Below are 72,089 nucleotides of genomic sequence, written 5' to 3' on the forward strand. Positions count from 1 at the left end.
GCTGAGCCGTGGTCCGCCCGCCAGCAACGTCATCTGTCCTACATTTCCGAGTTCACCACGGATTTACAACACGTTGCCGGTAAGGACAACCAGGTGGCGGACTGCCTGTCACGGGCTGTGGTAGGAGCAGTCCATCTTGGTTTGGATTACAACCGCATTGCAGCGGACCAGACCACAGACCCAGACGTGCAACTCCTGAGGACCTCGACAACAGGGCTGAAAATAGAGGATGTGGTTTTTAGCGATGCCGGCACCACGCTCCTGTGTGACGTCTCCACAGGCAGTCCTCGCCCAATCATTCCCACGGGATGGAGACGAAAAGTTTTTGATGCCATCCATGGTCTTTCCCACCCAGGTTCGAAAGCGTCACAGAGATTGGTTGCGGCTAAGTTTGTTTGGCACGGCCTCAAGAAGGACGTTAGGGACTGGGCTAACACCTGTCTTGAGTGCCAGCGGGCCAAAGTGCACCGCCACACTAAAGCCCCGTTGGAGTTGTTCCCGGTGCCGGAGAGACGGTTTGACCATGTGAACGTGGATCTGGTCGGCCCTCTGCCCTCCTCTCACGGTTTCACCTACCTGTTGACCATGGTTGACAGGACCACCCGTTGGCCTGAGGCTGTGCCACTGACGTCGCTAGCGTCGGTCGAAATGACACGGGCGTTTATCAGCACCTGGGTTGCCCGTTTCGGCACTCCTTCCGACATATCCTCTGACCGGGGCGCGCAGTTTACTTCTGAGCTGTGGAACGCTGTCGCACAGAGCCTCGGAGTGAAACTCCACCACACGACCGCATATCACCCACAGGCTAACGGACTCTGTGAGCGATTTCATAGGTCGATGAAGGCTGCTCTTCGTGCCAGCCTCAAAGACAGCAACTGGGTCGACAAGCTCCCATTGGTACTGCTTGGCATCAGGACTGCACCAAAGGAAGACCTACAGTCCTCCTCCGCAGAGCTTGTGTATGGCCAGCCGCTGCGGGTTCCAGGGGATTTCGTCCCTGGCACCACCGTTCCTTGGTCTGCCACTCTCCAGCGGTCCACGCTACTGGACAATGCAAGGCTTTTCGCACCTGTCCCCACTTCCCGTCACGGCCTCCCTCAGTCGCACATCCCCGCTGGGCTTCGGACGGCTGACTACGTTTTCATTCGCCACGACGCCCACAGGGGACCGTTACGCCCCCCCTACGAGGGCCCTTTCTGGGTTTTGGAGACGGGGGACAAACATTTTGTGGTGGACATGGGCGGCAGGCCGGAGCGACTCTCCATTGACCGCCTCAAGCCAGCTCACTTTGACGTGGCCAGGCCGATTGAATTGGCTCAGCCCCCACGACGCGGACGACCTCCAGCTCTGCCCCTGCCCCCTGCTCCCCTCCCTCCCGGGATTCCCACACTCCAGGCCTCATACCCGTGTCATGGCGGGACGCCTGCCACAGTTGTGGCTCCTCGACCTCCTGTACGACGCAGCCGTTGTGGCCGGTTAATACGCACGCCCCCGCGATGACTGTTTTGTTTTTGTTTTCTCCTCATGGTGAATTCTGGGGGGACATGTGTAGTGAGTGTTACATAATTCACCTACAGTATTTTGTTATGTGTTGTTCTTTACACTGTGTTAGGCATGTCTTTTACTGTCTCTGTGTTTCAGGGATCGCTGTCCCTTTAAGGATTACGAGCTTCTCATGACGCGGAGCCCGATGCGGCATATGTTCTCTTGCAGCACGTTTTGATTCCTGTTTTTCAAAAACTAAATAAACGAGTCACACAACTGTGTGCTCAACGTGCGAAATTGTATCCTTCATTTAATGCAATTTCCACAGTGTTATCTTTACGGGTCTGGGAGCGGAGAAAGTTTTCGTCGGTGGTGGAGGGGGAGGGGGGGAGGACATGTCTTGTTATAACAAGATATTTATCGTGTTACATAAATTCTAAATACTTGTGTTTGTAAAGCTATGGAGGAAAGATGGAAACGTGGTAAAGGTAAAGTGTAACGTAAAATATGTGCTTTGTATTATTAATTGACTCAAAAATGTGTGTGCATAATACCATACAATGTATCTCGTTGTAAATTGTAATGCTCTTTTAATTGTTTTATTTGGTAGGTGCAGTGTGGATTGTGCAGTCATTTTGAGCGCCCAATATGCCCATGAAAATAAGGCTGAATATATTTGCAAGAAATGCCTTAAAATAAAATAAAGATTTGAGATCTTTTGAATAATTATTTTCTATTGTATATCTAAACACACACAGAATGCCATTCACAAATACATACAAGTTTTAACAATACTTTGCTACACTTTTCTTGTTGAAGTTGTTTATTTAGTTTAATTGATTATTGATGGGTTTTTTTGTGTTTATTTTTTTTACATTACGTACATTGCACATACTGTACCGCTGAAATCTTCAATATACGTTATAAAACAGCATCAACAGCGTACATGGGGTGAGTAGTGGTGTAAAATAACGTGATTCTGCAGTGGGAGCATTATTTGATAGGGGCGATTGGTCTATCCACATACAGTACTCCTGAAATCTTCAATAAAGACGTTATAAACAAGCATCAAAATATGCTCCCCACATTCGTACAGTGTACATAGGGTGAGTAGTGGTGTAAAATAACGTGATTCTGCAGTGGGAGCATTATTCGATAGAGGCGATTGTTCTACAGATCACACGCGCCTTACGCCTTAAAGGGGACATATCATACCACCAGGTGTGAGTGTGATTAGCCATTATAAGCCGTTTTCAAAATGTGCAGCATTGTGACATCACAGGTGGGCGTGTCCACCTGGATGTGTGACGGATAGATGAGCAGTGTTTGCTAGTCTACTGGGTAGGCTGGTAGACTGATCTATCCAGCACACATCTAGATGGACACGCCCACCTGTGATGTCACAATGCTGCACATTTTCAAACCTGCTTGTAATGGCTAATCACAGTCACACCTGGTGGTATGATATGTCCCCTTTAAGTGACGTAAGGTAGCATTTTCTGATGGGTAGCATGATTTGATAGACTCCGCTATCGAGTCGCACTGGTAGCAAAATCTGACAAGGGAGCAGAAATTGGCAGAACACCGGCATTCTATACATTATCCCTTAACTATTACACGGCTCTTCTCAATGCTGTAGACTGCTCCATTCACTTGCATGGGGTTTCCTAACGTTCAGCTGTCAATATTTTTTGTTTATTACGCGGCTCTTCTCAATGCAGTGGAATGCTCACGTCCACCATATTTGACCGCTGTCAAGGAAAGTGTTTTTTTTGCCTCTGTTTCACGTCATCTGTATCACTCTGCAGTCTGGTAACTTATCAACCGCAGCGTATTCGGTTGCTAAGTGACGTCAACGACTTTGGCAAACTATTTCTCTGCTGATCAACGCTACGAATGATAACAAATACATTGGAAAAAGACACACTGTGTGAAGTTATTTTTAATACTAATACTCTTTGGCTGGGATGATGAGGCATCAGACAATCAAGTCATTTTAGCCTGAATACATAGGTAAAAAGCACCAGAGCAGGTTGCTAGTACCATGGACAGTATCAGAACGATAACCTGTTGAACTAAATAGATGTGGTAGGCTACACCACGGGATGCATCTGCAGACCACTGCCACAGAAATAAAGGTAAGACGCGATATTTATTGCTTAAGATCTGCTGGTGCTGTGGCGAGGTCTTTTGTGTTTTTTCAAGTGATCGGCTGTTTTAACTTGCAATTGATAGTCGGTGGAGTCAGTCTCTTGTTGACACAAAGTTACTTTTGGTCATTCTTGCTTTGCTTGAATTCTGGAATAATTGTGGGGGGGGGGGGGTGCATGACTTTTGGTCAGAATGTCTGATGTAGGCTAGTTTTGATGGAATGCGTGTTGTGAATTGAGAACAGCCAGCTCATGATGTGATACAGTGTTCAGCTGTGCAACATATTTTTTTCTTTTTCAATCTTGACGACTTTTGTAGTGCTGTGTGTAGCCACACGTCTGGCCCTTCTGAACTTAAACACGCAGTTAATTTCCTTTCCTAGCTCCTCTTGTTTATGTTGTTAGCTTAGCCATATCATGTCACGTTGTCAACATTGGCTACATGGAGTAGAACATAGTGGGTCATATGTGCGATACCTTTTGGAAACGTTTCCTTCATAAAACGTGCCAGACAGATTTTGTATACATTTTATTCCTTAGTAATTAGCTACATGGGTATGCCGTCTTTCAGAACCTTTCATTACCGGCACTAAAGAGAGAAAAAAAGAGTGCATCCTAATTGTACCCAGCACTTCTGAAAATGCACATCCGAATGCGTCTCTGTCCCCAGCACATTTCAAACCAAACTGACGCCCATGCTGTCTTCATAAACAAAGCTTAATGAAATGTTACTGACTGCTTCCTGCCACACCATCTTGAAGCATATCAATTTGCCTTAACTGCAGCCCCTGGGAAAACCTGTTGAAGAACAATATTAAATAGAAATAGAAACATCTGAATACAAATGCATCCAGCACGAACAGCTAATAGTTTATTTATGTTACGGGCCAAGACGGGGTGAATCCAAACGCACGGCACAAATGACAACAGGACGAGATTGGTAGCAATTAACCAGTTTATTGCTACACAGAGGAGAATGTTCGTGGGGATCCGGAGTCCGCTGACCGGGTTGTCTGAACCGGAGTTGGTGGGTCAGGTAGATTGCCGAACAGGTAGTCACCCTCGATGGTTCGGAGGAACTGGTATTCCGGCAGGAGAGCAGAGTCGAATGACGGACGTGTTTACGATGACTGAGGAGGAAGACAGCTGGATCAGGAATGGAGACTCGAATAAGAATAACTGGAACAGGCAAGAGAGGTCGGAGGATAACTTCACCAGGTAAGTATAGCTGACGATCTGGCGACGAATGGTTGAATGACTGGGGAAGATATGCAGGTGGATGTGATTGGTGATGATGGTCAGGTGCGGGTGATCAGCGTGGCTGGGTCGGGGAGTTGAGCAGGCCACGCCCCCGTACCTGAAACAGAACATGACGACAGAGACAGACAAGACTAACAGAAAACCAGTGGCAGCTAGGATCCGGTAGGAGAGACCGTGACAGTACCCCCCCCCCTCTACGGGCGCCACCTGGCGGACGTCTGGCAGTAGGGTGGTAGGAGGGGTGGTAGGAGAGACCGTGACAATTTATGGAACTCACATTGGGGCAAGAATTTTTTATTCAATCAAAATAATTAGGGGTGCACTGAATTTTCTTGGCCGATCCCGATTGCCGATTTTGTAAAGCGTCTAACCTGCCTTCTGTGTAACACCCACTCGCTCTCCTTGCTTGACCGCGATCTAGGATCGATTGCTCTACTTTGGGTCCCCCGATGTTAACGCTGAATTTCATATATTGAATTTTGCAGCTGACTTTGGCATGTTGAATTCGGGGACGTTGAAAATATTTAAGTTTACATTTTTAACGTTGAATATTTGATTTTGAGGTTTTTAACATTGAAAAATAAAGGTGAAAAATATTTATTGAAAATTTTAAGAGTTAAATTCAAAGGCAAAAAATCCAGATACGTTATTTCAATGCATACTTTTTCAGTGCTTAGAATTCAATGGCTTTTTATTTTCACTGAAAATGAATGCATTGAAATAACGTATCTGGATATTCATTTTAAACAGTGCTGTCTTTTCCTATGTTCGAAAGGTAGCACCTTTTCATCTCTCCTTGACCCGATAAAGTTTTCCACAAAGGTTAAGGAAAGGAGGCATAAAGGTTAGGAGATTTGACTATTCGTAGAGGCCCATGCTCAATGGCGCAGGGCAACATCAAGGAGAGATTTGCTTCCGCAAAATGGGAGCCTGCCACGCCCTAGTGCATGATGCCGATGCAGAAATATTCTCGTTGTCTAGCAAGTCAACACTGTGCATAAAAACCATCAACGTCATTCATGTTAAGTAAATGGAAAAACCTCAGACACGACAAGTTAACTGAGCCCTCTCTGATGCCGGGCCGAAACAACATTTGTTTCGGCCCGGAGTCGTCGTTACACGACGACTCCTTTCAGCTGCCCACCCCTGAAAATAAATTAATAAAACGGCTAATAAAACGCTTGAGGTGGCGTTTTGAAAAGAGAAAACTTATATTTTATTAGTACATGGTATAAAGATAATTATGAGCCTTTGATTGATATCCAGACATTTTTTGCGGAGACACATTCCTGTTCCCCACTTTTATTGGAGTGAACGGAGAGATCTACTTCTGGTCCCCTTGAATCGAGGGACCCGTCCACAGCCCGCTTAAACAGCTGCAATACCAGGCTTGGCCGCTGAGCACTGGTGGATTGCGGAAGTATGCACTGTTCCTGGGGGCTTGGTTCCACAGCATTGAGAAGAGCTGTGTTATAAATAATATTATATTATTTAGATATAGAACTCTGGGAGTGCTGCGATTCACTCTAGTCTGGACTGCAGGGAGTGAACGCTGATTGGCTGTTATGTTACGTCCCTCAGGGAGTGAACGCTGATGATACCCCTTCAGAAACATTTATATAGAAATTAGAAGATAAAATTAACATACCGTGATATAATATACAGAATTACCGTCTATGCCTCAAGTCATACCGTAATATAAATTGTAGTCCATACCGTACAGCCCTACTGCATACCTTACCTATAAATGTATTTCATCCAGCTGAATAGGGACAATTTGCTCCTCTCAAAAAGTGACCCGCACCTTACTGACTTCCTCGTCGTTTTCCCTGTGTTTATTACGTCGGCACTGCCTACAGAAGACAACACATTTCTTCATGATAAATATATATCTTAATTAATGTTACTGAACTTGAATTTATAACATGACATATCAGTAAACAAAAGAAGTCATAGATAAAAACCGTACCGAAGTACCAAATGTATTTACCTTATTTACGAGTATAGACTGGTTAGGACCACATGAACAGTCGTAATAGTAGTTAGTAACTAATAATAGTAACTAATAGTAGTAATTACGAATGGGCAATTAATTTGAAACCCTGGCGCTGCTTGAATGCGTGTAATGTCGTAATTAGGACTGAACAAGAGGGAAGAAGATATTTCGGAGAAGCTTGTGACGTGAATATATAGGATTGCACAAGAAGAACGTGGCAATGGAGGCTCAGAGGAAGAGCAAACGGAAGAGGCAGCCTAAAAGAGATCTTGTACGTGTAGAGAAAGCCATGGTAGAATGTAAGTACATGCTTTAAAGTTATTTCATTATTAATTGAGAGTGTAATAATTCGGTCACATTGCTTCCTTAGCTTCCTAAAATGAGCTATTTGACATCGTACCACGTCTGTTCTATCACGTATTTTTTGGCCTTCCTAGCTAACCTTGTCATTAACCAATGGATTGCTCGCTGGCTAGATAGCCAACGTTGCAAGCAAATTTAAATTATCTGTCAAACACGAAAAATGAACTCTTAACTAGGTCAGAACACGAAGCTTTGAAGTTGGACTTGTAAAGTTATTCTGCTAGCGTCAGTTACGTCTTTGAATAGTTTTTGGAGTTGTTTTCGACTACTAAAAAACCTGAAGACTGCTACATTACACTGTTATAGTGCTATTACTGTAATACTTTTCTCCCTGATTTTTTTCTTTTCACTTTAGTCCATAGTTACAGTATGTAATGTTAACAACTGAATCTCTCAAACATGTCTTCTACACAATGGACTGCATGTGGAACCATGACAAATGAGTTGATGAAGATTTTTCTTAAATCAAAATGACATATGATCCTACATATTATTATTAAATATTATAACAATAAAGACAATGGACAATGTCATTGCCCAAAGTGAATAAAACCCTTATTTATTAACTCTATATTATTAACTGTATATATATTTTTTATACAATTTTAAAATGAACAAAAATGTCACTCTGTATGCATTCATCAAGATCTTTCATAAAGTTTTGAGCCCCTTACACCAACCATGCTTTCTGTGCTCCAAAAATGTTACAGCGCAAACAATCTGAACAGCACAGTAGCCAAAAAATATAGGTGTGACAAAATAAATCACAACATGGTGCCTTGTGATAACATTTTGATAAGTTATGCGACAATACTAACTTTCATTTAACTCTTAGTACAACTGTGACATTGCCTACGTTTATGCTGGTGTGACTTTTTTCTTCAAGGTTAATATTAAGTGTTGTCATGATAATGGAAAATCTAACTGAAATAAAATACATTGAAAAATATCCATGTTTGAGACAATGTTTAATACCAAAGGAGAAAGTGACACAGTGTTCGGGGTATACAATTTCAGATATTATTTAATGACAAATATAACAAGTTATGTGTACTGTCTATTAAGCAAAACAGCATCCAAGTTTATGTAGCTGTGGAGGAGTTGGGACTAAGTGGGCACTACAATGGTACATGTGTCAACTTGCAGTCTGACATAAGAACCAAAATAAATGCAGCTAGGGCTGGAGTATCAATATTCTCATGAATACTTATAAGTCCAATATACATCATCCAGCCTTAGTAGTAAACAGTTACTTTTCTATGTAAGCATATAGTGGATTAAAGAGTTCCAGATCACAAAGAGAAGCCCCCAGTTATCTCCTATGTTGAGGATTAGATCGAGGAGAGTTAAGCCACTTTAAATTAGTCTACTAAGTAGAAAATAAAAATGTTTTTGGTTATGGTTATATTCATGGTGCTGGATTAATTGATCAATTCTTACCCATTTATTTAAAGAGATAGTTGGTCAGCTGGTCCCATGTCTGCTTATAATATCAAAGCCACATCTGAACATGACTGTTCAAAGCAGCATAATAGATGAAGCTACAGCAGGAACATGGCTTTCAAAAAACACTAAACAATATAATTTACTTATACTACCACTTATCTAAACTATACAGTACTTCAACTTTACTCTCTAGTTGTGCTCATTTGATTTATAATAACCTATTGTTAAGAGTACAGATAATACGACTCGAATAAACAGTACACTCACAGTACTCTTGATACTACTGGAAATGACAATTTAATAATTATTATTATTATACCTCTACATTCATTACACTAGAATGTAATTGAGGACTAACTTGCCACTATATAACACTAATACAAGAATAGTATTAATACCAGTAAACCCCTAACCAACTGCACTACCATCATCCTGACAAAATACTACTGTTAATTACAGTTAAAACATGTTTATAATTTTCTTTGTTTCAGTCCTCCCACCCCAGAAGAGGCCATGGATCGCTACAGGCGCGTCGTTGTAGAAGTCAAGAAGGGCATGACAAAAATAGGCCTACATCAGGGCTGTACGCTTACTTTTTAAAGTGGTAGCACTGGTGCTAGCAAGCAAAAAAATTCAGTTGCACAAAAATTATTTTGGTAGCACACATACTATAGTCAAAATAATTATTTTATTCAGATTTAACTATATGAACAGAATAGGACGTATATTCAAAACTAACACAATCAGAACAAATTTAACAGTAAAGTGACAATGAACATATTAAATAGTAAAGTGACTATGAGAGCCTTTTTTTAAACATCAGCAGCCAGAAGTGGTGAACACATTCAACAAAATTAAGTAATTATTACAAATTCAACCAGCACGGTTAACCTGGGTTTTTGCGAAAAAAAAAAGCCTCCCGGCAAGTGATGTGTCGCTTTGACAAGTTGTGCTTAGTGACGTTGTCCTTCTTGAAAATAGTGTTCCCTGTAATGTAGGGTGTCTTCCCAGATATCCTTTCCCCTGCCTCGAGGCAATATTTACAAAATATAGACTTCTTGGATTGGTCGTAGACCAGCCAATTGAAAGTTTTTGGGTGGAGTCGGCTTCGTCCGACTGTGGTCGCCGAGTCAATCTCTTCCATACGTGGATTTTTTTTCCAAGTTTCCATCTTTATTTGATGAAGGAGAACTTCTGAATACAGAGAAATACCTTTTCATTTTTCTGTTTTGCTTAAAAAGTGAATTTCCTGCGACCATTACAAAGCCTCTTCCTCAACGTGCGAATGTTCGGGAAATGTAGTTTTTTAGTAGTTGAGCGGAATTGGCGAGCCTATAATTCGAAATACATTTCCCTACATGCATCACTCCCATCATGCTCCCACACACTCGCCCTTTGCAGTGCAATTGAAAGCCGTACAGAAAGACGTATTTTTTTTCGGTACGGGTCCTTCTCACCCTTTCGCACCGGTGCGAGTGGACTTGTATTTATCTTCGAACGTTATATATTTTAATAGCAAATGCGATCAAAACTGTCGCACTGTACAGCCCTGGCCTACATCAAAGTTGGGCTTGACTGAAAAACGGTGGCAGAAACGTGGACAAAATTGTTGGTACCCCTCTGTTAATGAAAGAAAAACCCACAATGGTCACTGAAATAACTTGAAACTGACAAAAGTAATAATAAATAGAAAATTACTGAAAATTAACCAATGAAAATCAGACATTGCTTTTGAATTGTGGTTCAACAGAATCATTTTAAAAAACAAACTAATGAAACAGGCCTGGACAAAAATGATGAGTTTTTTTTGTAATAACAATTAGTAATAACAGTTAGTAATAACAATCCCTTTCTCTGGCACTGAGCTCACCCCGCTGGAGCTGCCGCCGAAGCTTCGGCGGAAGTCGGGAGGAGGACACATGGAGTAGAAAGGGATTGTACTCCCGGAGCTGTGCTGCCGGACTGCTGCCGAGTTCCCCCAGCCGGAGCTACTCGTCCGCCGGAGCTGCTAGTCCGCTGGAGCTGCCACTTAGCTTTGGCGCCAGTTCAGCTCCCGGAGTACACCGCCGGACTGCGGCCGGACGGACAGCTTCGACGGCGGCCGGACTGCAGTCCGTCAGCTCCGGCGTGGGGAGCTCGGAGGCAGTCCGGCAGCTCAGCTCCCGGAGTGCAATTCCTTTCTTCTCCATGTCGCGGTTCATGGACTTCAGAGAGTCAATGCCAAAGTTCCTTCCCCCCAATTCTTCTCAACCATGGCCGAGATATCCCCCACTACGAGTCTTTACTTGTGGAAGTACGAGAGGCGTCAGACACACTCTTTATTATTCATAATATCATCCGAGGCGCACATAGCTTTTGGCCATGATATTAGTTATATTATATCAATACCCGTATATAATATTATTATTATGTTATATTATATTATATAGATATAGAACTCCAGGAGTCAGCAAACGGCAACAATCCCTTCTCCTCCATGCTGTGGTTCAGTCTGACAGCTCATTGGTCAATGGGCAGCAGCTCATTTGCATTAAAGCTACAGACACCAGAAACAGCGCATTCTGAAAGGACTGACACAGAGGGGAATAGTGGTAGACAATACTTTTTTTCCTAAAAGCTATTTCTAGCAAACAGCTTAAAAAACGTGTTTTCTGGAACTCAAATAGTTTACTTGTTGGGAAAACACCATAATATGTCTCCTTTAAATGTGTAACTTGTCAGTTTCATTTGCATTATGCATCCTGAACTCATCCTGAAATAATACTCGCATATCCCATCACCCCCCCCCCCCCCCCCCCACACACACACACACACACACACATACACACACACACACACCCCACATCATTTCACCATGTCTGACATAAGTATCTTTATGTATGTGACAAATTAATATCCTTAAATGAACATTCATGGTCTCTTTTTGTTAGGCCCTTCAGAGCAAACCAGGAAGCAAGATAGGGGAGCTGTCTGTGCTAACCTTCAGGAGAGAATGCTTGCAGTGCCTTGTTAGGATTGTTGCGAAATTGCAGGACAAATCTCCCTTAAAGTGGTTAGGCAAATTGCCTGCCTTGATCCAACAAGAATCCACCAAGAACCAGAGTGGTGCATAAGGCAAATGAAGAGTGTAGTGCAGACATTCCTTCAGGGAAAGAAATTGGCAGGTGGCATTCCAGCTGGTAAGAAAATATATACAGTATGTATAGGGACAGTAGAAGTGGAAAGGTCATTCAAATGAAGGCCATGTTTTAAGGATGTTCTACTTTGATAATAGGCAGTTAAGCAGACTGAAATGTACTTAAATGTTATTAATGATTTTGTCTTAATTTCTTTGTCAATATTGTAGGTGATGTTATCATTCAGCAGTTTGCGTTGTGGCAACCCCACGCCGGCGGACTGGGAGGAAACTAGTCAACGCACGGAACGGCGCCCCCTCCATGGACAAGTAGTGCAAGAGAGATACATCCCTTTCAACACGGCTGTAACCGCCCAGCAATCAAGCAGGCACAGACGATCAGGGGGAGTGAGATCACCTGGGGGAAGGCGACGGCAGGAGGGTATTAATGGCCGAGCACACGGCAGTCAAGGGGGGGAGACGCAGAGGTGAGACCGACATGCTGTTTTCCTAACTCATGGAATACTTTCCCACAGGAATAGCGGAAGGACGCCGGGAGCAGCATTCACGCCGGACACCAAGACGGGCCTGGCCGGAGACCCTACCCCCCCCCCCCCCCCCTTTCCCCCATAGCGGAAGTCACCTTAGTTGATTTATGATTTTCCTTATTCCCCTGAGCGGTCCTTCAATAAAAACCCTCGTTCCGACACCAGGCTTGCGCATCCTTTATTGGGAAACCCAGCCCCCACCACTGGGGTTACCACAGCGTCCTTGACCTCAGTGGAAGGACGAGATGAGCGTTTCCTGGCCTTTAAACCAATGAAGGACCGCCTTGATGTGTTTCTTCACACAACTCTCAGCACGCCTTACCCTGACTTACTACAGTTTTGCAAGAGTCTCCTTCTATCCCATGGCCAAGCCACTGTTGAAAGAGGATTTTCAGTCAACAAAGAGGTGGAAACATGCAATCTCCACTATAGATCGCTGGAATCACTGCGATTAGTCTGTGACCAGATCAGCAATTGTGGGGGTGTTTTAAAAGTGCCTCTGAAAAAGGAGCTCCTTGCCTCTGCCTCATCTGCAAGATCTCAGTATAGACTGTACCTGGAGAATGAAAGAAAAAAAAAAGGAGAGTGGTCTCACATGCTCTGAAGAGGAAGGAAGTGGAGGAGGAGCTTTTGGACCACAGAACCCAGCGTGACGTACTAAGCCGTGTTTGTGAGTCGCTTGGAAATGACGCGGACAAGTTGGCTGAGCAGGCTGAGGGAAAGGGTCCAAAATGGCTGAACTTATCACCAAGTCCAACACACTCCGCAGAAGGCAAAAAGAAAAAAAAGAAGAACTCCACCAATTGGAGGAAAGGATTGAAGAAAAGTCTGCACAACTGAAACTTTTGTGACTGTATAATCTCACATTTGTCTCCTTGACCATTCATCTCTTGCCTCTCTCATCTCTTTTCTCCCTCTCTACATATGTGTCCATGTATTCTCCTTTCCTCTGCCATCTCAATTCCCACAGCCCCCCTTCTCCTTTCTCGCTCTGTCTCTCTCTCTATCTCTCTGTGTGCCAGCTAAAGTTATCACCTGACGAATACCAGTAAAATTGTTATTGTTATGTTATATAAGTTGTTATTGTAAACTTCTCTCATAAAATTTGTTTTCGGACATGTTCAAACTGTCATACATCACATCAACTATTAAATACCCATGATTTCCATTCATTACCACTCCATGGACTCTTGGTCCTGTGTAAGTTATTGCTACATAAGTTAAATTGTTAAAATAAATTGCTCCTTTGGGACAGTAGTTCACTGCCTAAGTCTGTGTGTGTGAAAATGTGTGTTTGTGGGTAAGTGTGTGTGATGAGACACACTTTATTATTAATCTTTATTAATTTTTATGGTTAAGTGTCTTGTTTTTAAGAAGTGCCAAGGTTATAATTCACATAAGGGCTAGGTTAAGGTAAGGACAACTGAAACTCGACTCAACACTATTTATGATGGGTATGACAGTGTCACATTTATACCTTATAGTAAGTAGTAAGTGGTGCTTTGCATACCCCCCGCCCTGCTGCTTGATGTCGTGTTGGTAGTAAAAAATATTGTGCAGGTAGTAAAAAAGGTAGTAAAAGGTAGTAAATTAATCTCTATGATTCCTGCATATACCCTGTTTCACCGTAGGCCTGTCTGTCGGTCGAGGACGTCTCTCGCTCGCTCGCTCGCTCTCGCTTTGCATGTGTGATAAGTTTTCATCTTTGCAGTAGGCATGTCTTATATGGCCAGTCTTTCAATTTGATGTGATGACACACCGAAGCTACGTTCATGCAGTTTTGCGTGATGTTTAGCCTAATGGCGTATTGCTGGCTACGCAACTGGTAGAAGGACCATTTCCCTATACCCACATATTGAGCCAGGCTCCTCATTTTTATAAACAAATCCCCAGAACTCTCTCACAGCAATTACAGAATTTACAATATACGGTATAGAATAGTGCTTTTGTTAGTGTATGTGTGTGTGTGTGTGTGTGTGTTTTTTTTTCTGACAAATGTACTTATTTGAAGTTGCTTTGAAATTTGCTAAATGCCCTAATTGTAAATGTGTGTGGGGTGGTGCTCGGACGTGTGCATCGTGTACAAACCCTAACGCTTACGATTCTATTGTTTGTTTAAAACTCCTGCTCGCAAGCCAAATACAGTCTTTAATGGTTGATGGCAAAGCGATCATAAGGTAATAATCTACAGTACCAAGGGGCTGCTTCACAACTGAAAGGTTTAACATTACGTTTTTTTAACATAATATGCCTGCTTCCAGCTGGACCCAAACCATTAAACACATTATGTGATTTACGACTGAATTCAAACAATTGAACCATCCTTTATAGTACTATCTAAATATCTAAAGAGAACATCTGTGAAAAACGTAACCTTAATCCTCTATTATAACATGGGGGACATGTATTAAGGAGATGCTCATGGTCCCTTTATGTTGAGGGGCCTATTGGCACAGCCAACTGCACAACAAGAAATAACCATGGTACACGAACGAACGAACGAACACGTACCAGAGAATGTCTATTTTGTCTATGTCTATCCATCAGAGTTTTGCGTGACGTCACTAGCAAGGGGTGAATACGACTGAGACCTAAACATGCCTGACGCTAAATAGACGATAACAATATTCAAATTCGCCAAAATTCATGTCGTGGAACAACAGAGGTTTCACCACCTCGCCACTGACCAGTCTTTACCGGTATTTCAGTCGCTTGCACAATCCTCCGTGGGTTAACTTGCATGAACTTTGGACCACTGAGTTTGGTGGGCTGGACTACCCTTTACCTTCATGCGTTGCAACACTTCCTTTTAACAATAAGCCTTTACGCGTGGACATCCATAGCAAGTTCACCCCTTGAGTCAAAAGAGGTATGTTTCAACAATAAATGAGAACTTGAGTTACCAGTATTTTTATGAACTTGTGTTCATAATATGCATGTGCCCGTTAAAATACATTGCCATGGACTGTATTATGCGTTACGTGTTTATTTTGCGTGTATTTTCACAGATGAGTGCACACACCCGCAAATCCACCTGCTTTTCCATGCAGTTTCACACATGAACAATCGTTGATACCATAATATTTCAATTTGGTTATTTGTTTGCATGTTTGCGCCGTGTATAGCCTACGTGTGTGTAAGCTTATGTTACAGTTCCAACCTGCCTAGGCACGTCCAAATAGCAACACCAACTGCGCTCTCCGTTAGGGCATTTAGAGAAGGTATGCGCCGATCGGTGGCGCAATTGAAAAATCTATCAGTAAGATAGCACCATGTATCATTTGCACCGGAACACGCCTCTGAGGGCGCAAGTTTATTGTCGCGAGTAAGCTGCGGGTGGAAATCTATGGGGTCAGAACAGTCTTATTAATAATGAATGCACAGAGAAGGATTCACAAATGTATTTTGCGATTTGTATATCAATGACTCTCTTCTCACAAATACATTTCAATGCAAGTTCACCTTGACCTTCGCCTCTTTAAGTTTACCAAGTTTGGTGAGGCTTGACTCAAGTTAACCCTGCCTTTAGGCACCTAACATCGATTGTGCTAATTTTGATGTCCAGCCGCCATTTTGTTACAGGTTCTGAGTTTCCTACAATATATTTGCAAAGCTGCCAACTCTCACGCATTGGCCGTGAGACACACTCATTTGAATCACTTCACACGCTCTCACGCCACACCCCCGATTTCTCACGCTGAATTTCGTCTGACACACGTCTGACTCCGGGCAAAAAAAAAAAGAAAAAAAAATCGGTTCGGTTATCTGTTATCTACCTTTTTGAGTCTTGATTCATTCATAAACACCACCGCACAGGGTGATTAGTCGATTAGTTAGACTTAGTTGTGTTGTTTCGCGCTGCCAGAACCGGTCGGACTACTATCAGATGCTTGACTTTTTATCCAAAGAAGCCCGTCACTGGATTATATTCCCCCCTTTTCAGGTATGTATTTTTTAATAATTATAAGTGTTTATGCTCTTAAAGTAACCTATTCGTTTTAATGTGTAAACAAGAGAGATATTTGTAAACTATTAGTTTGAGGTCTAAATGCAGCACAACATAAATTGTCCAGAAAAAAGCATATTGTAACTGATATACTAGCGCAGAATTATAAACCAACATGACTTTTATTAAACCTAAAGGTTTCAAGGATGCCCAATAAAAAAAAGCCAGGGCCATCAGCAGGAACAAAGAGAAATATTTTATTTTATCTATCGAAAAACCAGACACACAAGAAAAGGGCTACAGAACAACAACAAACAGAACAGGAACCAACAGAACAAGAGACCGAACAGGAACAGACAGAACAACGGACAGAACAGCGACCAACAGAACAAGAGACAGAACAGGAACAGACAGAACAAGAGACAGAACAGGAACAGATAGAACAGCCACAGACAGAGAATGAAGAACAGCGGTGGCCTGAGCAGGGGTCGAGGAGTAGAGCCATGTGTGGAGCTGCAAAATACAGGTCCATCTTTAAAAGTGAGTGGACCACAACATGGCCATTCATAACAAGAGGGACCCTCAGCACACATTACTGGTGCTCTGTGTGTCGTGTCGAGAACTCATGTTGCCACCAAGGGGTGACTGATGTTGTGCGACACATCAAGAGCAAGAGCCACCAGGACAAGCAGCAGGCACTTCAATCTCAGGCAACTTTAGACAGATTTTCAGTGCCCTGTTCCTCTGTTGTGGGTATGGCAGACCAAGAGGCTAAGGTATGCTATGTATCACTGTCATGGTCTGTCAAGGTTCAAGAGTTTTGTGTACTACTACTGTTCTATCACAATTTATAGTTTTGTCTAATATAATGTCTATTTCAACTCAACTGTGTTCTTTGGGGAGTACTAATAAAAAAAATCTTGCAGACAAGGAGGGCTGAGGTCAAAATAACCGCAACACTAGTGCAGCACAATGTTCCACTAGCTGTTGCAGACCACCTGGGGCCTCTTCTAAAGGAGTGTTTCAAAGACTCAAGAACAGCCCAGGAATACCGGTGTGCCAGGACAAAAATGTCCAGCATAGTAAACGAGGCGCTGGCACCACATTTTATGAGGGAGTTGGTCGATCAAATGAGGGAACAGCCATACACTCTAGTCACAGATGGATCCAATGACACAGGTAGTTCCCAAACTATGATGTTTTTCACCTTAACAATAATCTGGCATTATTTAGTTTTTGTGCATACATGTACATAAGAGGATGGGATGTTTTGCTTAACTATGCTGTCATTGCAGGAGTAGAGAAGATGAACCCCCTGACAGTCAGGATCTTTATGAAAGATAAGGTTGAACACCGCTTCCTGGGGATGTGTACTACTAGCGGAGCAAGCTGTGGGACAGCAGAAGTGATCTTCAGCAAGATCAAGACCACCTTGGAAGAAAAGGCTATTCCCTGGCAGAAGTGTGTTGGTCTTTCTGTGGATAATGCTGCAGTGAACACAGGTTCACAGACCTCCATTTCCTCCAGAATCCTGAAGGAACACCCCAGCATTTATGTTCATGGCTGCCCATGTCATATTGTCCATAATACCGCTAAAAAAGCTGGTGCAGGGTTTTTGGAAGTAAGTATAGGCCTAATTTTACTTCACATGTAACTAATATCTGTGTACTGATTACATGCATTAACCTTAATGTTTCTGGTCTGATTATGTATTGCAGGTTTCTAAATTTGATCTGGAGGACCTGATAGTGGATGTGTGCTACTGGTTTAAGGGTAGCACCAACCGAAAGGGCTACTTAAGAGATATGCACTTTTGACAGTCCCAATTAAAATATTGAAATACAGAACTTTTAATACATATGTTTTATAATTAAATGCCTGTAACAGAATTTTGTGAGCTTCACGAGGCAGAGTATATGGAGATCCTGCAGCATATCTCTGTTCGTTGGTTAAGCCTTGAGCGCTGCGTGACCCGGATTCTGAGGCTGTATGACCCTTTGGCCAGCTACTTCAAATCTGCCAGTATGGTCCCTCATGTCATTTCCCTTATGCATCTACTACTAATACCACAAGTTTGTTAGCTGTACATATTGCCAATTTTGTTTTTTCCATTTAAGATGAAAGTCAGGCGAGGTTCAGGAGACTTCGGGAGGCATTCACTGACCCCATGAGAGAGGTGTACCTGCTCTTTTTCCAGGCCAACATACCAACATTCACATCTTTCAACCTTCTACTGCAGAGAGAATGTTCATCAATATTCTTACTACATGATGAGGTACAGAAGCAGCGGATATACTTTTGCTGTTGTTGCTTTTTCTGCTGCAACATGTTTTACTGTTTTACACCTGTAAATGTCTGTGTTGATGTGTAGATGTTGAACTTCATTCGCAAGATGTGCAGTAAATTCATGGTACCTAGAGCGCTGATAGGCCACGAACAGCCACATGAGATTTGTTTCAAAGAAAAGGACAACCATTTGCCAGGTCAGTGTTTAATATTCTACTATTATAATTATAATTATTATTATTTTTATGATAAGCATGACACAGCATATCTGTCAACCTTGATTTGTTGTATCTGTGACAGGAAGAAAGCTGAACATTGGCTTTACCACTAGGGCCAAGCTCCACAGATTGCTTGATGATGGAGACATCACACCTCATCAGGTTGAGAAGTTCCATGAAGCTGCCCTCAGTTTTCTAATCAATGCTGTGGAGTATGCTATGAAGAAGCTGCCTCTGCAAGAGCCACTGCTCAAGCATGCAAAATTCATAGATGTCCGGCAAAGGTTGGAATGTGGCATGGAAGATGTCCTGTACTTTGTAGAGAGGTTAGGATTTCTTTCAGCAATCTCTGCTTGTTATCTGAGACTTAATGCCATGAATTCTATAACAAGAATGCCTCTAAGCACATGATCCATCCCTAACTGGCTTTTAAAAAAACAATTCTTTGGGTTGATGACATATATCATAAATACATCATATATCAAAAATAAAATACTTGTAACTCTGCTTTAAAATAAGGTTCCCTCACCTGCTCCCCTACCATGGGCCAGAGGAACATGATAAACTTAGTGAAGAGCTCCTGGAATACCAGACTATGGTATTACCACCCCTCCAGGACTCTGGACACGAGACAGAGAACTTCTGGGCTGAGATGGCAACCCGTAAACACAGGGTAAGAATGATTCTTGTACACCAATAACAGTAGAAAATTCAAATTAGAATCATTTGGTATGTATGCATAAAACTAGGTGCATGCATTTGGTTATAGACTAAATTAATTATCCTTTACTCCTCTTACAAAGTAATATTACATATTTTTACATTGTGTTCTTGGTTCCTTCTTCATAGGTGACAGGATTCCCTCTTTTCATGAGGCTATCAACAATTGCCAAGCTGGTCCTTGTTTTACCCCACTCCAACGCCGATGCAGAGAGGGTTTTTTCCGTGGTGGGGCTGAATAAAACCAAAACCAGAAACAGCCTGGCTCTGGATGGGACATTGTCGTCCATCATGACAATCAAGATGGCTGGCCTGGAGCCCTGCTTCAAGTGGCAGCCCTCCCAGGACATAATCAAGGCCTCAAAAAAGGCAACGTCTAAATACAATCAAGCACACAGCCATCAAGGAATGAGATAAGTAGCTGGAGATGAGTAATCTTTTTTTGTTAGCATATAGTTCTGTGATGGTTAAAAAATGTTTTGGGGTTTTTCATTTTTATTATTATTTTATTGTTTTAACACATACTGTGTACTACATATCTGTTTACTTTGTACTATGTGTTTACTTTTTCCCCAAATAAATATGCACAAAATGGGCCATGCTGTGTCCTGTGGTTCCATTTGTACACTCTGAGTAGTGCCTAAGGCCCATACATTGAGAACCACTGATGTATGGTCAGAGGTATGTGTTTTTTGTGTATGGCAGTGGGCCAAACAAAAATTGGCGTGTATATGGCAAAATTTTGGTTGGCCCGACAAAATCTCACTCCAAGGCTTTTTGAAAAGTTGGCAGCCCTGTATTTGCTCAACATAAGAGAGAGACAAATGTTCACTACAGGATTTCATGAATGTAGGTGAAGTTTGATGATGATTGGGTTAATATAACCCAGCCTTTGGGCGTTAAGTAAAATTTGGGCGACTTTGAGCCTCCACCTGCCATGTTGTTTTGTCAATCAACTTCATCGTACTGGACCAGTTAGAACTTTGGTCCCCAAAGTCAGTAAGTTGGTCCCGCTCAAATAAGAATTTCCGTCTAGGAACTTTAGTCACTGGCCACGCCCATTTCGATGCCACGCCCTTATTGAAAATGTGTGGATGTCATCTTGTTCAGAATTCTATCCTAAACAACTTTTGTATTGGGCTAAAGATCATAGGAGTCCATCTTGATGTTGATATAAGCATTTAAGTCTTTATGTGTTTTAAAACACATAAAGGGACCTATTTTAACGCTCTGCAAGTGAGAAGCGCAAAACGGAAGTAGCTTTGTGGGCGGGTCTCTGCTGCTGTTATACCGGTGGTTAAAGGACTCTTGCGACAGACGCAAATCTGAAAAGGGTGGCCCTGAAGTAGCCTAATTACCCGTAGGTGTGGTTTGGGCGTAACGTGCAATAAACCAATGAGAGTGCCATCTCCCATCCCCTTTAAAAGCCGTGAGCGCATTTGAACCTGACGAGTTGATGTTTTGACAGCACGTTTGCAGTCTCAGATGAGACAGATGCCTGGCCACATTTATTTCAAACTTCAAATGGCTCAGTTTATGGCCAAATAATATGGCCTAATTCACACATGGAATAGCAATTTCTTCTACAACTTCCTAAATACTGAGTCGTCATGTAAATTTCGACAAAGAAAGCTTAAAACACATATGATATGCGGTCCTGTGGCCGCAACTGTTCTATTTAATTACATGCGGCAATACATTAACACACATCGTTTCTTACCAGTATTATATACATTATCTTTATCGACTTGTGTTCCTAATATGCATGTGTTCCCCCGTTAATGTACATTGCCATGGACTGTATTATGCGTTACGTGTTTAGTTTGCGTGTGTTTACACACACCGGCATTCATTCATTCTTTTTAACACTCACTTGCAGTAAAACTATGTTTTCTCACGATCAAATACTCATCAATCCTAAAAGTTATGGGCTTGTACACGATGTCTGTGTCGAGAAAATATGTGTTTGCTGTACGGTGTTGGCAGATGCATTGATTGAAATGTAGGCCTTCAATTTATTACCGCTGTATCAGCTGTTCTTTCCCAAATAATTTTCCCAACGTTATTATTTACCGTAAAACAAGATTTTGTTTTGGAAGGCTGGGATATAGCCTACTTTGCTCAAGTTTATTATTGTTATTATCATTTTAACGCATGGCATAGCCTACTACAGTGTTCATTCATGCAGCCCCTATTGGAAAAAATAAGTTTCCACAATCCACATCATCATCATAATATTTAAATTAGGCAAATCGTTTGCATGTTTGTAATAAACTGGTAATAAACTTATGTTGCAGTTCCGACCTGCCATGGTACGTCGCAATAGCAACACCAACTGCGCTGTCCGCTAGTGCACTTAGACCAGGTATTTGTCAGTCAGCTGCGCAACTGCTTTATCTATCTGTAAGATAGCACCTGGGTGCGATTTGCCGGTGGGGATGGTGGGGATTATCCCCCCCTCTGTTTTACACGTCCTACCCTCTGCTGAATTATTTTTATCCTCGGTGGGGATAAAAATTATCCCCCCCACCCAAAGTATTTTCACCATTACATCGTAATAATTAACAACCAAAATACACAGGGTCCGTCTTCATTTTGAAACATTTTAAAATGTTTCTCAAAATTATCGCCCCCTCTGGTTTTTTCACAAATCGCACCCTGGATAGCACCATATATCATTTGCGCCGGAACACATGTTTAGTGGCGCAGGTTTGTTGCTGGGGAAAATCGGCTTTGCGCAGGGTGCAAACTAGCAAAGATACATGCGTCGATGTAGAAAGTCAATTGCGCTAGAAGCAAGATAGGGCCCAAAGACTTATGTGTTTATGTGTATAAAGACTTTTTTATGAAGTTAATGGCTCCTGGAGGCTTTACATTGGTCCATAGATGATATTTTATCAAAGTCAAAAAACCTAGGATCCTAAGGCAGGGCTCTCAAGTCACGCATTCGACGTGAGACACACACAATTCAACCCATGCACTCGCTCACACGTCACACTTCATATTTCCCACGCAGAGAAATTACCAGTATAGCGCCGACCAATTTGCGCCGCCATTTAACAGTGGAACAGGTAGGAATCAAATGGGTTCCCCGTACGTAGGGTAACCAGACGTCCTCTTTTGCCCGGACGTGCTCTCTTTTTGAGACACTTTTAAAAAAATGTGTCCGGGCAGAATATCAAAATCGTCCTGGATTTTATTACAAAGCCTCATACATGTTCACGGGAGGGTGTAGCCCAGAGCTATAGAGAGAGAGAGTTGCGACACGCTATGATCTCGCCGACAGGGTGGTCACGTGGTTGTCACGTGGTTCATGTAAGCCTCAATAGTTCCAAACACGCCGCGCTTTCAATGTTATTCTATGGGACGACAGCAGAGATTTCAATATTGAATGGTAAATATGAATGAAAAAACACATACAAGTATTTGTCTGACTGTTATTATTTTTTTACTGCATTATTGCATTATTGCATATTTATAAATGTCCGTTTTAGAGTGGTAGGGGGACAACTGAAAGCTATTAGATACGTTTTTAAGTTTTGGGGGGAAAGCTTCACGTTCGTGTTAGCATACTGGCCTAACCTTAACTTTTACCTTACATCTGTTTTTTAATCAAAGTATTCAAGATGTTCTACCATGATCATTTAAAGATATAAGCCAAACAAAGTATCAAATATATTAAAGAATAACAACTCATTACGCTTGGATGAATGAAATTGTATTTTTTTTATTAAACAATTAGTGTGACAACAAGAACAAGTGATTGCGATTGTGTGAACAGATTCAACAATGGACACAGCAGGGAACACTATATACTTAGGGCAAACCATTAACATATAACGTTGCAAATATACTATACTTTATGCCATTACAATACTTATAATAGCCCTGAGCAAATTCAAAATGGGTTTAGGAGGGAGGATCCTCGTTTGGTCATGAACTCTAACCTATTCTCATAAGTCGGGGCATAAGTGGTTGAGGAACAGTTGTTACCCGCTCTGTGATCTTCAATGGTGTCATGATTCATTGGTTACAACTAACATTTTATAGATAAATGGTCATACCATGGTTGGCTGTGCAGCATTTGGATGCTCCAATCGGTCCGAGAAGGGTTACCACATGTACGGCTTCCCCAAGGACCAAGAGCGCAGGGAAAAATGGATGGCAATGGTCAGCCGTCAAAACTTACTGACAGTCAGCAACAGTCACAAACTATGTAACGTAACTAATGTTCAGATCACTTGCTAGCATTTCAAAGGGCATACTAATTGTAAGTGTAGAGAATTATGACTTTCCAAATTTCCAATGATATTTGAAGTGCAATGGAAACTGATGAAACTTACAAGCCTACCTACAGGTACACTTTGAAAATGACCAATTGAAAGCCACAAAAGTAGTTGGGATGTTGAAGTTGAGGCCCGATGCAGTCCCAACAATTTTCATCCATCGCCCTAAACCGAAGGAGGAAACCCCCTTCTGTGGGGGTTTCCACATATTGCGCCAAATGAAACTTCGGTATGATCCATGCAGCTAACAATATTCCCCATTTCATGTAATTCAAGGATAGACTACACACCGAATGAGATTACCTAATTCATATTTGTACATTCAGTTTAAAAAACAACCAGAAGGCAGGGATTCTCTGAGGATTTGCACACAATGTAGATAAGACACTATTCGCCGGTAGATCCATTTATACATTTTATTGGTTTCTGATTGTGGCAGATTATTTAATTCACATTACAGAAATGTTTCGCTTCAATTCATTTTCTTACATTGGAGATGACAGTAGTTGCAAATGCAAAGGCAAAATACATATAACAGCAACATTACCTTGTAATTTTTACAGAGATTGAGGGAGAAATTGAGGTGGATTTCAAGAGCGTTGAAAGGGACATGACAGGAGACAGAGAGAGAAATCAAGAGGCCACATTGCCAGTGGCAGGTGATTCAGTGGCAGGTGATCCAGGGGCAGGTGATCCAGGGATGTGTGTGCCGAGGGCCAGTCAGTCAGGGGTCAACAGTGAAGTAATAACTTTGCCAGGGCCAGCTGCTCCAGGGACTGCTGCTCCAGGGACCAGACTGCCAGGGACTGATGGGGCGACTGTGGAGGACCTAATAAGGCAACTAGAAAAGGAAAAATTATTGAGGAGAGCAGAGAGGGCTCTTGTAAAACGAAAAAGAATCAATTTGGCACTAAGAAAGAGAAACAATTCAGTCAACAAGAATTTAAAACAAGTGTTTAATTCCGACCAAATTAGAGCCCTTGGACAGGAAAATAGACAAATACGGTGGGGAAAGGAGACAATTAAAAAAGCCATACAGGTTAAATTTACTGCTGGCACCACTGGTTACAAAACCCTCCAGCGAATGCATATTCCGCTGCCCAACATCCGGACGCTGCAAAGGAGGATGCAGCACGTAAAACTGGAGCCAGGAGTTTTGGGCGAAGTGTTTGAGATGCTGAGGCTGAAGGCAGGTGGTATGACGGAAATGGAGAGAGAGTGTGTGCTCACCTTAGATGAGATGTCCATTACTCCAGGCGTGGAGCTCCATTTGGGAACGGGGAGGCTATTTGGCAATGTCACACTGCCTGAGCACAAAGGACAAGCGACACATGCACTGGTGTTTATGCTGGCTGGAGTTACAACACGGTGGAAACAAGTTGTGGCTTACCACTATAGTGGCAATTCCACCAATGGAGCAGTTTACCGGCCCATCATAATCAACATTGTTGAAGCAGCGGCATCTGTAGGGCTTCATGTACTGAACATCACCACAGACATGGGGAGCCCCAATAGAGCAATGTGGAAGTCCTTTGGGGTGACCTATGACAAGCCATGGATCCAGCATCCTGTTGAGCCAAGCCAGCGCCTCCATTTCATGCCTGACGTTCCTCATCTCGTCATGAACTTGAAGAGTGCCATTGTCCGTGGTCACATCATCACCATACCACAGGATGTGGTGGAAAAGGAGCAGCTGGCATCGAGTGAAGTCTCTGTTGCCCCCTTAAAGGATCTGGTGTCCTTCCAGGAGGGCATGGCACTTAAGCTGGCACCCAATCTGTCCAGAGGTGTCCTGGAGCCTAGCCATTTTGAAAAGATCAAGGTGAGTTCAGCAATGCACGTATTCAGCAAGTCAACAAGTGCAGCCCTGAGGTACATGGTGGAGGAGGAGCGCAGACCACAGTCCTACCTTACAACGTCATGGTTTTTGGAGAAGATGGACCACTGGTTTGACCTCATGTCATCCCGCAATGTTGTTTGTGCCCTCAGTCATTTCAAGATGGAAGAGTATGAAAAGGCCATCAGCTTCCTCCGCGACTCGATCCATCTTTTTCGGGGCCTGAAGATCGGTCCCCAGGGCAGCTGGAAACCAGTCCAGACTGGACTGGTGATGGCCACAACAACAATTCTGGAGGTCCAGCAAGATCTGTTGAGACAAGGGCACAAATTTGTTCTCACAAGCCGGTTCACACAGGACTGCCTAGAAAATACGTTTTCTTGCATACGTCAGAGGAACTCTGTCCCGACACCTGTGGAGTTCCACTATGCACTACGGGCTGTCACTGTAGGGCAGTTCCTCTCCACAGCACATACTGGCAGTTACCTGGATGATGCATCAGACCACTTGGCGGACTTCCTGGACACCCAGAACAGCAGCTGCAGTGCTTCTGAGGTTGTGAGAGTGGAGCAGCTGGTAGACCCATCACCACCTGACATGACAAAGACCGAGTCCTGTGTCCTCTACCACCTGGCAGGATACATAGTGAAGAGGGTTATCGGCTTCTCACTCTGTGAGGAATGCAAGTGTGCACTGGTGGAAAAAGTCACCAACACCGCAAGTGAGAGAGCTGCATTACTTGAATTAAAAGAAATTAAAAGGGGAGCATTATACCGTCCATCCGATGAGGTGTTCACTCACCTGCAGAACGTGGAGCAGCTGTTCTGTTCTCAGACGAGTGATTCCCTCATGCAGTCCTCCAATGTAGTGGCACAGCTGGAAAGAGAGGCCATGGGTCTGGACAGCAACCTTCCCTCATGCCATGAGCTGAAAAAAAAAATCTTGTCAACATATATCAGGCTGAGGTTAAGGATTCAGTCAAACTGCATCAGGGCTGAGAGGAAGGTAAACAAGCATAATAAGGGGTACCTTGGAAGCAAGAGTCAGACTAAGAAGGCAATTTCAACAAAGCAGACTTCCTCACCTGAGGTCATAACATCTAGGCCACTGCCAACCGGCTTACTGATTGCCATGGATGTATTTGGCCTCTCCATTCCTGGCCCACCGTCCGCAGCCCCCAGCCTCCTCTTATTCCAGCAGTCACAACAAGCAGCATCTACCAGCAGCCAACGCCAGCACCAGCCACCACCATCAGCAAACGTCGTCAGCCGCCACCACCAGCAGCCACCAACAGCATCCACCAACAGCATCAGCAGTCACACTAATTTCTGTGTATAAAACATGTAAAATCTCACAATGACTTGATTTTTTTTGTTGGAATAATGAGTTTTTCACCTAATAAGGCAACTAAAAAGGAAAAAATAATGAGAAGGAGAGCAGAGGGCTCTTACAAAACAAAAAATAATCAATTTGGCACTAAGAAAGAATCAATTTGGCACTAAGAAAGAGAAACAATTCAGTCAACAAGAAGTTAAAACGAAAAAGCCATACAGGTTAAATTGACTGCCCATCATAATCAGCATTGTTGAAGCGGCGGCATCTGTAGGGCTTCATGTGCTGAACATCACCCTTTCCACGATATAATTAAACAAACACACTGTTATTTCTACTAGCTATCGCATCATAAAACCCGTCCTTAAATCAACCTAAATTATCCTATAATATAATTATAATAATAATAATAATGATAATAATAATAATAATAATAATATAATAACTAACAAACTAAAAGTTAGATTCACTACTGAACTTTGTAATTGTTGGTGTAGATACCATCACACGGCGAAGTCGAGCTAACAAACCAGCAGGCAATCGGTCGTCTACCAAGATAAAAATATATATAATTACGCTGTGCATATACAAATAAATATCAGTATATTCCTCATAAAGGTCCTGATACAATATAGACAGCTGAAATTTCAAAAGAGGTAGCTATTTAATCAATTTACCCCTGGAGATACCTTCACAGATGGCGAAGTTGAGCTAACAAACTAGCAGGCAAACGGTCGTCTACCAAGACAAATATATATATAATTACGCTGTGCATATACAAATAAATATCAGTATATGCATCATAAAGGGCCTCTGATACAATATAGACAGTTGATAATTCAAAAGAGGTAGCTATTTAATCAATGTACCTCAGAAGTTACTCGGCGGCCAGCAATGGAAATGAATGATCTCCTACGCCGTAAAATGGTTGTTTGGAACTATTCGACGCTCCATACCCCGGAAGTAGGCGCTACAACGGAGTCCAATGGAAGTGTCGCCACTCTGTTATATCTACCACTCTGGTGTAGCCTAACTACGTTAGGCTACACCCTCCCCTACTCAGTTCTTTTCGCTTTACATTGGTGGAAGTGAGTAGGGGAGAGGTTAAGTAGAGCCTTCAGATTGGACGGGTTGACTTTAGAGTTACCGTCATGTTTTGTATTTATTTATTACCTAAATATATATACCATAAATATACATTTATTTTTTTGCACGTTTGCAACGTTTAAAATTTCAGGTGTTAGGCCTAAGCTACTGGTGTTGCTTAGGCCAATAGCCTTTTGAGGCAGTGTTGTTTCTGAATATAAGTGTTAAGGGCCAATAATGCTTACTATCATACATTAGTCACCATGTCTCTGGACACATTTGTATACAGTCACATGTTAATAACCCCCCCGCAAAATCTCACTCTGAACTCAGTTCAAAACTTGAGAGCCCTGCTAAGGGAATTTAGTGTTTTTGATATTCAAGAGAGCCATAAATCGGTAACACTTTATAATAAGGTGCCATAATAAATAGCAAACTAGTCATTACCTAACCCATTGTTAATATTTGTTAATTGTTACTAAAATATCTATTTGGCACAAGTTAATAGTTTTTTCATCATTAATTAAATATTGTTTTTAATTATAAAAATTATAGTTGTAGTTAAATTATATAACCCTTACCCAACCCTAATACACGACCCTAACCCTAACAGACGGCCCTAACCCTAACACACAGCCCTAACCATAACCATAACACACAGCCCTAACCCTAACACACGACCCTAACCCTAACCCTAACACACGGCCCTAACCCTAACACACGGCCCTAACCCTAACACACGGCTCTAACCATAACCATAACACACAGCCCTAGCCCTAACACACGACCCTAACCCTAACCCTAACACACGGCCCTAACCTTAACACACGGCTCTAACCATAACCATAACACACAGCCCTAACCCTAACACAAGACCCTAACCCTAACCAGCGACACTCTGGTCAGAGAAAAAAAACTATTAACTTATGCCAAATAGATATATTAGTAACAATCAACAAATATTAACAAAGGGTTAGGTAATGACTAGTTTGCTATTTATTATGGTACCTTATTATAAAGTGTTACCCATAAATCTATACAAAGGAAATCATAGGTTGAGGCAGATTAGTTCACCATGAGAATATGCTTGTGTGGGCAAAGTTTTATGACTGTAAGTTAAAGGGGTCACGAGATATGCTTGTTCCAAGTTTGCATATTTGGACTATAGCCAGGGGTGCACATAACTTTTTAAGTGAGTAGATGGTTTTTGGTATGCACCCCACACATAGCCCCACAAGTAATCTTATGAAAGTTACCCAGTTGCCTCTTCGTGGTCTACTGCGCTCTGCATTTCACCAATCACGTGCAGAATTTCAGCTGAGCGGTATTCTCAGAGAACTCTGATGATCTCATTCTTGTTGTGGCTGTTTTTCATGATGGCATCCTTTGAGGGCAGCTTTGTGTCAATACTGAGTTTAAAGTTTGGACATGACAAGCCTTTGCATCTCCTCTCTCTTTCGTGGGACTTGATGGAGTCACTGATGTATTTATCAAATATGATAAAGTCTTCATGGGGTTTAACTGAAGCAGCTTCTCTGCCGCTATAATTCTCAAATTCTCTGCAAGAGATTTTACAGTCCCATGTTTTGGCCCCACAATGCGATGTAGTAACATGTTCCCATCTACTGCTTCCACATCTATGTACCGACTGACTTGTCAACTTTCCGCATGCACCCATACTCATCAAACAAAGAAGTAAGAACAGGAGATAACTCATAGCTGAATACCTTTTTCCAGTGATCTATCTCTCTGGTTCCTTTGGTTCACATATTAATCCACAAATTAAACAATGTTTCCTAAAGTCAAACTCTTCAGTGTCAGTTTTGCGACATCGTTTGGTGTTTGCAGGATATGTTTCATCGTTCTTAAAGGGATACTTCACCAGTGGAGATATGAAGGTTTTATGAAGTAAATAATTATTTGTATTATAAATCTACAAAAAAAAAATTGAAATCGGTTCATCCTAGCTGGAGAAAAGCCAGAAAGAGTCTCAAAAGTAAGAAATCCTCCAACTACCACAGTGCATTGCGCTCCCTGCACCGCCCGCCTGTTTCCGTTTGGGGGGGGAAGTCCCCATGGTCCTAGAGCGAGTGGTGGCGCGAGCAAAATTTGCGTAAACATATCCCCTTGATACGTTGACTAGTTTAGACTTCTGCCCTCGTTTTTTCAAACGCATAATTTGTATATTACTGTACAGCATAAAAACATTTGCTAATTACAGTAGCTCAGCATATCAAGTATTTGCACGAGTGATCGACCGATATATCGGCAGATATTTGCGTTTTTTACGTGTATCGTATCGGCCGATATTTTTTTCAGTTATCGGCCGATTTATTTATTTATTTTTATTTTCTTTGGCATGATTTACAGACAGTTCAATAAATGTTAAATTTTTATAAATTGAGACACTGTAACATTTGTTATCATTGTGTCATTTTTATGATGTTAATTGAGGGAGGCTTAGCCTGACCCACATCAAGAAAACTAGGGTCTGGCAACGAGTAATGAATATGGCCCAACTCAAGGGGCCGCACCAAGCATGCATTTTAAAATATCAGAAGAATACAAGGGGTGACGTATCCAGACCAGTGGAGCTAACCAATAGATAAGACTTGACATTGTCCTGACGATTTATTTCCTAAATTATTTTATGTTGCTCCACTTCGACAATCAGTCTCTCTTCGTCCATGTTGCCGACCCTCTGAGACCCTTTGATTGATTGACTGCTGACCTGGTGCCACTGGTCATGACGTAATGTTGATGTGAAGTTGTGATAGGCTACATCAGCTGAGTATTGTGTTTTATTTTGAAAATTGACCGGATGCTCTATGGCTTTTACTTTTTCACTTCCTGCCCGGCTCGATCTGCTCTGTTGAAATTGACCCGGTTCAGCAACGGCTCGCGTCACAAATAGAAGTGCTACGGAATGATAGCGCTGCAGCGCGGCACGCCGCTCCTGGGACGCTGCTGAGACGTTCCGCAGCGCGCCCGGTGGGGATGGTTTCATTGATTAGAGCGGCAGCGATCAGCAGCGGTGACCGCGGCGCAGCCATTTCACGGCGCTTACGTCCCCGGTGGAAATCATGCGTTAGTGTTGCAGCTGTTGAGTGAGTGAGAGGTTGCGGGCACACAGCTCAGGCTGCCGGACGGCGCTGCAAGGAACTTTCATAAACAGAATATTGTTATCCCGCAGTAATCAGCCCGACAACCCCGAAACGTTAACGGCCCACCGGGAATTCTCCCGACTCTCCCGATTACCACTCTGCCACCGTGTGTGTGTGTGTGTGTGTGGGTGTGTGTGTGTGTGTGCGGTATTCGATAGCCTGGTAATGTGTATAGGCCTATGTACGGTAGGAATATTCATACTGGTTTAAATAATAAATGTTAGTATTTCCCATCTTTGCTGAGCAAGAGTTTTGTTCGAAAGTTCAGTGATTGAAACAAATAAATGCCTGGGCTATTGAAGTTGTACGGTAGGCCTACCACTGCCATGCACCTACCCGATGTCAAGTGGACCGGGTTGAATTCACTGCGGGTCTCTCTTCTTATATCCATCTTACCAAATATATTTTATTACTGTCCTTCTCAACACTCTCTGATCTCACTAAAAGGCTAGCAGCACGAAATCAAAGGGATATTCGGAATAGAAAAAAAGGTGTGATTAATCGCGAGTTAACTATGACATTAATGCAATTAATAGCGATTAAATATTATAATCGCTTGACAGCACAAATTTTATATAATTATTATATAACGGCTCCATATTTCTCCTCCGCCGTCCAGTTTGAACCGCAGCTGTCAGGGTTGCTAGGTGACAAGAGCAGCGTGTCGTCACGCAAGGTAAAGGGTGTTAACGGCTTGTTACGCAAACTTGAAATGATCCGTAGGCCAGACCGTCTCATTTAACAACGTTCGGTCGACCTTCGGTCCGGCCTTAACGGTCTACGAAAGCCACACCTTCGTAGACCGCGTCCTTCAAAGGATGCGTCCCCTGAATTGAGACACCATATTGTAACGTTCACCTCACGTGGTGCAGCGTCGAATAAACAGACGATGTCCGGTGTTGGGGCAAAATAACCTGCTGAGCACATCACATGTACATTATAAATATAGCTAACTCCTACCCTAGCTTAATGAGCACATCACATGGCAGTCACCTTATAATATAGTCAACTTTTAACACATAACACATACATGAGAATATAGTCAGGTCAGGGCCAGAGCCAGGGCCCCATATCTCCTCCCGGCAGATGGTAGACACTCAGACAATGCACCAGTCATCCTCAAGGACGGGAGGACCACAACAGGTGATGCTCTGAAGCTCTCCCCCGTAAGGAGGAACACAAGAAGATATACATGCATACACTAGTGCCTGGGAACCAAGGTCAAGTAAAAACACACAGAACCACACACATCTCAAACGCACACACCTCATCACGAGGAGATACAGCATAAGACTGTATCACTCTGAGACTCTTCACCTTCTTCCGAAGCAGACCTTCCACGGAGGCGAAGCTCCGGACGAACCATCAGCGCTGATTAGGGACTTAGACATATTCGATTTCTCACGCTTATGACTCTGTATAACCGTTGCCACTTTACTTAATAAATCCAAGGTCCTCGTGCCGATAGACTTTATTACCTCTCCGTCTCATTTCATCTGGTCCAGTAACTAGACAGACCGTTTTTCCCAACACCGGCTTGCAATCCTGCTCTTTATTTAGTAAATCCAAAGTTTGTCTCCGATCACTGTTGGCCGTGACCACTCGTACATTAAGCCGTAACACAGGTCTCACTACAACAACCCGCCGCTTCCGGACCCTCCCTCACGTTGTCCCCCCCCCCCCCCTTCTCGCGAGACAATCCCTTATTAACCCCCACTAATAACATTTGTGCATAACCCTAACACATGAGAACATTTGTATTGCTGCTGAACGCATAATAACAGAACCACATTAACCCAGCTCGTTACAATATGAAACAGGCAGGATATTCTAGAAGTTTGCTCTCTAGCTCAACGTGGAATAGATCTCCCCTTTGTTTACTTGCAACAATGATACTGATACTATTATACTTATACTCAGTGTTGCCACAGTTACCTTGAAAAAGTAATCTGATTACTGATTACTAGTTACTCCTTAAAATAGTAACTTAGTTACTTTACTGATTACTTGATTTTAAAAGTAATTAAGTTAGATTACAAGTTACTTTATAAGTTGCATTTAGCTGCGACAACACCCCCTGCCACCTTAAAATAAAAAATTACAACCGTTTTTTCCAATACTAACTTCCCGCCCCCGGCAACAATTGTTCATGTGATGGTAAAAAAAACCGAAAGACGACAGTTCAAACCGTACTTGGAGTGGCGTTTCTGGACAAGACCGGTCGAAAATGATTAACCAGCTGATCAACTGTAAATATCAGCTGATCGCGAGCCTGTAATCTAAACAGAGAGGTGTGGCGGAGTTACGTAACCATGACAACAACTGTTTATCAAAATAATTTCAGTGTGGAACGTGGATGCAAAACATTCCGAAAACGATATGAAAACGATAGTGTGGACGGAGATCATTTTCATTGCGGATGTGCGTGGGGCCTGAATTTCAATTTGCTTGGTTGCAAAGGCTGTGGAACATCTGCCGAATACTACAGATGCCAACTTTTCATCGGATTGCTCCGGGCTCGCCATTTATGCTGCTTCATTGAATCTGTTTGGTGTGTGCGTTTGTGTGTGTGTGTGGCGCGCGTGTCCTGGCTTGTGTGTAAAAACACTGCCTCCGATTGGCTACCATGAAACATGACTCTGCCTTAGCCAATCATAATCGCTTATCTCGTTGTTAACCCACCCAGTCTCCTCACTAGCAGTTTGTGTTTGGAGCCAGGGGTGCGTTCAGATTACGCAGTTTATTTGGCGTTAACAGCGTTAATTAACGGCGTTTCCTAACGCCATTATTTTAAACGGCGTTATTACCAACACTGCTGCTTCTACATGCAAGTACAAATTGGCTTGTTCTGCACAAAGCTAAAGGCATGCAAGTTACTGATTTGGTCTCTTTCAAAACAGGTAATGCTTCACATCCCATATGATGAGGCTTTCTGCCACAAAGACTGTGGCTAGATTAAGAGCATTCTATTTCAGAGACATGCTCCCTTTGGTTGGATGAGTATAATGAAGGTCGCCTGTTGCTCTGTGAGCGTTATATGCAGTTATGCAAATGATTACTTTATAGTACTTAACTACTTGTACATATTTTTACTACTATTTGTACATATTATTGGCTATTGTTTTTAATGTAATTAGTTTTTAGTATTATGTCAAAGCATTAACTCAATCATTAAAGGATTTAGCAAATGCCTCAAATGTGTTAAGTTTATTTTATTGAGCCTCTCTGATAAAGACATCATGTTTGTGTATAAAAATACAGATATCAGTTAAAGTTTGTTATAGATTTGTAAAAATGAACAATATAAACAACAAGAGAAACGACATTTTAACCATGTTACCATTACAACTAATTTAACTTATAGCTGATTGAACGCCTTATTCCTCATCTCTTGTATAATGTCCCCACAAAGATTACATAGACCTGCACAGACTCTCAGAATCTTGTCAAATTTCGGGGCAAGGTTATTGGGCACTGTTTGAGAGACTATTCTGTAGTACTTCAGGCTGCGTATGACCCTCTCGGCTATGCGCCTCGTGTTTGTGGTGTCTTCTTCGGACAAGGGAAGGCCTCTTCTAGTGAAAGCTGGCAAGACGAGCTTGACTTTACATTCAAACCAGAAGATCTTGGATAACAACTCCTCGGTCAGCCATCACCTCATCACCTGGACGCAGATACTCCAGAAACCCTAAGTTGGCTGTGATGAACTTATAACTGCATCTCCCACCATATGCTTGAGAGATGAACATAATCAAACCACATGGTGCAATAACTATGAGGAACTTGATTGTATTATGTCCATAGTAATGACTGTAAGACTCGCATCTTGAGTCCAGATTGTGAGCCTTCGGAAGAGGCGCCCCCCTTGTTTACGCACGGAATAAGGTGGATACTAATGATAATACTGTTGATTATTTTAGGGCCTGCTTGAGATGACTCCTCGTGGTTATTGGTACATGTTTCATGACGTTCCTCAGATATTCTTTGCATCTGTAATATGAAATAATGTATTTTGTGACTATCCAGATTACTTTTTCAGTGACACTCATATATTAACTACACAGTGCTTCATTATTAAATTATAACATTTAAACTAAGAATATGATTAGGGTACTACTTTTCTTCAAAGTAAGATGTTCATTTGTGGAAGCATTGGATATAGTTCATCAGGGAAAAATTTATGTTAGTGTAATTACTCTTAGTTCAATCATTATAATGTGTACTATAACCTTCAATTTGTCAAGGTCAAACTATCTAGAGCTAAATTGTCGTTAGTTTTTTCATCAGTTATTTGAAATTTTGCTTATTTGACCTTTGCTTATACATTTCAAGGTCATAAATCAAAATGCTCAATGGTGCAAAAGTGGCATCATCTTGATCCTGAATGAGTCACTATATAACAACAAGAAATTTCAACCAAACTTTGTATATACCCAACTGCGAGCTGTGTTTGTAATAACGCCGTTTAAAAGAACGGCGTTAGGTAACGCCGTTATTTTTTCATCAACGGGGTAATCTAACTAATTGTTGTTTCCTTCTTTCCAACGCCGTTACCGTTACTGTACATTAAATGCGGTGCGTTACAATGAATTGATTGAATAAACTGCGCAATCCGAACGCATGCCTGGCTCCAAACACAAACTGCTAGTGAGGAGACCGGGTGGGTTAACAACGAGATAAGCGATTATGATTGGCTAAGGCATGTTTCATGGTAGCATGTTTCATGGTACTAAGCCAGTGTTTTTACACAGAAGCCAGGACACGCGCGCCACACACACACACATGCACATGCACACACCATACAGTACCGATTTTTGGAACAAGTAGTGAGTAACTATAACTAACTACTTTTTTAAAGTAACGCTCCCAACACTGACTGCGAGGTTCACCTAACTTATTTAACTGGCAACCAGAATATTTTGCTAGAAAGGCCCTCACAACGGTTGTCTGCTAGTCATGAAAGTATTCAATTCTTGACTTGTCAACACATTTTTTTTCCTTCTTCCACAGATGATATGGTTTAAGCACAAGGCAGCTTGCCTTGGATTTATATGCATCATTACCCTCATCTTTCTTCTAAACAACCTTTCTAAAAAACAAGACTTTATTTGCCCAGATGAGGAGTTCTATGATGAAGAAGCAGAGCTGTCCTCAGGCAAACCCATAGTGTTGCTGTGGTTCTGGCCGCTTGGTGTGAAGTTTAACTTCAAGACCTGTTCCACACACTTCCAAGTCGATAGCTGCGCGCTGACAGCTCAGAGGTCCCTGTACAACAAGGCTGACGCGGTCATTTTCTACCACAAAAGCATCGGCCCATTTCAGTGGAACATGCCGAGGGCCCCCCGCCCGTCCTTCCAGAAGTGGATCTGGTTTAACGTGGAGTCCCCAACCAACACGCTCAAGAAATCAGGCATGGAAAACCTCTTCAACCTGACGTTGAGCTACCGGCGAGACGCCGACATCACCGTGAGGAACGAACTGACTATCAAGAGCCCGCAGACGAACACCAATGACCTGTTTGTTTTGCCTAAGAAGGACAAGCTGGTATGTTGGATTGTGAGTAATAACAATCCAAGCAGTGGGACGGGTTCAAGGGAACTGTATTATAAACAACTGTCCAACCACATTGACATTCATGTCTTTGGTGCAGCATTTTCCGGACAACCACTGTCCTATGAAGACTATTACCCAACTCTCGCTAGATGTAAGTTCTATCTGTCGTTTGAGAACTCGTTATTCAGAGACTACATCACAGAGAAGTTGAACGGGCCCCTGGTGGCGGGGACGGTTCCTGTAGTAATGGGCCCACCCAGAGAGAACTATGAGCAGTTTTTTCCGGCCAAATCCTTCATTCATGTTGATGACTTCAAGGACCCTGAGTCACTAGCAGACTTTCTGCTCCACTTGGACCAGAACCACACAGAGTATATGCGGTACTTTGAATGGAGAGAGTTTTACACTGTCACGCCTCATCTCCTGTCCACAAAGAATGAGTTCATTCACCCCATCTGTCTGGCGTGTGGGCACATGTCCAAGGACAAAGCCTACAGTGTCAAACGAGATCTTTACGGATGGTTCTTTTCCTGAACTGAAGGGTTTGCAAATTGCTTCTGTACGTGTATTAAAGAGTCAGTGAACTCTTAACTGTTTGAGATGGAATGTGAACACTATGTTATGAAAAATAATGTAGTTTGGGAGTTTTAGGAAAGAGTTATCGTGTTATCGTTATGGTTACGACCCACGCCAACTTTATGATAGTTTTTTAGTACTGTCGTTGTGTAACTGTTATGAACGTTATAATAAGCAATTGTATTTGAAATGCGCCACACAACGTAGCGTTATACTATAGGCAGTGTTGGGAAAGTTCACTTTCTACGTGAACTAGTTCAAAGTTCAGTTCACAAATTTGAAAATGAACTAGTTCAGTTAAACGTTCATAATTCAAAATTTGGAACTAAGTTCACAGTTCCAAAAAATGAAATAGTTCATAGTTCTTTTTTTCAATACGTTGCTGTGAGCTATTCGTTTTTGCCGGTATTTTGAACATTGAGCCCCCTTTTGAGGTTTGTCTAGGATGAAATAGAGTGGTTGAATCAAGTATTGTAGCTTAATACAGTTTCTATCGTGTTTTATTGCACATTTAGCGCATTTTGTAAATCCCATTGATTTCTGTTGGAAGACTCATAGATGAGACAGAGAACCGAGCGAAAAGACTACAACCAAACGTGAACAGCCCCCCGTTACGTTTCCGGCCAACAAGCAATGATTCTATGAGGTATTCTAGTCCGTTGAGCTATGAGCCAGAGAGCCAACGTTATGGATTGTACATATTTATAATTTGAAATTCGTCTCAGCCTTTATACCACAGATATTCTAGGGTCTATAGCATATAACCGCATTGTCTGATTACAGTTTAATTCATTTTCCACAATTTAACAGCTCTCGTTTTGAAGAATAATCACCGCGCCATTCGTTTCAATGGGAATCGCGCCAGTCTATACTTTCAAAATAAAGTGTACATATTTATAATTTGAAATTCGTCCCAGCCTTTTTACGACAGATACTATAGGGTCTATAGCATATAACCGCGTTGTCTGATTATAGTTTAATGTAACAGTAAGCTGGCAACACCGCAACTGCAAATTAACCGCACGGAGATTACCATGGCAACCGGTCAAACAAAACGCGATCTGCGCGCACATCCGCCGTGTTGATAAACAAATAACCCCCATATTGAACGAAGTGAAACCAAGTGAGCGTGCCGTTCACAGAGACCAGAATGAACGAGTTCACAGTAACGTTCATCAGGCAGTAACACAGTATGTTCAGTTCACGTTCGCCCAAAATATGAACGAGTTCATGAACTTTCGTTCAATGAACGCGTTCAGGCACAACACTGACTATAGGTGTCCGGGGAGCTGAACCTACACTTAAATACCAACATTAAATGCATCGCTGCTTAGAGGGAGCTCAGAGAGACTACCTCGGAAAAGGTAGTCTGACGTCCCAAAAAATCACTGTCATGTTAGCTTAAGGTGCCAGTGAACCCAAAACCACTATTTTATTGTGTCAAACGTGTTCATTTGTCTTATATGATCATCATAATCTATGCCTTTTAATCAATATTACTAAAATAAGTCCCCAATTTAGAGAAAAAAGTGGTAAAATGCTATGTTTTTGCTATGCTCAGCAAAATACTATATTTAAGGGGAAATATTATGCCACCAGGTGTGAGTGTGATTAGCCTTACAAGCCGTTTCGAAAATCTGCCCCATATGACATCACTAGTGGGCGTTTCCACCGCGTCAACTATCTGTCCAACGTGATCTCCAAACTAGACTACAGAGTTAGGAACTTTTATAAACGCAATATTGTTATCCCGCAGTAATCAGCCCGGGGGCCCCGAAACGTTAACGGCCCACAGGGAATTCTCCCAACTCTCCCGATTACCACTCCACCTGTATGTGTGTGTGTGTGTGTGTGTGTGTGTGTGTGTGTGTGTGTGTGTGTGTGTGTGTGTGTGTGTGTGTGTGTGTGTGTGTGTGTGTGTGTGTGTGTGTGTGTGTGTGTGTGTGTGTGTGTGCGCACAGGCGTTATTCGATTGCCTGGTAAACATGTACGGTAATATTCATACTGGTTTAAATAATACATTTGATAGTATTTCCCATCTTTGCTGAGCAAAAGTTTTGTTCGAAAGTTCAGAGATAGAAACAAATAAAAGCCCAGGCTATTGAAGTTTTACGGTACCACTGTCATGCACCTACCCGATGTCAAGTGGACCGTGTTGAATTCACTGCGGGTCTCTCTTCTTATATCCATCTTACCAAAGATATTTTATTACTGTCCTTCTCAACACTCTCTGATCTCACTAAAAGGCTAGCAGCACGAAACAGCAATATCGACGAGATTCGCTATGCATAGAGAAGATTTGCAACATTTTGCAACAAATTATTCTAAATCTGCCCTTATATGGACACGTGAGAATTTTGCGGTTTTCACTGGCTACACTGTTGCTGTTGGCTGCTGGTAATGCAACCATAAAGAACTATACTCTCTGGGGGGTTTTCATCATTACGTTTTTTTATTTATTTTTGACGGCACAGCGATCCAGGGCTATTCCCAAAATATCCGGGGCTATAGACTTGAATGCCCAGGTCTAACGACGCGAGTGTACGATAATACGATTAAATATCAGTGAAATGGTAAAGGCATGCTGCCTTTGTATGTTCTGTGTCATGCCAGATTAATAAAATATTTTAATGTCTCGTCAATCCGTCCCGTTTTTTCATTGCTTCGTTCTCACGCACGCGACCAGGGACCCCCACCTTGGTGGATCGTGGGTGGGGGGATTCTTGAGTGGGGGTGGCCATCTTCACAATAGTGTTAAGTCACTGTTAACCCAAGAAAAATCTAATATGCCCTGAATAAACACAACTGTACATAATTTACTTTTAAACTCCATCATTGCTAAATCAAGTCTTTTATCTTGCTGATATGTTCAACATCCAATAATCAACTACACCCCCCCATCCCGCTGCGTTTGGTTAAAGTTGTAATGTTGTGTTGACTGATGACCGACTTGCACGATTGTTTGAGAATGAGAACGAGGGAGGAGCTGAGTCTGACTGACTCAGCTCATGGAACCATGGAACTGTGCATTCCATGATTCGATTCACCCCTACCGGCAACGCGACTGAACGAACAAACGATTCTGAACGATTCCTCTTGGCGAACTGACCGCCGTGAACTGAATCAAGGAAAAGAATCATGAAATCCATCACTACCGGCAACAAACCTTTTGCGCCTATTTACGTAAACGCGTGGACGACTACTAATGATGTAACTGGGTGTTGAAGGGTTGTCCCATTTTGAAGGGGGAAGAATTCGCGAGGGGTAGGGTTAAAGGGGACATATAATATCACCAGGTGTGAGTGTGATTAGCCATTACAAGCCGTTTTCAAAAAGTGCAGCATTGTGACATCACAGGTGGGCGTGTCCACCTAGATGTGTGACGGATAGATGAGCAGTGTTTGCTAGTCTACTGGGTAGGCTGGTAGACTGATCTATCCAGCACACATCTAGATCGACACGCCCACCTGTGATGTCACAATGCTGCACATTTTCAAACCTGCTTGTAATGGCTAATCACACTCACACCTGGTGGTATGATATGTCCCCTTTAAGGAGTCGGCTTAAGGGGTAGGGGTAGGGTTAAGGTCAATGTTTTTGTTACAGCATTTACCGGAAAACACTGCCCTATGAAGACTATTGCCCAACTCTCGCTGGCTGTAAGTTCTATCTGTCGTTTGAGAACTCGTTTCACAGAGACTACATCACTGAGAAGGTGATTCAATCCATTTGTTTGGCCTAAAGCCACATGCCAAGGGACTCGTGCTACCGGGGCCAACATGACCTTTATATGTGGAACTCTTCATGAAGTATTTCATGATTTCTGTTCTAAGACAATGGGAAATGGAAATTAGGTGGATGGTATTTCTGTAATATATTGATCCAGGTTTTGATCGGACAATCAAAGCCCTTTGCAGGATTGAATGAACACATGTTATGATAGTTGAGACACTAAGCATATGGACTCGGGCACTCATGTTCCACTCCGGTTTAACCCATGATAATTCCCTATTAAAACTGATTAATGATCAGTAGTTATAGTCAAACCATATCACACTGGTCCCCAGTCTTTGAGTGCATAGATTATTTCATTCAATAAATGTTTATGTTTGGCACTAACTGCTGAGTATTTGATTTTTTTCTGTGACATAACCCTTTGTGATCATCGATTGATCAAAAGAGTGGACAATAATTAACACTTACCTAGCTACATCAGCTTTCGCCTTGGGAAAGAGATAAAAAGCCAAGGCGGTTTGTTACTGTTGAATACAAAAAAATGCACCCTCGCTTCTTTACTTTGTTTCAAAATGTAAATTTACCTTTGCCCTAAACTTTGTCTTAAAAATAAACAAGACTTATCAAAACCTACATTAGGTAAGAGTTCAACTGCACCACTGGAATTGTAGTTTTTAAGACCAAAGATAAGGATTATACCTAAACAAATTACTTTGAAAATGGGGCCCAACTTCCAGATCCGTCTGCTAGTGAGTACGTAGTGGACATACTCACTACTGGCCAGAGGTGGAAAGTGACAATACTTTGTTGCTGTACTCAAGTTCAGTTGTCAGGTATCTGTACAGAGTATTATTATTTCAGATGTTTTTTTACTTTTTGGTTCCTAAATTGTAACACAAGTATCTGTACATTCTACTCCTTAGATTTTCAAAACAGGCGCGTGACTTGGGACATTTGAGGGAAATTATCGATTTAGATTGAATTCATTTTGCATCATTGCACGCCTGTCAAACATGAAGACAGGTTTCAACCTAAAACGATGGGACACTAACACAAAGAAATTCATCCCTTGATTTAGCCATCAGTGCATATCACGGAGATGTGGGAAGTTACAAAGTAGAATACAGATACTTTGCTACTGTACTTAAATACAGTTTTCATGTATCTGTTCATTACTTGAGTATTCTTTTTGATAACTTCTTACTTTTACTCCCTACATTTAAACCAACAAAAAACATCTGTACACAAAAATATCTTTACGTCCTACTCCTAATGGCGCTGAAACAACATTCTGACACATTCTATCATTTTTTTACTTTTGCCACCACTGCTACTGGCCAATAGTCACTGGTCCAATATAGGCCTATACATACATTGGCTGGAAAAACCTTGTGTGTCGCAAGATAGGCAATACAAGCTTACAAGTCATTAGCTCTACCATGTTCTATTAGCAGTCAAATTTCCAGCACCAATGGAAAACATGGTTTTCTTTAGACAGCTTTTTAAAGATACACTGGTAAAACACCAGTTTATAATACAATCTCATCACCAATTATAAAATGTTTATCTGTACGTTGCAAAGATGCTTCTGATTGGACATTGTAGGTAAAATCACCTGTAATGGAGGAACCGAAACGCCTCACAAAACAAATATATATTTTTTTATTCATTAGTTTGATGGATTTAATGTTCTTGCATGATTCTTGCCCTTCTTTTTGGATTGTATCTTAATGGTTGAACGCACTTGGAGTTAGCGAAATCAATGTTGGCTACTAACAAACTACCCCATTGGGTTAGTAAATATGATGGCGTTAGTAAGGAAAACCTAATTTATCTTAATAAAATAATTTCCCTCAATGCGGTTTTGACGATGGTTTTTGATGTTGTCGAGTGTGCGTATGTGTGTGTGTGGGGGGTGCATGAGCGCGCCAGTTTCGCCACTGAATGTAATGGGGCGGGAAGATTGTCTCTCTCTGTCTCAGAGAGGGAAGGGGCTGGAGAAAGAGAGAGCGAGAAAGGGCGAGATAGAGAGCGAGCGAGAGAGAGAGAGATGGAGAGAGGGCGTGAGAGAACAGTGTGTGTAAACCTTTGAGTGCGCAGGAGTGTTTAGGTACCATAGACAGCACCACACATCACACGTTGCTCTCTCTCAACACGGACCAAGTTTCAACAAACCCCACGACGAGCACTTTATCTTTAGATTCCCAAGTTCCGTCTCTGAGCGCTTGTTTTCACTTACGATATTTATTTAATGTTGTAGTGGAAACTCTCCGCGGTAAACCGAAGGAGTTATGGATTAGATCGACGCTGTGTTTGCACTAAAAGAGGAAGCGGATCCCGCTCTAAATATAGTCTCACTGGTCTGCTCGTGTGGAGCAATGCCCGGGCAAGATGTGCTCCAGCCGCAAGATCCTGTGGAGCCTGCTGCTGCTGTCGGTTGTGGAGGTGGGCCTGGGCGTGGCCAGCATCGTCCTGGGGGCCGTGGGTATCAGCTGGATGCGAGACGAGCACAAGCCGCAGCAGGGCGACGCGTCGCCGGTGTGGAGCGGACTCTGTGTACGTTACTTTGGCGATAATATGCTGAGTTGAAAAAAATATATAGAGATTTCAAGTTGAAAAAAAGTTCTAATATATGTTTGCTTCCGTTTCTATTAATTGTAATAGTCATTAAGGGGGGCAATTTTAAAACGCATAAATAACTATGCAAAACTGAATCTTAATTATTCCAAATGCTATTTTAATTTGTATACATATTTCTATGCCGACATATGATTGAGTTTAAGCTAAATATGATTTAGATGTCTGATATTTATGTATTTATTTATATGAATATTCACATATATATATAAGGACAACAGTGTGTTTACAGTGTTTATACATTGTAGACTACCTTGCTAAGCTGTTATTTGTTTGTTCCTAGTTCCTGGTGTGTGGGGTGTGTGGGATGCTGTGTGCCCGGAAGAGAACTGGTCTTATCGTGAGTAAAACCCCTGGAGGAGAATGCTTGATTAACTGTGTGATCCCTTTGGTCTCAAGATGGTAAATTGGCTGTTGTTCTTGTCAGTCCATCAGTCTAACCACATCTCAGTTCTAAACCTATATTTCATGTCTATCATCGACACACTCAGCCATTGACTAGTGCTTCAGATGCTGTACGCAGGAGGAAAGCCATCCAGATCGGCTCTCAAGGTTAAAGCTGATTTATTGTTTATGTGGCAGTTGTAGTACAATAAACAAACCCCAATCTTATCATCCATCATGTAATAGATCAAATGTGAATAATTCTCTTTCATCTTTTTCCGTTGTGTTTTGCGCAAAAGGCTAACCGTACACTTTCAACAGTCAGTCGTCAGCGTCAGATTATTTTTTGTGGTCCGATGATAGCTTGTTTTTCGCGTTTGCACTCTGACCTCCGACCTGCTCCCATAGTGTCTCAGTGACATGCTATAAACCCACTGCAGGTATGAGAGTCTGCTTGCTGCGCGTGCGTGTTTGCGAGTGCATGTTTCCACGCACACGTCTGTCCTCCACTGCGTACTGAGCGTCCTGAGGTCGGTCATCAGAGGAAACCAGAGGAGACAAGCAGTCACCTCTCCTCCTCTGTCTGTACCTTACACACACAAACACACACACACACATACACAGACACACACACACACACACACACACACACACACACACGCTCCTCACACATGCACACACTGCGATTCTGTTTCTGTCTCATTTCTGTCTCTCTTCGTCCGCCCTCTGTCTTGCTTCTCATGACCAGCCCTGAGCAAGCATATCTCTCCTGCTCTCTCTCTCCGTCTCTCTCTCTCGCCCTGCTCTCTCTGTTGCTGTAACAGTAACATAATCCCACCTGTCACTATTTCATTCCCCCTCTTCCTCTCTCTCTCTCTCTCTCTCTCTCTGTCTCTCTTCCTTTCTCACTCTCTATCGCTCTCTTTCTCTTTCTGTTTCTCTCCATCTTTCCTCATTAACCTTTTCATCAATCGTTTTCAATTCAGCGATCTTCATTCTCACCTCACTTTATCTCCCTTTTTCTCTCTCTCTATCTCTCTCTCTCTCTCTCTCTCTCTCTCGCTCACTCTTGTCCTCTTGCTCCCTTGTTCATTTTCAACTCTTTTCAACTCTCGTCCTCCAGTCTATTTTATCTGCTGTCTCTGTGTGGGGGAATGATTCCATTAGCTTGGCTCTCTGTAATGACTGAAACCAAGCCATCCTTTTACATGCAGTCAGTAATATGTGTGTGTTGTTGTGGGTACGTTGGTGTGTATGTGTGTGTGTGTGTGCTTTAGTGTGTTTGTTGTGAGTGAAAGTAAACCTGCAGGTTTCAAAAAAAAGCAAGTACACACAGACTTCACCATTGGTTTGTGGAAGGATTTAATAATTATTGCGATATTACATAAGGTACATTATGCAGTAAATTACATTAAAAAGAGTAACCTGTTCATGTGCACACACACAGACACACGCTCACACGTATGAATACAAACACACATACACACACACACAGACTATGTGTGCAACAAGCACATCCCTGCCAGTGCAATATCTCTAGAGTAGTGGCATTTAAAGCGATCCAATTTTCTAATAGAGAATATGATTTGTTTAGGACTAAGGCATATGAGTCATTGAAGTGGCCAGTTCAGAAGCAGGAGAGTAATAAAATTCAAATCAGTCCTGGTTTGTAAATCACTCGTCACATTTCTGACACACACACCAAGGATGTGTTGTCATAAACCCTCTCTCCTGTCCTCTCCTTCTCTCCGTTTGTTGAGTCTGTCTGTTGCTCAAACACATTTTAATCAAACTAACTGAGGAAGTTGTATTTGTTGTGAAGATCACTGCAGTTCAAATAAATCACATCAACTGGCAGCTACAAAATAAACACTCTTTATGTCTGTTTGCCTGCACGTCTGTGTCCATTGGCCAATATGTCTGTCCGCTCATCTGTCTGTCTGTCTGATTGTCTGTCTATCTGTCTGTGTCCATCGGCCTGTTTGTCTGTGTTCATCGGTCTATCTGTCTGTCTGTCTGGCTATCTCTATATTGGTCTGTGTCCATTGGCCGGTTTGTCTCTGTCCATCTGTCTGTCGGTCTGTCAATTGGACCATCTGCCCATCTACCTATCCATCTGTACATCTTTCCGTCCATCAATCTGTCCTTCTTTTCCCCTTTCTGTCTTTCTGTTTGTCCATCCGTCTTCCCACCTGTCTGTCCACCTGTCTGTCTCTACCCTTCCCCAGATGATTGTGTTTTCCGCCTGCTGTATCTGCGGTCTGATCGGGGGGATCCTCAACTTCCAGTTTGTGCGCGCGCTGAGCAAGAGGCCGGACACCGCCATGCACTCGGTCCATCTGGCGGCCATGACGCTGGCCTGTCTAGGTACCAGTAGAGACCAGTGAACCCCTAGGTACCAGGAGACACCAGTGAACCCCAACGCCACACGTCGCACGCCGCAGGCCGCACGCCACAGGCTGCATGCCGGCTGTAATGATCTCAGGGGGGAGGTAGTTGACCCAAACGCACCACACAGGGTAGGCAGGACAAGATCGACGGTACAGAGGAATTTATTGAGAATCCGGGGGCTGGAGAATGGTGGGAACCCGGTACGGGTCCAGGTGAGTCCTGACAGAGGGGCTGAGGAGCATGGAACTGGGGAACAAGGAAAGACAGGTTAGGCAGGTAGGTCAGGATAATTCTTAGAAAGAAGGATTTTACAGAGGGGCTAAGGAGCTATACAAACTGTTCAGAGTCTATTACGAACTGGCGAAGAGTGGCTTGAAAACCGGAGTGGATATACTGCTTGGGGATGAGAATATGAACCAAAGATTTGAGGCCAGAACATCAGCAGATGATGTACCGGGGAGGAGTCTGCAGGCGCGCCCACCAGCACCCACAGACCGACAGAGAGAGTATTGCTTTCAAACACAAAATCCCTCATTCCTCTGGTAAACACTACACTCTCAAAGCAACAAATGTTTGGGTCTACCACAACCTGCATTAGGTAAACATACTTTAGAAACAGGGTGTGAAACTTACTGTTTAGTCCGGAATCAACTGTTTCTTGTTGATGAAAGATGTACCAGACATACAGTATTTTTGTGCGTTTATAATGAAAATGGAAGAAACCCATGAGCAATTTAGGACCAGTGAGGACTTGTGCTCTGGTGAACCATCTGTGGTACCACCATTGATACCATCACTGAAACGAGGCCCCTCATCTTCTATTCATGAATGAAGGAATGAAATGAATACTACTGAATCTCTGTTGGGGCTCCTCCATTCAAGACGCTGTGTCTTCTGTCTGTCTGTCCTGCAGGCATCTCCTCCTGCACGCTGTCCGCCTGGCTGACCTGCCGGCTCGCCAGCTCGGAGCAGCAGAGGATGTTCCTGGAGAGAGAGCACTCTTTGCACCACTCCCACGAGTTGGCCGAGAAGGTACGGCAGACATGGCAGTATAATTGATAGGTATAATACAAAACTGATGATGAAAAAAAACACATGTTAACTGTGTAAACAGAGATGATAGGGTAAACAAATGGCACTGTGTTTTTCTCTGATTGGCTGGGTGGCAGGAATTATTGTCAGTGATAGTACAAATATGAAACTGATAATGATGCAACAGTGTGGGTGTTTGTGTGTGTGTGTCTGTCCCCCATAATAGGAGATCCTAGAGAACTCCAGTAACGGCATTCCCCAGATTTCTTACAACGGAAACAGCAGTACATCGCTATGACGACCAGGCACTCCTGACAGCATCTCTTGGAAGGGGTTTCGCTCAGGCCCGCTGAAACAAATACAACATGGTTCGCAATTAGGGCTGTACTTGCGTTCAGCGCCATCCATGGACCTGTCTGGAGTGACTACTTGTGTACACTGCAGAGAGGAGAGAGTGTGTCAGTGATCAGCTTTTGTCTTCCTCATTGGAAGTGAGGCAGAACATGTTTTCTTTGGGAACAAAGGGGAATTAAAGAGTAATTTCGGCGAAAATTTAACTCAGGGTCTTTTTCGGCATAAAAACCCATAAAATAAGCCCTGAAGAGATTTTTTTTCATTGATAATCGAGTATAGAGCTTGCCCGGAGCAATGTAACAGCCCAAATAGCTTCCATGTTATTTGCTAAGGGCAGTGTGAACGCTTCCAAATCTAAAATTTGTAACCACTAATATTGCTCAAAATAGCACCAAACCTCTGCAGTAGCATGACTAAGGTCCCTACATATAAAACAAAGCATTATCAACTTAGTTAGCGTACTGAGAGGTTATTAAAAAATACTATTGTCCAAGTCTGTGCCTTACCGGTAGGTCCATGTTTCCAGGAAGTCCACTAAAGTAGATTACCGGCTACTGTAAATAATATAATAGAGGCGCCAACAAATTTAACTTAACAATCTCCCCTCTTGATACTTGGCTGTTCTAAAAATGTTGACACCTCTATTATATTATTAGTGGACTTCCTGGGAACATGGACCTACCGGCAAGGCACAGACTTGGAAGACAATCTTTTTTAATAAACTCCTGCAATGCTAATCTACTTTTTGGTGCTTCGTTTTATGTGTAGGGACCCTACTCATGCTACTGCAGAGGTTTGGTGCTATGTTAAGCAATATTAGTGGTTAACATTTCGATTTGGAAGCGTTCACACTGCCCTTAGCCAATAACATGAGCCATTTGGGCTGTTACATTGCTCCGGGCATTCGCGGGCAAACTCTGTACTCGATTATCAAAGAAAAAAGTGTCTGGCAGGCTTATTTTATGGGTTTCATGCCGAAAAAGACCCTGGGTTAATTTTTCGTCTGAATACACTTTAAGGCTTGGCAGCTACTGCATGAACATATCGAAAGTGTGTGTTTGACGTGACACACGACCAATGGCTGCTAGTTTTACTGATACTTCAGGTGAGGAACGTCTGCGTGACGGAACCTATGATTTCGTCTAATCAGTAGGAAGAACTACGTCAATAATATCCAATCGTACCGTACGCCTCAGAGGAAAGAGCACAAACACAGCATGCTGTTTATTTTTTATCAAGAGCTGTTGATTTCTGTACCTGTTCTTCGTCTATCTCTCTCTCTCTGTCTCTCTCGCCCTCTCTCTCTTTCTCTCTCTCTCGATATCTCTCTATCTCTGTCTCTCTATCTCTCTGTCAATCTGTCTCTCTATCTCTCTATCTCTCTTTATGTCTCTCTATCTCTCTCTCCTTCTCTTTACCTCTGTCTCTATCTATATCTCCCTCGGTCTTCCTTATTATGAATGCAGATTCCTGGTACAGCCAGCAGTATAGCATTGTTGTGGATATATATATTAAGTGAAAATAGAACAATTCGGAATTTATATTGCTGCTTGTATTTAGCTGGTCAATATCCATATACCAAGCATATTTTTCTATAAGCTTCTTATAAAAACTGAAATAAATGTAACGCTGTTGATGCACCTTGCTTATGTTTCTGTTTGTCGGGCTTGATCAAGAGATGATGTACAAGACATACATATGCACGTCCTCGCACACACACACACACACACACACACACAAACACACACACGCACATGCACCCACACACAAACACACACCTTACTAGAAATAACAACTTCAAGCCCGATTTGAAGAAAACTATGGAAGCCATTACAAATATTTATGACGCAACAATTCCAATCCGTTATTCAAATGCTTACAATAACCATCAGGTCCATTCTGCATCATAAATATAAGAATTATATTGATATATAGTGAATATATAGACGATAGAAAAATCATTCGCCGCAAATCATTCCACCGGACACAAGAATTCCTACAAATACAGGCTTAAAGGCCGGTTCATACACACACATGCAAAAACAGGCAGATTGTCTTTATAATCATCTAGGTTTTGCACTCATAGCTTTCTCTTCACATATAAAGTAACCTGATAGCGGTAAGCTAACCTCATATATTGATATACCGTACAACAGCACTGACCACATCAAAGCTGTTGAATAGCCCAAAATGATCCTTGCTTACTTCGGAGAGGACTCAAAACTGATGTGTGTGCTTTTGTGTGTGTTTGTGCACACTGGTTTTGATTTGAGATCTCTGCAGTACACTCTAATAGGAGCTATCGCTGATCTAGGGGCCACGTCACTCTCTATCACCAGGATCACAAACATTCACATGCCAAGAGAATCTGGAACTGCTGCTTTTGTATGTGTATGTGTGTATGTGCGTGTGTGTGTGTGTGTGTGTGTGTGTGTGTGTGTGTGTATAAATTAACTCCTATGTTGCCATGGTTGCCACCATTTAGTATATGATTGGGTCCATTTTCTCCATTACAACTCCTACTGCAAATAAATTCCAAGGCAACCAGTCAATAATAACACTTTATTGAAAAGGCACTAAAGCAACATTTAAAAAAAACTAAAGAAATCCTATTTCCACTTCTTCAGCTGGCACAAAATATGGCCTGTATATTTACTATAAGAGTAAGTGTTTTATAATAAATTCATTTGTATGACTGACTATAACAACTAGAAAATGCATTTCCTGCAGAAAATGCGATGAGTGCTGTAGTACAAAGTGAGGTTGAATATTTTTGAATAAAGCCAAATAGATTAAGACATAGAGAAACGTTAAATGGCTCAAATCAAGCGAAGGGATCTGAACAAAAGTTCAGTCTAAAAGGAGTAAACAATGTTAACATGCACACCATTTAAGAAAATGTAAATGGTTGGAAACAAATAAAGTGACAGCTGAATGAAAAGCGCAAAGCATTGCTAAAAATGCAGAAATGTCAAATGGATTGAACTGAAGTATCTGAAACGTCAAATGCCCTGCACTGCTGGTGTGTGTGTGCGTGTGCGTGTGTGTGTGTGTCTTTAAGAGAATAGCGTGATTAAAAAAGCACAAGAGTGGGGAAACCGCCCAATCTGGCAACACTGCCTGAACGTCCCCCAAAAGTAGCCCAATCCGGCGGGAAAAAACACCCAATAGTAGTTGAACGTCCTTACGCTAATAGTAGATGAAACACCCAATGATGCTGAACGTCCTTATGCTAATAGTAGTTGAAACACCCAACGATGCTGAACGTCCTTACTCTCCAGCGTCAACGTAAATCAATGAGGCCAACTGAAAACGATCTTGTTTCGTTTTATGCGATTCAGGAATATCTCCGTAAAGAGTCATTGCGAAACCGCATAGATCTGTATAAACTATTTAGTACACATTCCAGGCCCATCAGGGGCGCTGCTTCTGCTACAGAAATCCAGAGAAGAAGACGCGAGCATGCGCATAAAGGCTGCCCGTTGTTTACAAAGACGCCGCGGGCTTAAGAGTCATTGGCTAGAGCAGCATTACTCTTTGCGCGGCTCGCAAGCCACATGCGGCTCGCCAAGCCTCTATTTGCGGCTCGCATGGCGGTAAAAATATACAGTGATATGATCATGCAGTGAATACAGATATTTAAAAAAACAATACAAACAATTATTTAAAAAATAAATCGACAGCGGCATTAAAAGGTGGAAATCTAGCCTTGTCTAGAAAATATTTTTAAACTTGCTCGGCCCCATCGCTGACAGCGGGTTTGCCAGATTGGCGGTTTTCCTGCATAACAAGAGAGAATGTGCTCTTATTCTTATTAACTTATTCTTCAATAGCTTCCATGTTATGTGACCCAGTGTCTCCACATTATTCCAGAAAATAGCACACAGTCACACAAGTCATAATTTTCCTATCAAAGTGCACCAGATTGATGCATTCCAGGTTAAAAGGTACCAAATTTTCTTCCGGGGGAGCATGTCCCCGGACCCCGCTAAGGACCGGGTTCCCTCCACAGTTTCACAAAATTCTGTGGGAAACACTGCTTCAGGAAGTACATATTATTAAGCAGGCATACTTATTTATGACTGGATTTATAGCTTTTGATACTTTGCGGGAAAAATGGCTCTCCTGTTGACGTCGTCCTGTCAGTGCGGCTCTCCTGGAAAAAATAGAATACCACTGGGCTAGAGGGTCGAGGGGTGGGGTAATGACGTCATGGTTAGCGGTTTTTCAGGCGTCCACACGAATCCTTACACGAAACCGCATAGGTCCGGATAGATTTGAAAAAACCTCCGAGGGTGGTTTCAGATCTGTGCGCTTTCGGGAAGCGGATTCGCCGGCTTCGTCTGGACGGAAGGCCGGACCGCACAAGATTTATGCGGTTTCGCCAAAAAATCGGCTTCGTGTTGACGGGGCCTTAAATTGTGATACTGAATAAAGTTTAAATGATATCGAAATTCCGTGGATATTCCGTTGGATATTATTGAAGATACAAGGGTGTAGATTTGTTAAATGGTTTGAACGAAGATTAACGGTTGACAATTTATTTAGTTATTTCATCTTAAACAGTACAGTGTTTCAAAAGTAGAATATCTTAAAAAGTATAAAATATTTTAAAAATAAACTAATCTTGGTGGACAGACATAATTGGTTAGTAGGGGTGGGAAAAATAATCGATTCTTCGATGCATCGCGATTCTCTCTAGAACACTTCCATCTCGATGCAGATTAAATAATAATAATCAGAATTTTAATTAAAAATAATAATAATAATAATTTGTTCGCCTGCTGCAACATTCTGTTCACCAGAGAGGGATTTTGTAATTTTAAAATTATGTCATTTATCTTCAGTGTGTATCGGCCAATCTGATATGTCTTGACACGATTGCGATTCAGGCTACGCATAGCATGCACGCAAACTCACAGCCAGACACAAGAACTCCTTCTGATTCAATAGCAGCTTTTTCTTAATGACATAGAAAAGAAAGATTAGAAAGAAAAGAAAACTGAACCCCTTTTTTTTTTTTAACATACTTCCATATTGTGTTGTAATGCAAGCTACAATGATTATTGCATTGTTCATAGAAAGTCATATTTGTGACAAAAGCTTTTTCTCCTATAAAATATTAGATAAAGTAATTAATCTGCTGATGTCTTTAATGATCATCACACAAGTAGGAAGTGATGAGCAAACCTTGAGTAGCCAACTCAGATGTATATATATATTTTTTGAAAATCATGCATGGAAATGTACATAAAATAAGTTGTGCATCGAGATGCATCGATAATCGTTTTAGAATCTAATCGTTAACCTCATAATAAGAATCGAATCGTGAGGTGCCAAGAGATTCCCACCCATATTGGTTAGGTGGCTATATGATGACCGCCTCTGTCATTTCACTTACAATGAAAGCTATTGAGAATTTGGTTATCACAATGAAAATAAATTGAAGTTGCTTTGTAAGGGCTGGAATAGACTTGCTGCTAACAACGCATCTGCCTACGGATCAGGGCTGCCATATGTATTCTGTGATCGTTTGTTGTGTAGATCGTGCACGTCGTTGCAAAGTAACACGACTCGCCCGCATGCAGAATTGACCAGAGTAGCCAGAGCAAGAAGATAGATCTACGTCAGACACACGGCCTTCAGCACTTTCAACAAGTTTCACATCAAAAAATAAAAGACTGAGAAATGATCACACTCGCTGTGGTTTTAAGGTCAAATGTCCCCATCAGGATCATCAGGATAGAGTGATAAGACTATGAGCCAAGTTTGGTTTGGATACATGAAAGCCTTGCAGAGATATGAGCTCACTTTCTGTTTGACGTCCAGTGTGCAGGAGATTTTCTGTTTGACGTCCGTCGCCCTCGGCCCCGGAGGCCCCTGAGGAGACGCCCAGGAAAAAGAAGAAGAAGCGAGACAAGCAGCATGTGGTGCAGATGGAGGGTGATGTCAGGCAGGAGCCAGACGAGGACGGAGAAATCAGCAGTGCAGTGAAGCAGGAGAGGGAGGAGGAGGAGGAGGAGGGGACGACCCCGCGAGGAGGTGACCACGACTTGGACGGAGCCACGGACAGTCCCCCTGCATCTGAGAAAAAGAAGACGACGAAAAAAAAGGACGAGGGTCCGAAGGACGAGGGGCAGGAGCAGGCAGTGACGATGCCGGAGCAACACGGCAGCGACTCCAGCGGTTACCTTAGCGACAAGCCCAGCAGAAAGAGGAGGCTGGAGATGGCTGTTGAAATGATTCCCTGTCCCAGAGAGGATCCTTAGAGGCCCAAGTCAAAGAAAAAGAGGAAATTGGACGCCAAGCAGTTAGCTTGAAATGTTCTTGAAAAGAAAATGTATAAATGAAGGCAGGATGCCGGCTATACCGATGAGAATTGGGTCATTTTGGTGTGCCCATGTCTTGTATCAATAGTGGATTGGAAACAGTTGACAGGCCATGTCCTACATACTATATGTGGAGATGAGGCCTGATCTGAACGATAGAATCGGTTTTTACCACCAGAATGTGTAGTTCTCTTAAATCTCCTTAAGAGGCGCAAGTTTGCACTCAGACTCAAGCTGCAGTTGCTGTTATCGCATTTCTGGTAGTAACTGCCGGATATGTTTATTAAAGGGGACTTATTATACCACCAGGTGTGAGTGTGATTAGCCTTATAAGCCGTTTCGAAAATCTGCCCCATATGACATCACTAGTGGGCGACAGCGTAGCCAGAGCAAGAAGATAGATCTACTTCAGACACATGGCCTTCAGCATTTTCAACAAGTTTCACATCAAAAAATAAAAGATAGAAATGATCACACTCGCTGTGGTTTTAATGCCCCCCCAGAGGTCAAATGTCACCATCAGGATCATCAGGATAGAGTCATAAGACTATGAGCCAAGTTTGGTTCGGATACATGAAAGCCTTGCAGATATATGAGCTCACTTCCTGTTTGACGTCCCTCTGAGGTTAAAGGTCACCACACTGTTTGGGTGTCCCCAGGATGATGTCATGAGTCTATGTACCAAGTTTGGCTATGATATGTTAAAGAGCTGCTGAGAAATGGGCTTATTTCCTCTTTTTGCGGCTTCTCCTTCAAGTTTGATTGGCTGTCACGGCAAAACGGTTTTGAATTGAAAAAGCGCATTTGTTCAGCTTGGGCTGAAGATCAAATCGGGCAAGTTTCATAAAGATTGTACAGAATTTGTGCTGTGTGAATATGTAGTATTGATTTCGACAACTTTCAACATGGCGGCCAAATTCTGATGTTTCCATGAGAAATCATTTATTAGCTATATGAAGAGGTCTGACAGTATCCCCAGATATTGAAAAAAAGTTTGAAATGTACTCATTTGCAGAGAGAGGAGTTAAAGCACATCTTCATTAATTACAGCGCACCCTAGAGGTCAAAAGGTCACCAAATGTTCTACCTATAAGCCGTATTTACACATTTTTGCCGCATTTGTAGAATCTCCTGAAATAGGCTACAAATGCGGCAAAAATGTGTGAAAACGGCTTATAGGTAGAAAGTTTATATGCTTGCTTCATAATGTAAGGAAGAAATTATTACGCTTGCTTCATTAGGTAATAGCTGAACCAAAATGTTATACGTTGTAACATTATAGGCAAAATGTTATTATGTTATGCCTCAGAAATGTGTTACATTATTGACTGGGGTTTCCACATTATTGCTATTGGTTTAATTACAACTAGAGGTTGAGCGCGCGCAACGCGCGAGCGGAGTTCAGCAACTATTAATTGTCATATGGCCTGCTTCCAGACGGGGGCGCCACAACAAAATGTAAATGTTTCGAGAAGCGTGTTCCTTCTTCAAAACGGAAATCGTTGCTCGTTGATCTCCCTCTTTTAGGAACAGCATGGCTGATGTCAAGCATGGAACAGAAACACAAAAACATCTCATAATGTCCAGTGAACTGCTCCCGGGTGGTCCAGCGACGCTGAACAAACTCCCCAGCATTACTGCTGGAGGTCCAGCGTCAGGCCAGGGGTTTATTCCCACGTTTGCCGACGCTTGCAAACTGGTGTCGGCGCCGTACTCGTGTCTGGTTCTGGACACGCACAGGAGACACATCGGCCTGGCGCCCATGTACATAAAGAGGAAGAGGACAGGCATACAGGAGGAGCTGGATACTGAGCTGCTGAAGTACTCCGAGAAGTAAGCTGGTTGCTGGCCATGTTGACAGAGCACATCTAGCTGCAGGCAGGGTAGTTCTGTTAATAAAGTCAACCATTCACCCCAACAGTGAGCGCTGATTTTCTCTTCCTGTGTCTGCGTTCGGCTGTCTGTTGAGAACAAGTTGTTTACTTCTGCCCAAGCGAATGACATGCTCTCTCCTTTTCTACTCGTTTAATTTAGATTGAAAGGGGTTCCTTTGGCATACGACCACATTTCAATCCTGGGCGCCCAGGGAGACATCTGTGACGATAACGGCTACATACACATGGATATAGCGGCCAGCTTTGTGGTCTTCAACCCCGAACGAGGACAGAAGCTGCTGGTGAGTATCTGACATGATTCACAGGCGTAACGTTATAGTTCATGTTGGCAGTCTATTACTACTATGCCTTTCTGGTCCACTGTCGCAACCCGAACCACTCTGCCTGGACTTGCGAAGTAATGTTTCACTTTCACAGAAGAACACGTTGTCTAATGGCTCGCATTGAGATTCAGGTGAAACGGCCAGGATATAAACCAGATGCTTGGCCTCATCTGTAGATACTTCTCACAACGGGTCATAACATATAAGCCCATGTTTGCAAGCCATTAAAAGGCTTTATTTTTTAGGACATTCATTTTTTAACCTTGGATCAACCAAGATTATCCATGAGTGTATATATACAGTGATTATTTTATCCCCTCTGTATTGTGTTTAAATGTATGTCTATGTTGTATATCTCTTCTGCACAGGGCATAGTCAATAAACTGGGTGCAAGCCATGTTGGTTGCCTGGTGCATGGCTGCTTTAACGCCAGCATTCCCAAACCTAACCTGATCTCCGTGGATACCTGGCGAGAGATGGGGCCGAGGATAGGAGCAGGCCTGGAGTTTGAGGTGAACCAGATAGACGCCGACCAAGTAGGCGTGTTACTGATCCGAGGACGGCTGGAGCGGACCAAGTGAGTGTGGGGGAGATGGGCAGGTTGTGTCATTGTTATACTACATCTTCCCGATGTCTAAATAATAAGTCAGTGGTTGCTATTATAGTTTTAGCTTCTACAACAAATGCAAGTCAATTGACCGTAGAATTGCGCCTTCGTTGTCGATGTCATTTGAACCATGTCATTAAAACCACATTGCCAGCTCATTTATATACTTTCACGCTATTCTCATTGTCAGCAAAGTCCAGATAACAGTCAATTGTGAAGGTTACGGCTCAACAGCTTAATAATAATAATTATAGATCTGTTTTTCATAGCGCTTTTCTAAATACTCAAAGACGCTGTACAAATAAGAAAGAAATACATACCAACAGTACAGACAATCAAACAAAAGTGGAAAAAAAACAAAAAAACAATAGGCAACACATTAAGAGAGCGGGAGAGGATGGAAGATGGCGGAGGATGATTTGTCAAATGTTGTAGGTGGTCCTGAAGAGATAGGTTTTAAGTTGACTTTTGAATGAACAGAGTGTATCAGAGTTTCGGATGGCCAGAGGGAGGGAGTTCCAGAGGGTAGGGGCGGTGATGGTGAAGCCTCTGTCGCCTAGGGTGCGATCCTTGGTCTTGGTGATGGAGGTGAGAAGGTTGGCATCAGTGGAGCGTAGGCGGTGAGTGAGGGAGTGGCGATGGAGGAGATCTGTTATGTACGAGGGTGCAAAGTTGTTTAGCTCTTTGTAGGTGGTGAGGAGAATCTTGAAATTGATGCGTTGTTTTATTAGAAGCCAATGAAGTTGACAGAGGATAGGAGTAATGTGTTCTCTGGAGGGGGAGTTAGTAAGCAGTCGGGCAGCAGAGTTTTGTACATATTGCAATTTTTGAAGAATAGTGGAGGGGAGGCCATACAGAATGCTATTGCAATAGTCGAGTCTGCAAGTGATGAAGGCCTGGATTAGCGTTTCGGCAGCTGAGGATGAAAGGGTGTGTCGAAGGTGTGCAATGTTGCTGAGGTGGAAGAAGGATGTTTTTCTGACGCTGTTTATGTGTGACTTGAAGGAGAGCGTGGGGTCCATGATGATGCTGAGGTTTCTGACCAGGGGGGAGGGAGTGACAGAGTGACCAACGATGCAAAGTGAGCTTGTATATAACAATATAATACCCATACAAGAAGATCCTCACTCCCTGTGATAGATGGTCTGTTTAAAAATACATTATTAAGATGTTGACCTCAGGTAGGGCCATCTTGTATATATAATGTTAATGTGTTTGTAAGTGCAGATTCTGATGTCCAAGTATCGGTCTGTCTGTAGGCCTACAGCTATTATATATAACTTTTTCCCTGATGAGGGCAATTAAAGATCCTAACCTGCTATAATCTAGAGATTCAAAGAACAGTTGGAGTTGTGACCGCTGCGTTACTGTAGGGAAGAATAGGGGGGGAGCTCATTGAACATGTACCTCAATATGGCTGCTGACAAGTTGTGTGGTCGCTCCAGGGTTCAGGAGATGCTGGCCATGGCCGAGTGCATGGAGAGCATCGTCACCGACCACCGGATGTCGCCCTCGGCCCCGGAGGCCCCTGAGGAGACGCCCAAGAAAAAGAAGAAGAAGCGAGACAAGCAGCATGTGGTGCAGACGGAGGGTGATGTCAGGCAGGAGCCAGACGAGGACGGAGGGTTCAGCAGCGTGGTGAAGCAGGAGAGGGAGGAGGAGGAGGAGGAGGAGGGGGGGACGGCCCCGCGAGGAGGTGACCAACACTTGGACGGAGCCACTGACAGTCCCCCTGCATCTGAGAAAAAGAAGAAGACGAAGAAAAAGGACGAGGGGCAGGAGCAGGCAGTGACGATGCCGGAGCAACACGGCAGCGACTCCAGCGGTTACCTTAGCGACAAGCCCAGCAGAAAGAGGAGGCTGGAGATGGCTGTTGAAATGATTCCCTGTCCCAGAGAGGATCCACAGAGGCCCAAGTCAAAGAAAAAGAGGAAATCGGACGCCTAGCAGTTAGCTTGAAATGTTCTTGAAAAGAAAATCTATAAATGAAAGCGGGATGCCGGCTATACCGATGAGAATTGGGTCATTTTGGTGTGGCCATGTCTTGTATCAATAGTGGATTGGACACAATTGACAGGTCATGTCCTACATACTATATGTGGAGATGAGGCCTGATCTGAAAGATAGAATCTGTTTTTACCACCAGAATGTGTAGTTCTATTAAATCCCCTTAAGGGGGCGCAAGTTTACACTCTGACTCAAGCTTGAGTTCCTGTTATCGCAGTCCTGGTTGTGACTGCCGGATATGTTTATTAAAGGGGACATATTATACCACCAGGTGTGAGTGTGTTTAGCCTTATAAGCTGTTTCGAAAATCTGCCCCATATGACATCAATAGTGGGCGTGTCCACCAAGAACTGCTGGATAGAAGAGCAGCGTTTACTTCAGTCCACTGGGTAGGCTGGTAGACTGATCTATCCAGCACTGATATAGGTAGACACGCCCACTAGTGATGTCATATGGGGCAGATTTTCGAAACGGCTTGTAAGGCTAATCACACTCAAACCTGGTGGTATAATATGTCCCCTTTAAAGTCCAAAGAGGATTGTTCAAGAAAGGCAATAATTCCTACTCTCCTTAACATCTGTTGAGTGGGCACCAAATATCCCCAATGTGTGACCTACCCCCCCCTGCTCAACAGTGTTTTCTTGGTATGAGATGAAAGGGACATTGTGGGATTTCTTATATTCAAAATAAATAATTTTCAGGTGACACGTCAGTCGGGTAAAAAAAATTATTACCAATTTTTCATGTGAAGAAAACGGCACAAAGTAAGTAATAAAGAGTTTTATTTTGAATCGTTGAATATCTGTAACATTATATTGGATTCTTTTGGTGGGAAACTTAATTCTCTGTTAATAGTGCAAATCCTTTCCAGCCAACCTCTTCAGTTGGCCCGGGGTGTAAAGCAGGGGAATGGCGTTGTTGGCGTTTAACATCTCCTCCCTTACCCCCACCCCCCAAATACACACACATACACCAAGCAGACACCTTCTGGGGGGGTTCCTATCGGGTGTGATGTTAAAGTGTTGTTGCCGCTGATATCAGCCATGCTCTTAAGAGCAGTCAGATAAGAGACCCCTATTAAAAGCTGAATCCTCTTTAAGCCACTCACACCGCTTTATGTGTGTTTTACTAATTCATTCTATATTTGTTTTTCTTTGTGAATACTGTGGTTATTAGTGTTAAACAGACACACTTTGAGTGTTGAGGCCTAAGTGTCTTCCACTTAATGCAATGTTTTTCTGTTTTATAATCAGGTAAACATGAGGTTATAGTATAATGTACAGCAAGTATAATGTGCTGTACCTGGAAAATACTAAACTTGTTTAGACTAGAGTTACTTGAGTTACTTGAAACTGTCCTTGCCCATCAAGAGCTACTCTTGACCGTCCCCCAACTGAACACAGTGTCCCCAATATCTCAACCCCAAGAAAACAAAATGACGTCATCTCTTCCTGAGGATGACATGTCCCTTCATGACCCCCCGCCCCCCCCCCCCCCCCACACACACACACACACACACACACACACACACACACTATTCATCCTGCTTCTCTCACCCACTCATTCAACTGATGGTTTTCTCCCAACCATGGTGCACCTGTACCTCCCCACCCCCCCCAATTCCCTTTCCATCGACAATCATTTATCTTGTCAGCTCTTCCTATGACTCCCTCTTCTCCCCCGCCCCCCTTATCCCCACTCCTGTTTTCCCTCAGCGCCCCCACCCCTGATTTATAGTGGCCCGTGTGTAGTTCACACGCATTCCACCACTGACACCCCCTGCCACTGCACCCTCATATCTGGCCTCGGTCATCTGTCTTCATGGGGGGGGGGGGGGGGGGGGGGTTGACAATGGGGAGAAAGCCTTTAAATGTTTTATTTTCATTGAGCGACCTAGATTACCCTTTTCTACGTCTCTCCAGTGTATCCCTCGTCCCCTGTCTCTGTGGTCATCCTTTGGCGTTATGGTTTCTAGTAGAGTGTGCGTGCGTATGTGTGTTGTGCGCGCAGGTTTGGCTGTGCGTCTCTATCTCCTGTGTCAGAATTTCCAGGCCTGGCAGCTCCAACATGAAAGGAGCAGTGTGGTCTTTATGAGAACAAACGGCACCCTGCCCTGGCTCAGGACTCACACGCACACACACAGTTACACGCCTGCTGATGTGCTTCCTCATACACACCCCTGCTCCCTTCAACCGCCCTGACCGAGGCTCTCAGGCCTGGGGTCACACAGGCCTCTAATCAGGCCTCCTTAACCAGGCCTCCCTAACCTCTAATCAGGCCTCCCTAACCTCTCTAACCAGGCCTCCTTAACCAGGCCTCCCTAACCTCTCTAACCAGGCCTCTCTAACCTCTTTAACCAGGCCTCTCTAACCTCTCTAACCAGGCCTCCCTAACCTCTTTAACCAGGCCTCCCTAACCTCTTTAACCAGGCCTCTCTAACCAGGCCTCCCTAACCTCTTTAACCAGGCCTCCCTAACCTCTTTAACCAGGCCTCTCTAACCTCTCTAACCAGGCCTCTCTAACCTCTCTAACCAGGCCTAATTAGTCCTGTGGTCGCTTGCTCCTCTCCCTAGAACCCAAATGGCAGCGGTTCGTAAAGTCTTAAGTGTTCCACCAGTCAGAGTGTTGCCTATTTATCCTCCACCACGGCCCAGGCAAGACTACGGGCGTATATCAAAGCCCTCCTCTCCACTCGGCCCACTGACATCCATGAAATCCCTTTATGGACGTATTTCAGAGGCGTTTCTTGGGAGGATTCCTTTGGCACCACTGCCGTGCATCTCTGTTTTCATGATGCGTTTTAGCTTCAGGTATTTGCCTCTGCTTGGGTGTTTTTATGTGTGTGTGTTTTTGCGTGTCTCCCTTGCCACCGGTTGGAAAGACGACACACACACACACACACACACACACAACAAACACAGTAACAACCCCCTTTAGACAAACAAATCTCTCACAGCGTACACTGGAGGCGTATCGTTAGTGCATTGCCATGGCACCCATACCCATCCTTGTTACCACAAGTACATCTTGGAAAGTTACTCATGTATGGAATATATTGTTGGGACTGGACTAAAAGATTATTGTTGAATTTGTGAATGTTGATCCTTTGGGAACCTTTTTTGGGGGTTAGGTATTGTTTGTGTGTCTCCCAGATCTAGTTGACATATCCACCAGTGGTGAGGCATGTTTGAGATGGATCCTGGACTAAGCAGCAGGAGAGCATGGTCAACATGTTCAACAGCTAAATGTGGGAAAGAAATGTATACAGTTGTACTCCACTGCACAGCAGACAGCTTGTTCCTGTTTTCCTCATTCAGCGTTTGTTTATGCCTGTTTTTGTGTTTATATGTGTAGGCTTGTGTTCCCTCTTAAAGGGGATGAGATCATCCAGTTAAATCCTAAAGATTAAGCCTGGATTTCTCTTTCTTCCTAACATGCATTCTTCTCCTTATTCAGGATTGAACAGTGAATACAATTCACTGTTATCACCTGCTTCAATCCACAGGTAAAGGGTCTGCCTTCAGTTGTGGTTTGTGTCAGGATTGCACGTTTGTGTGTGTGTGTGTGTGTGTGTGTGTGTGTGTGTGTGTGTGTGTGTGTGTGTGTGTGTGTGTGTTTGTGTAAGAGAGCGAGAGAGAGTCTAAACTAAACTAGCAAGCTAGTGGGATTGATATGGTAAAGTGTAATCAGGAGTTACTGGGAGTCTGTTCAGTGTCTAGACGTCTGTCGTCTGACCAAATGGTCACTCCTTCACTCATAAACACACAGAAACACACACAGGCCAAAGAAAATGCCAAGCCAACATTTAAACCAGAACATAGTGTAGAACATTGCACTTTATTTCACTGTTATGAATAGTATTACTCAAATTAGTAAGTCATTAGATAAACGCCAGGGGGAAAAGGTAAAGTGGGTATTGGAGGAATCGGGGTGAAAGTTAAGAGTTACGCAAGTGGACCTAATGATTTATTGTGGAAAGATTCAGCAATGGGTGTAAAAAAAAACTATTAATGAGGAGGGTCATGTGAAACAGAGGAGACGTCATACGCCCACACATACACAAACACACAAAGGCCAACGCACACACACACCACACCAGATTATCAGACATTCAGTCGCAGCCTCCTCAAACCACAAAAATATAAATAAGCAGAGAGAGAAATGGTTTGGCTCTGGGAAAAAATGATGTCATCCTGAAGTAGTGTAGCACGGCGGAACAATACCCAGAACACCGCTCAATACTTTACGATATTTTCAGACAGCCCTTGGCGTGGAGGTGAGGGAGCGAGCAGGGTGGAAATAGGGAGGGGGGAGAGGGAGTGAGGAAAGAGGACCATGGGTGGGTGGGCCCCAAGGCAGCGCTGATGACTGTGTACATGAAACACATACAACACTGATTGCTGGAAAAGAGGCTCAAAAGAGGCAGGGGGTGGGTGGGGGTGAATTGTCCTGATTTGCCCGGCAACCACGAAACACTGAACAAGGCTACATCAAGTGTTTGTTGAAGTCTTCCTCCAGCTGTTGTAGAGCGTGTGTCCATCTCCCCAACATAACACACATGGGCAGGGTAATGCAGTGGTTGGGGTGTTTGGCGCCCAGCCAGGGCCGGCCCAAGCCTTTGGGGGCCCTCAGCAGAATTTGATTCAAGCCTTTTTGGGCTCCCCCTCCCACCACTGTGGAGTCAACTGTGCTTGATGATTATTGACACAACGGCACACCATGGCCCAATCTCAATATCCGGACTCACAGACTTTATGCCCCGGATTACACATATGTTGTTTGTGGATTTAAATGATAATTTTTCATGCAAAGAAAACAAACACATTTTCGTTTGATAATGTAAGGTTTTTTCCAAGGGAAGGATAAAAGCATCAAAAGAGGTGAAAACCATTATAAGTCAGGGCATGTGGAGGGTTTCAGTTATGCCGATGGGGAGATTGTCATTCTTGTCCACGCCAGTTGCAGGGAGCGTGACGGCACATACGAGACATGTAGTCTTTCTCATTGTGTTTTCTGTACAGCCTTTAACTGAACAATTGCACAATAAACGGTCAAACACTTGACATGAAAAATTATCATTTAAATCCACAAACAACATATGTGTAATCCGGGGCATATAAAGACTGGGATCAGATGATAATTACTTTCTCTCCATTGAAACCCATACATATTTTTCAATCTCATAGGTCCCATGGGCTCTACCGGAAGGGGTGTGACTTCGCCACTCTATGCGCGACCAGATAGGAATTTTTGACTTTTTTCAGTGAGCCGGATCATTTGGATCAGCTCACCAACAAGAGCCTGCTCTTTTAGCTCCCAAACGGTTCTTCATATTACTACTTATAATTCAGCCAAATGTAGCCCGTTGTGCCTTATGATTAGTATGTGTAGGCCAATAATCACCTTAATTATTCAATACATCCTTTATACTGAAGTATTCAAAGGTAAAAATTATATTTTCTAATATCAATTAATTGCTGTAGCACATTGTTTTCATTGCATTTAGAAAAAAACAAACAACGTCAAAATGAGAATTCCCAAACCGTCATGTGTCAGCAACATCTTTGTCATTAAACGTTGTCAAGGTAACATGTGCTCTCGTGAAGTGCTGTCCCAACCCCATATATACCTATCTGAGGCCATGTGGCCTCACAAACTTGCTCACTTAGCACCTGAGGTCAATTAAGTCCTCATGTCACATTATAAATTGCATTAATACAGGAATGGATGTGAACTACTGTTTCCCTGGGCAAAGATGCATGAAGACCCCCCTCTTCCAACTTGTGCAAAAGTGGGTGTAAATAGGGGAGTGGGGCGGGTCTGGGGGTCCTCCCCGAGAAAACTTTGAATTTGGTAGATGTGATTTCCAGTATTCTGGTGCATCTTGGGGATGACCAGCTGGAGATTGGCAATACCTTCATTCATTCAGATTCATAGCCTATAACCTGGCTTGCAGGGCCTGCACAAGTGAACAGATATAGCACTGGGTTTAGTTGCCTCCAAACCATGAGCCTACTTTAAAGGCCTAGCCTATATTTTCGATTCAAAGTAAAGTCCATAAATGATTACATACATTCAGCGTTCCACACAGACATTGTGGCAGAAGCAGAATTTCATGATTTAGAGGGCTTTTAGATATATCACATCATATATCCTGTGATATTTACCTGAGGGGCCCCATTCAGACATCAACCCATAACCCATTTTGTATGATTAAAGAGACCTATTAAGACATATCACATTTGGTATTTGATCTGGGTCACCATTGAGAGGGTAAGCCACTCCTGTATTAATATAGTTGTTATTTACCCCAAACCAGTGTATTTTTAGCCTCAGAGGGTGCTTAAAAAAATCGAAAAAAAGTCACAAAAAACAACAACACACAAACCCACCACTAAACTACCGCCCAACGCCACCCTGGTGAACGCCTCCCACTAAACCACCGCCCAACGCCACCCTGGTGACTCCTCCCACTAAACTACCGCCCAACGCCGCCCTGGTGACTCCTCCCGCTAAACCACCGCCCAACGCCACCCTGGTGAACGCCTCCCACTAAACTACCGCCCAACGCCGCCCTGGTGACTCCTCCCACTAAACTACCGCCTAACGCCGCCCTGGTGACGCCTCCCACTAAACTACCGCCTAACGCCGCCCTGGTGACTCCTCCCACTAAACTACCGCCTAACGCCGCCCTGGTGACGCCTCCCACTAAACTACCGCCCAACGCCGCCCTGGTGACTCCTCCCACTAAACTACCGCCCAACGCCGCCCTGGTGACTCCTCCCACTAAACTACCGCCTAACGCCACCCTGGTGAACGCCTCCCACTAAACTACCGCCTAACGCCACCCTGGTGAACGCCTCCCACTAAACTACCGCCCAACGCCGCCCTGGTGACTCCTCCCACTAAACTACCGCCCAACGCCGCCCTGGTGACTCCTCCCACTAAAGCTAATCAAAGCGTATGACACTAAAACCTCTCATAAAATTACATGACTCACACACAGAGCACTGCATCTGGGGGGGGGTGGACGCAGCAGTGCTGGGGTGCTGACCGGAGGCTTTAGGGAGGGGCTGACTAAGAGAGGTGGTGGTGGGGGGGGTTAAGGATTGTTGGTGGGTGGGGAGTGAGGGGTGTGATGTGGTATTTGGGTTTCTGGAAGTGCCACGTGCACAGCACACGCACATATAAAGACACACAGATGCACACAAAAACAAAAACCTACACACAGACACGCACACACAGGCCGCACGCATACATGTAGTCAAGGCAGCCAGCCTTCCACTGGCCACCCAGCTGTCTAAACAGCCTGTGATTTGCTGTGGGGGCTGGCCAATCAGCTCATTGAATTTATTGTAAGGAAGGCTGGACTTTTGGCCCTGTGAGTCAGCTGAGATGGTTTTGGGTGTGGAGAGAGAGAGAGAAAGACAGAGAGAGAGGAAGAGAGAGAGTCAGTGCAACAGAGAGGGAGAGGCACAGGGGTCACAAGTTAAACTCATCTCTCTACCTCCCCAATCTTCTCTCGCTCTCTCTCTGTTTCCCTCCCCTCTCTCATCATTGTCACTCTATCCATCTGCATCTCCCTCCCCCCCTGTGTCTGTCAGCCTAACTCTCCCCTACTTTTAAATGAAACTACATTCAAAGAGGTTCATTGGCGAAATGATGTGTTTCCGATGCCAAAGTAAACGTTCAACAGCAGCGACTTTCTCTGTGTCTCCGCTTGGGATCTGAGTAAAGGAGAGCGAGTCCTGGTGACTCCATAGTTCAGACTCCAGCAAATAGAGGGAGAAAAAGAGAGAGAGAGAGAGAGAGAGAGAGAGAGAGAGAGAGAGAGAGAGAGAGAGAAAGAGAGAGAATAGATAGGGCCAGGAGACGTCTAAATCAAGGAGAAAAGTGGGGGGAATGTGTGTGGGATGTTGTGTGTTTGAAAGAAAAACAGGTTAGAAAAAGAAAGAGGCCAAGAGATGGACAGAGAGAGACAGAGAGAAACATAGAGAGGGATAGATAGAGAGAGAGGGAGAGACAGAGATGGACACAGGGTTCAGATCCAAAGGAAATACACAACGAAAGAGAGGAAATAAATTCAAAGTTGGTGAAAATATTGAGCGAGAGAAGGAGGGGGTGGAGTTAGAGAACCACAGAGAAGAGGGGAGGAGGGAGAGATGGAGCGAGCAATGGGGAGAGGGAGAGAGACTCAAAGTGTCTGGTTCCAGATTTACAGTAGGTGTGGGAGAGTTCTGGCGGCGCTCTTATAGCACTCTGTGGACCTGGCCAGAGGTGGAGTACAGCGATAGCTTAATGTGTTGAGAACAGCTCTGACTGCCCTGGAAAAGTACTGCGTAGACCATTAATTCAAGAATCCAAAGTGTCCTGATGTCACCAAACAGCTCAACGGGGTCTTCAGCCCATAGCACCATGCTTTGTTAAACAATGATTTATCTTAAACTCTTAACGTTTTTAGCATAGCTGGTTTTTAAACAATAAAATCCTGAATGATGTGTACTTGCGGGATAAGGGACTGTGCATTTATGGTTCTTATTTTAGATTGGTGTTGCTCCATCCCTACTAGATGAGGGGGTATATATGTGCTGTCAGGCCAGTGTGTCCCCCTGCACACCACGTTGTTCACGGTGGACTCTGAGGATAGGAGGAGAGACATCAGAGATATCACGACACACAAACAGGTTAAATACAAACAAACAGGTTAAATACAAATTAAGGTGTCAGCGCTATTTGAGAACAAGATGGCAATGCTACAACATGATGCTGCTGTTTACACCACAGGATGCTTCCACACATCATGCATGCCGGTGGCTGGCCACAGCAAACCCACAACAACACAGAACCAGGAAGTGATTTATTACGTCTGTCCATACAAACACACCCCAAGGAAGCCCCCCCAGGTATGTTCGAAAGGGAGCGAGTGAGCATGTACTGTATGTGAGAGAGTGAGTGAGTGATTGTGTGTGTGTGTGTGTGTGTGTGTGTGTGTGTGTGTGTGTGTGTGTGTGTGTGTGTGTGGTTGGTGGGTGTGTGTGTGTGTGTGTGTGAAAAAGTGAAAGATATATAGAGTATGAGTGAAAAAGAGAGAGAGAGAGCAAGAGAGAGAGAGAGAGAGGGAAAGAAAGAGAGCTTATGAGTGTGTGTCTCTTTTGTTTTTTTTCTCCTTATTTAAGACCAATATTTACCCAGCAGCCCTGGGGTGAGATTACCTCATATTATTCCCGCCCAGCTGTGCTTTCTCAGCGTTACCACGACAACCAGCGGAATGTCCCATCATGTTTATCCCTCTGCCAGGAAAACAGAGGGAGGAAGAAGAAGGAGTTTTTGTCTCATGTGTGTATGTTAGTATGTGTGTGTGTGTGTGTGTGTGCGTGAATGTGTGTGTGGTGCTGGTGGTGAAAAGAACCACTTCAGTGTGTAAACAGTGACATCTCTGCACAAAACACTAAAAGGCAACTTTCACAATAACCTTCTGCCATACACTGATTCAGTCTAATGTGCTTTTGGCCAATAACTATAAACCTCAAGCTCTGGCTAAGACAATACCTGGTGAAATTTGACACGAGATGGCACACCCACTCACTGATTGTGTGACATTTCTGTGCTATTTTATAAATAACAAATGTCTAAGTTCACTGCATTCAATGCATTTGTTTTATTTTATTTAGCTTTTGATGTGCGACATGGATTATTTTTTGTTATATACATTTTTATATTTTAATATTACCTGTGTTTTCCCAGGCAAGAATTGCCTGGGAAAACAGTAATAAAAAAATAAAGGTAAAATAAAAAATAATCCTCCTTTATTTATTTATATCTGCACCGTTTCAAAAGATGCGATGATGTGAGTATGAGTTGAGGGAGAGGTTTGGTGTTTGGGGAGGGGACAGCTACACTCAACCGTCAAGGTTTTTTTCCACCACAAGTTGGCGACAATAAAGCTAAAAAAGGAATTACACACATACACACACAAGCCCAGAGCAACGATACGTGTTTAATATTCAAGTTGTTATTCAAATAATTTGGATCAGCAGCCACTAAAATAAATCAGAAAGAAATCGGCAGGATGGAGCATTCACTGATATAACAGCTCTTTATTCCCTGAAGGTGGATCGGATTGTAGAGGTTATTTGGTGAAATAGAGATGAGCATTACAATGTGGCAATGAAAAATACATTTTCCAGAACAAACAAAAAATATATATATTGAATTGTACTATAGACCGATAGGCCTACATTATAACTTATAATAAAAATCATAATTTTTGTGGGATTATGGAAATCTGATAACTTTGGATCGGAGAATTGCTTCAGTGGAGAGCTGCGTATTTCTATATTTCCTGTACTCCCTGCCAAAAAACGTTCCCTAATTATTTAAATTTTGAAATTTGTAACATCCCATAGGTCATTAGTTGACTGTAATCGAGGTCATCATAATCAGCCTTTAATATTATTCAGTCTAATAGACACTTGAGAACTCACAATTTACCCAATTGCCCTCTCCTCCTTCAGAGAGAGAGAGAGAGAGAGAGAGAGAGAGAGAGAGAGAGAGAGAGAGAGAGAGAGAGAGAGGATATTGTCCCTCCATGGAAACGGGGAGCTATTTGCTTTAATTTGCAACAGAATAGCTTGCGGTGTATGGCGACTCTGAGAGAATGTTCTATTTGGTCTTCGCCTGCTTAGGTGATAAAATGGTCGTTATTTAGCCTCCGAGGCAGAGACGAAGTACAAACAGAAGGGTTTAACCCGTTGTCAAGTGGCTCTTCTGTCCTGCAGCCCGTAAAAGGCCCGACTGTTCCCAGGAGCAGTTCCTCCACGTTCTTTACGCATCACTCCTCGCTCTTCACTGGACTCAGAGGGTCGTTGGACGTCCGACCTGGACCACAGACTTGCCGCACGGGGGGGAGGGGGGCGTATAATACCGTGTCACACTGGGATATGGCCACAGGGATTTATTAAAACAGCGGGAATGGGACCATGGACATGAGCCAAAGAGGATGCCGCGCGGACGAACCGGATTTGAAGATGGTGGGAAATGCACCTGTCGGCTGAGTTTCCTGACCTTAGTGCGAGGGTCAGCGGTCTCCCCTCTTGAACGAATTCTACCACTATAAAGAGGCATGTCGGTGGTGTAAAACGGTGGGTTCCTTGTGCCCGTAGAACATGGAAATGCAAGGACCCTCTCTGGAGTCAACGCTGATGGGTTTTGAGAGGGACCCGGTGGCGTTCCCGCATCACAGGCCCAATCACATGGTGGTCGGGTCAAAACAACATCAACAACGACCGCAAATAGACACCCCCGCGGTTTCCTTTCCGAGCAACCGATTGCGGATGTACGACGACGGCGACGATGAAGATGAAGATGACGATGACGACGACTCGTGCGCCTGGAACGAGGGGGAGGAGGAGAACGGCTCGGGCGAGGAGGAGCGCTCCGGCCACCTACACCACCACCACCAACGTGCTTGCGCGCTGGCGGGCGGCGCGCACGCGGGATACTCCGCGAGGTCCAAGCGCAGGAGGAACATCACCATCGTGCAGAGAAAGGCGGCCAACGTGCGCGAGAGGAAGCGCATGTACGGCCTGAACGAGGCGTTCGACGCGCTGCGGCGCAAGGTGCCCGCGTTCGCGTACGAGAAGCGGCTGTCGCGCATCGACACGCTGCGCCTGGCCATGGTGTACATCTCCTTCATGAGTGACCTGCTGGGGGACAGGAGCTCGTGTTAGCACCGGAGGCGGTCTGTGACTGTCCAAGAACCCGTTTAGCCTTAACCTGCCGCTTATATTTAAAAAAAAGTTTGTTTGATGCTATTTCTTTTTATGTCTATATCAATTTTTGCATTGCACACCACGTATTATAAACTGTACATGTGATTGCGATGTATTTAACACACTTTTATGGTGCGTTTTAGATGAGTGAATTGTTTTGTAGTACTTCCAAATATGTGGTTAGGCCGTGTGGTTTGGATAACATAATACGACAATAACAACTGACCCTTCATGCATGTGGTTGAGCATCCGTTCATTCATGGAGCTCCCAGGTATAGAGGAGTCTGATGTGTGTCGTGATGAGTGATGAGCCGGTGTTGTCCTGCAGGATTTCAGAACCGTGGAGAGCAACACCGTCAACCTCACGGCGCGTTCACCTGTGTGAACACGCGAGGTCTCGGGGTAGAAAAAGACTCGAAGAGCAGGAAATGATGTCACTTTTAATCATGAGCCTTGCTGAGTCTGTCAGGCCTAAGAGACATTGGGTGCTGGGCTCTTTAGGCCAAAACCCAACGCAGACATAGCCGTCTTAAGGACCGCCCGTGGGCTTGGCTGAATGGTGTCGAAGAAAGAGGCCAGCAATAGAACATTTCACAAAGTAAGGCAGCAAAAATGCAAAAAACTAAACAAGAAAGGAGACTTGTGCATGAAGCAGGTGTGTGTGTGTGTGTGTTTGTGTGTGTGTGTGTGTGTGTGTGTGTGTGTGTGTGTGTGTGTGTGTGTGTGTGTGTGTGTGTATGTGTGTGTGTGTGTGTGTGTGTGCGTGTGTGTGTGTGTGTGTTCGTGCTTGTGTGTCGAGCAGGCAAGTCTTAGCCACGCACACACAACATGTGTGTGCGTGTGTGTGTGCGTGAGCTTGCGCTTGTGTGTTTGTGCGTGGATAAGACATGCCTGCTCATTTGCGCGTGTACGTGTCTGCGCGTCTGCCATTCGCTCTTTCTCACCTCCGCTGTTGACTTAACTTTCCAGCCGTCAGCCGCATCAGCGACCCCGCTGTGAGCTCGGATCCGCCCTGAGCGCTCCCCGGGACGGCCCGTCTTTTAAACCCGAGCCGCTGTGTGGAGGGGCTCTGCGGGAGTTAAACCCGTCGAGGCGCATACCTCAACACCGGGCTGCGACGGGAAAATAAACACCTTGTCTGCTTACGAGCAGACAGCCCTGCTGTTCCAACCTCCTGTGTCTCCTCGTTTTACCGCCACTGCCCCCGTCTCCAGTATAGGCCTACACTGCCTTTTAAATCTACAAATCTAACATTTC

General features: G+C 43.4%; 4 protein-coding genes and 1 long non-coding RNA gene across 6 annotated transcripts; 4 read left to right on the forward strand and 1 right to left on the reverse strand.

The window, feature by feature from the left end:
- Positions 1-15,128: 15,128 nt before the first annotated feature.
- On the forward strand, positions 15,129-37,325 carry LOC307084714 (4-galactosyl-N-acetylglucosaminide 3-alpha-L-fucosyltransferase 9-like; the record flags this gene model as incomplete). The annotated part of the gene is made up of 2 exons (XM_079749192.1): positions 15,129-15,232; positions 36,249-37,325. Exon 2 carries the CDS (start codon positions 36,249-36,251, stop codon positions 37,323-37,325), a length of 1,077 nt encoding a protein of 358 aa, XP_079605318.1. The 5' UTR covers positions 15,129-15,232.
- Positions 16,520-20,301, forward strand: LOC307084487 (uncharacterized protein). The gene is made up of 8 exons (XM_079748893.1): positions 16,520-17,488; positions 17,605-17,930; positions 18,028-18,331; positions 18,427-18,584; positions 18,681-18,792; positions 18,896-19,139; positions 19,333-19,486; positions 19,663-20,301. The coding sequence occupies exons 3-8, from the start codon at positions 18,184-18,186 to the stop codon at positions 19,948-19,950; spliced, it is 1,104 nt and encodes a 367-aa protein (XP_079605019.1). The 5' UTR covers positions 16,520-17,488; positions 17,605-17,930; positions 18,028-18,183; the 3' UTR covers positions 19,951-20,301.
- Positions 24,310-26,887, reverse strand: LOC307084490. 2 transcript variants are annotated; one of them, XR_013812320.1, is made up of 6 exons: positions 26,741-26,887; positions 26,431-26,583; positions 26,143-26,286; positions 25,729-25,965; positions 24,857-25,618; positions 24,310-24,660 (listed from the first exon to the last, which is right to left on the reverse strand). It is a non-coding gene; the product is annotated as an uncharacterized lncRNA (long non-coding RNA). The 2 variants fall into 2 exon arrangements; XR_013812321.1 differs by lacking the exon at positions 24,310-24,660 and having other exon boundaries at positions 24,699-25,618.
- A 6,168-nt stretch (positions 37,326-43,493) lies between the features above and the next one.
- On the forward strand, positions 43,494-47,844 carry tmem196 (transmembrane protein 196; the record flags this gene model as incomplete). Its single annotated transcript, XM_079749871.1, has 5 exons — positions 43,494-43,658; positions 44,023-44,079; positions 46,352-46,490; positions 47,428-47,546; positions 47,773-47,844. The coding sequence occupies 5 exons, from the start codon at positions 43,494-43,496 to the stop codon at positions 47,842-47,844; spliced, it is 552 nt and encodes a 183-aa protein (XP_079605997.1).
- Positions 47,845-55,760: 7,916 nt separating this feature from the next.
- Positions 55,761-59,927, forward strand: polr1f (RNA polymerase I subunit F). Its single transcript, XM_079749443.1, has 4 exons — positions 55,761-56,062; positions 56,264-56,405; positions 56,816-57,024; positions 58,500-59,927. Exons 1-4 carry the CDS (start codon positions 55,764-55,766, stop codon positions 58,999-59,001), a joined length of 1,152 nt encoding a protein of 383 aa, XP_079605569.1. The 5' UTR covers positions 55,761-55,763; the 3' UTR covers positions 59,002-59,927.
- Positions 59,928-72,089: the final 12,162 nt, after the last annotated feature.

The sequence above is a fragment of the Pollachius pollachius genome, assembly GCF_949987615.1.
Source record: "Pollachius pollachius genome assembly, chromosome: 13".
Lineage (NCBI taxonomy): Eukaryota > Metazoa > Chordata > Actinopteri > Gadiformes > Gadidae > Pollachius > Pollachius pollachius.

Excerpts from the sequence above, each read along its gene's own strand:
- LOC307084487 (XM_079748893.1), top strand. The coding sequence starts at position 18,184 with ATGCCTGTAACAGAATTTTGTGAGCTTCACGAGGCAGAGTATATGGAG. Across the intron at positions 18,332-18,426 it reads CAGCTACTTCAAATCTGCCA|ATGAAAGTCAGGCGAGGTTC; the intron begins GTATGGTCCCTC and ends TTTCCATTTAAG. Across the intron at positions 19,140-19,332 it reads GTCCTGTACTTTGTAGAGAG|GTTCCCTCACCTGCTCCCCT; the intron begins GTTAGGATTTCT and ends CTTTAAAATAAG.
- polr1f (XM_079749443.1), top strand. The coding sequence starts at position 55,764 with ATGGCTGATGTCAAGCATGGAACAGAAACACAAAAACATCTCATAATG. Across the intron at positions 56,406-56,815 it reads AACGAGGACAGAAGCTGCTG|GGCATAGTCAATAAACTGGG; the intron begins GTGAGTATCTGA and ends TCTTCTGCACAG. Across the intron at positions 57,025-58,499 it reads GGACGGCTGGAGCGGACCAA|GGTTCAGGAGATGCTGGCCA; the intron begins GTGAGTGTGGGG and ends TGGTCGCTCCAG.